Genomic DNA, 71,525 nt, shown 5'->3' on the forward strand with positions numbered 1-71,525 from the left:
AAGGAGAGGGATGACAGAGACCCAGAATTTAGGGAGAGTAGGAGCCAGGAGGCCCTCTCCCCCATGAGCACCATCTACTAATTTACATAAGGAAACAGGACTTACAATGTGTGCTGTGGTGACCTGTCATTCAGGGCAGGTGGGGCAGAGCCTGTTTTGCATGTTATTTTGGCATTAATACGTGTCACATTAGTTTGCAAACCAAGTCAAATAAAAAAATGTAGTTAATAAAGCTGCATACAAACATGGTCTCTTTTTTGTTATCTTGAGTAAGGCAGCTCCAAAATGCAGGTGTTTCAGCCTAGCTCAGTGCTTTCTGTGGTGGTGGGGCATCCAGCAGAAAATACGAAGCTTAGGGGTTGATAATGTTCTCTAGTTGCGCCATGATTGGCTCGGTATTCTGTCACTCATGGGGACATAACGTCACAGCAAAATCTACAGGGAGAGCTCGAGAATTCAAGCCCCCTGGGTGCTGCCATAGAGTTACATTAGAAGTGGCCATCCAAGAAGACTCAAGGTCATTGGCCACAGTTAAAATGACATCAATTCATGTTATATCTACAGTAGCCTTGATTGGACTGATCATGTCAAAATCATACTTTCAAAATCTTAGCTAGCAAGCTAGTAGTCATCATCAATCAAGTCTACAATCTACTGGCAAATGTTCAATCCTTGTCATATGAAGCAAAATTATAGATAAAAGGTATCAGTGCTCATCGGCCATTGGACATAAACATTACACAACAAGTTGGAAATCACAAATTAAACAATGGTTTGGAAGAAATCAGTGGCTAACTGCAAGCATTGCAAATCCATCACTAACCTGCTATTCAGTAGAGTGGATGTGTGGTCTAAGTCTGGGTTTAAGGGTCTCTTTCCAAGCTTAAAATGATAAACATTCAGCATTGGTCATGCAGTCAATCCAGCATGACTTCTGCCGCTTTAAAAACAACTGGAAACTCGCAACTGGGACATCTCAGACTTTAGTGAGTTCAAGACAACTGGAAACTCTGATAAAAAAAATAACTCAGACTGGGAAAATGCGTTTTCAACGATCATGCAACTCAGATTTCGAAGTCCGGAACTCGGGCCTCTTTCTAGAGCTCCAACCTAAAGATCAGTAACATCATCATTCGACCTTGTTGTCATCATTCGACCAGTTGTCTTGAAATCACCATAAATTCAGAGAATGCCAGATTTTGATGACAAAATTTGCCCACGAAGGACCCCGCCACACCACCTTCCTGTTGAAGTGACCACAGCACAACAAGGTGAGTCCAGAAATGTATTGTATGTTGCTGCATAAATTATGTAATATGCCAGAAAGATATGTACAATGCATTCAGAAAGTATTCAGACCCCTTGACTTTTTCCACATTTTGTTACATTCCAGTCTCATTCTAAAATGTATTAAATATATTTTTCCCTCATCAATCTACACATAATACCCCATAAATAAAAAGCAAGAAACAGTTGAAAAACTATTGCTAATGTATATTTACAAAAAATATATATATACATCATATTTACATAATTATTCAACCCTTTACTCAGTACTTTGTTGAAGCACCTTGGCAGCGATTACAGCCTCGAGTGTTCTTGGGTATGACGCTACAAGCTTGGCACACCTGTATTTGAGGGGTTTCTCCCAAGCGTCGCTGCACAGCTATTTTCAGGTCTTTCCAGAGATGTTCACTCGGGTTCAAGTCCAGGCTCTGGCTGGGCCACTCAAGGACATTCGGAGACTTGTCCCAAAGCCACTCCTGAGTTGTCTTGGCTGTGTGCTTAGGGTCATTGTCCTGTTGGAAGGTGAACCTTCGGCCCAGTCTGAGGTACTAAGCACTATGGAGCAGGTTTACATCAAGGATCTCTTTATACTTTGCTCCATTTATCTTTCCCTTGATCCTGACGAGTCTCCCAGTCCCTGCCACTGAAAAACAACTCCACAGCATGATGCTGCCACCACCATGCTTCAGCATAGGGATGGTGCCAGTTTTCCTCGACATGATGCTTGGCATTCAGGCCATAGAGTTCAATCTTGGTTTCATCAGACCAGAGAATCTTGTTTCTCATGGTCTGAGAGTCTTTCGGTGCCTTTTGGCAAACTCCAAGCAAGCTGTCATGTGCCTTTTACTGAGGAGTGGCTTCCATCTGGCCACTATACCATAAAGACCTGATTGGTGGAGTGCTGCAGAGATGGTTGTCCTTCTGGAAGGTCTCCCATCTCCACAGAGGAACTCTGGAGCTCTGTCAGATTGACCATCAGGTTCTTGATCACTTAACTGACCAAGGCCCTTCTCTCCCGATTGCTTCATTTAGCCAGGCAGCAAGCTCTAGGAAAAGTCTTGGTGGTTCCAAACTTGATGGAGACAACTGTGTTCTTGGGGACCTTCAATGAGGCAGAAATGTTTTGCATACCCTTCCCCCAGATCTGTGCCTGATACAATCCTGTCTTGGAGCTCTATGGAAAATTCTTTCAACCTCAAGGCTTGGTTTTTGCTCTTATGTAGACAGGTGTGTGCCCTTCCAAATCATGTCGAATCAATTGAATTTACCACAGGTGGAAATAAATCAAGTTGTAGAAACATCTCAAGGATGATCAATGGAAACAGGATGCACCTGAGCTCAATTTCGAGTCTCACAGCAAAGGGTCTGTATACTTGGGTAAATAAGGTATTTCTGTAATTTTCTTATTTTTATAAATTTGCTACAATTTCAAAAAACAGTTTTCACTTTGTCATTATGGGGTATTGTGTATAGATTAATGAGGATTTTATTTTATTTAATCCACTTTATAATAAGGCTGTAATGTAACAAAATGTGGAAAAAGTCAAGGGGTCTGAAAACTTCCCAAATGCACTGTATAATGTAGCTACGAAAGCAATACTAAGTGTATGTTGTGTAGTAAGGTGTTAGTAGGCCATCTGTCTCACCCTAATAATTTAGTTGCATTTCCCCTCATAATTTAGCCTACTGTTCTGACTTGTTGGTGCACATGTAGCCTGTTTTAGAGAAGTGTAAGAGCTTCCATTGTCTGCTTATAAGCCCCCTTCATTTATCCCATGGTTCTGACTTGGTGTACAGGGAGAATACTGTAAGGACAGTCCATGTTCCGAATTATGTCACTGTACATTTCAAAAGTGCTGAACAAATAGTTATATTGACTATGTCCGTCCTAGCTCGCTCATTAATGTCTTAATTACGGATTACCTCTTATACGCTCGTCGTCCCTTTATGCTATATTTTGTACATCTCAATTGTCAATAGAAACCACATTTGTTTAAGCAAGTCGGCCATGTCAGCTATGTTTTTTAAAATACATTAAATTAGCCTGAATAAACTGTTTCGCTGCCAAACAAGGCTCCCCTGATAGCCAGGTTTAACAGTGGTAAGTTGTTGGGACTGCTGTTGGGACTCTGCTGTTGGGATAGCTTTATGTAGGCCCTAACAGTTTGTGGGCACCGTTATAGTCCAATTAATGTATTGTTTAGTGTTGTGTTGTGGCTTTGCTGGCATGCATCTAAAAAAAAATTGGGGGAGTTTACCCCACCAAGATTTACATACTAAAATCGCCACTGAATGGGTGCAATACTCAACTAGCGCCTCTATAAACAGTTGTATACGAGACTGACTGAGTCCGGAATGCCCACTGCCCACTAACTGGGGGACACAGGTGTTCCCAAGCAAATCCACCACCTTTTCTTAATTCCAGGCACACAAGATGATGTGGTTGGAGCCTGATAGTGTTCCTCTATTCTCATGCTCTGCATTGACACTGGGTTGGTACAGCATTTTAACCAGAAAATGAAGGTTACAGCCTGTGGTATTTATGACGTGGTGAAAAGTATATAATTTTCAAGTGGGTGTGGAAGTGTGTGCGTACGTGCATACATGTTGATGTGGGTGTGTAATATTTCTACTAAGGGAGAGATATTGACTGGATGGAGGAATACACTGATATGTTTATCATGTTGATAAAAGCAGTGACACCTGGTAGAGGAACTATTTATATGATGACAAGGGTAGAAAAACCTTAATGAATGATTCTTTGCTAAATCACTGGTTTAGGCCTGGTAGGATTGCTAAGTAGATTTGAGCTCTTTATCTCTACCTGATGGCAGTATATCATAGTACCATCTTCAGGGCACTGTACCCTTGACTTGTTTGTCTGTTGCTTTGTCTCAACATTGATCTGTGAATCTTAGCTGATGTACATTGTATACATACCTTTCAGGACTGTGGGCTGCTTCAACGTTCTTCAGAGATTGGCAGATTTCATCTTTAGCCTTTAAAATGTCTAAAACACAGACCTAAACACCCCCCTAATCGATGTCTCTGGGACCATACTGTACCTACCTTATTTCCCCTTGTGCACCTTTATTGTATAATTGTTATATGTTGATCTATGGTTTATAGAATATGGGTTTTAAATTCTATGAAGAAGGCTAATGTTTGCACTTTGTACACTAGCATGACAAGCAAAATAAGAATGATGTTTTGCTTACTAGAACTACAATGTGCATTCTTATGGCATCCAGTCATTTCTGTCTCTTTTGCTAATCATTAATGTACCTTGTGATTTTTGACAATATTAACCGATAGAGATGTACTTTGTACTTACGGTCCTCTAATGGATTGACTCTAGTCTCCAGACATGCTCATGTTACTGACAACATTGCAACTCAATAATCCCTGACTGGGAGGTTCATTACAGTATGCTGTGTGCACCATTTAATTGAGAAAATTATGATACTGTACTTTACACACTTAACTATGATGGACATATGCTGCTGACTTTAAGCATTGCCTGTCATTACAGTAACTTTCATGGTCGGAATATTATTATGATTATGACAGAGTGATATCATTATGGTACAACAATAAAAAAAAATCTTAGGTTTGAAAATGTCCTTTCTAATTAAGCTCCTCGGTGTAGTTAATGTGAAATGTTTAAATCCTGACAGCCTGATAACAGAGCACATTAGAACAGTGTTTTAATCCAGGGAGGGGGAGAATACTGTAGGTTCTGAGTAGTTTGTTAATGGGAGCAAGAGCTCAAGCTGCCCGGTGATTGAGGGCTGTAACAGAAGCCTTATCTCAGCCATAAAGAATAGAGTTTTCACTGGGTTTTCATTCCCTTTAATATCCCGGCACTTAGATTTCTCTAATCTTACTGTCTGTGGAGTCTTCTGTGTATGGAGTCTATTGTGTGTGACTGTTTGCTGACCTTTAGAGACAGGAAGCTGACTGACATTCAAGATCACTCACAATCATTCACACATGATCAACCTGGATGGTCAGTCCGCTTCATGTATGGCAAACATGTATGGCAAATTTGCTACTATACTGAACAAAAATATAAATCATCATGCAACAATTTCAACGGTTTTACTGAGTAATATGTTCATATAAGGAAATCAGTCAATTGAAATAAATAAATTAGGCCCTAATCTATGGTTTTCACATGACTGGGCAGGGGTACCAGGCCCACGCACTGGGGAGCCAGGCCCCCACAACATTTTAGAGAAGTAAGCTTTTTGTACATATGGAAACATTCTGGGATCTTTTATTTCAGCACATGAAACATGGGACCAACACTTTACATGTTGCGTTTTTCAGTATAGACTTGAATAAATAAAAATGTAAACGTAAGCAATGTCTTTTCTAATCTCCGGAGTGATTGGGCTATATTAAATAGACTACAGGCACTTTATTCATGTAGCAACACTTATGATGCCATGACAACATAATCAGACCTCTATGAACTAAATAAACAAATTGTTACATAAAGATTAGAGAAATTTACAAGAGCCGGGATATTAAAGGGAATGAAAACCCAGTGAAAACTCTATTCTTTATGGCTGAGATAAGGCTTCTGTACAGCCCTGAATCAACACGCAGCTTGAGCTCTTGCTCCCATGAACAAACTACTCAGAACCTACAGTATTCTCCCCCTCCCTATGTTTATTGCATTGGCTGTATTGTTCTGTGTTATGTGACCTCAATTAGTAAACCAAGGACCAACCTCCCCAGTTTCAACAAAAGAAGCAAAGGTAATCTTATCTTAAAACCAATCAATACTAGCATTTTTATGACAGTTTATCTTGTCGTGTCTCTCGTGCTATGGCCTGGAGCTTGCATAATGTTTGTTCTAAGATTTTGAGCCTTTTCTGTACTTTTTTGTTTTCCTTGTTTATGGCGTGAACTTCACATCAAAGATATCCAAGAGAAAGGCCTACAGGAAGCTATTATGTGTGAATGAAAGATAACTACTACAATAGGTCCAGTTCGTGGAATATTTATATTCAAACTAAAACCTCTTAACTAGTTAAAGAACATTGAAATGTATTTGCTGACTGAATGTTCCAATTCCACATTGCTAATGCAGAGGATAGAGATGGTTTATTTCACCCTCAATATCAATCATCCATGGTTGTTTATCTGACCATAAAGATAGGTCTATCTCTCATACAATTCAGACAGGTTATATCCTTAAATGAAACTAGCATAAACGATGACACTGATTAATCCCGATCAATAGCAAACAATCTCCCCCAGGTTGCCACTTCCTGATACAGGTATGTAGCCTTTGGCCCAGGCGTATCAGCAGGGTATAAAAGGTGAGCTGTATTGTCTTTCAGACACTGATCCAGTATCTCACTGAGGACCAGGTAGGACTTGTGCTATATGTTTTTATTAACATTATTATTGCATTAGTTTTACTATCACCCGACCATCAGTTACAACCTTTTAGGTACAATAATTGCAACACATTAAACTTGAAGCTGGACAGTGCAGACGCACTCGGGCAACCTTAGCCACACACAACATTCTAACCACCATGGTTTGTTCTATTAAATAAAAATGCTTATTTTTTCCAGGTGCCTCTTCGGTTTTGTAAGGAGAGGCCGTGTAACTACAAACTCATCATGGCCCAACTAACACTTCTCGTTGGTAAGTCAAATTCTGGCAATGGAATATTTTATACATTTTCAGTGGTGTAAAGTACTTAAGTAAAAATACTTTAAAGCACTATTTAAGTAATTTTATGGGTTATCTGTACTTTACTATTTATATTTTTGACAACTTTTACTTTTACTCCACAACAGTCCTGAAGAAAATAATGTACTTTCTACTCCATACATTTTCCCTGACACCAAAAAGTACTTGTTACATTTTGAATTCATAGCAGGACAGAAAAATAGACCAATTCAAGCACCTAAAGAGACAATCCCTGGTCATACCTACTGCCTCTGATCTGACGTACTCACTAAATACAAATCGTTTGTTTGTAAATTATGTTTGAGTGTTGGAGCGTGCCCCTGGCTATCCGTAAATAAAATAAAAAAATAAGGAATTTGAAAATATTTATACTTTTACTTTTGATACTTAATATATTTAAAACCAAATACTTTTTTGACTTTTACTCAAGCAGGATTTTACTGGGTGACTTCACTTGAGTCATTTTCCTTTTACTCAAGGAAAAGCTAGAGCTGTCCCGGTCAACTGTAAGTGCTGTTATTGTGAAGTGGAAATGTCTAGGAGCAACAACGGCTCAGCCGCAAAATGGTAGGCCACAAAAGCTCACAGAACAGGACCGTGGAGTGCTGAAGCGCGTAAAAACTGTCTGTCCTCGGTTCAAAATTGCCTCTGGAAGCAGCGTCAGCACAATAACTGTTTGTCGGGAGCTTCATGAAATGGCCTTCCATGGCCGAGCAGCCGCACACAAGCCTAAGATCACCATACGCGATGCCATGCGTTGGCTGGAGTGGTGTAAAGCTCACAGCCATTGGACTCTGGAGTAGTGGAAATGTGTTCTCTGGAGTGATGAATCACGCTTCACCGTCTGGCAGTCCGACGGACGAATCTGGGTTTGGTGGTTGCCAGGAGAACGCTACCTCGGCCTCCCGGGTGGCGCAGTTGTTAAGGGCGCTGTACTGCAGCGCCAGCTGCGCCACCAGAGACTCTGGGTTCACGCCCAGGCTCTGTTGTAACCGGCTGCGACCGGGAGGTCCGTGGGGCGACGCACAATTGGCCTAGCGTCGTCCGGGTTAGGGAGAGTTTGGCCGGTAGGGAAATCCTTGTCTCATCGCGCACCAGCGACTCCTGTGGCGGGCCAGGCGCAGTGCGCGCTAACCAAGGTTGCCAGGTGCACGGTGTTTCCTCCGACACATTGGTGCAGCTGGCTTCCGGGTTGGATGGCACTGTGTTAAGAAGCATTGCGGCTTGGTTGGGTTGTGTATCGGAGAACACATGACTTTCAACCTTCGTCTCTCCCGAGCCCGTACGGGAGTTGTAGCGATGAGACAAGATAGTAGCTACTAAACAATTGGATACCACAAAATTGGGGAGAAAAAGCGGTAAAATAAAAAATAAATAAAAAGAGAACGCTAGGTCAACTGTAAAGTTCGGTGGAGGAGGAATTAAGGTCTAGGGCTGTATTTCATGGTTCGGGCTAGGCCCTTTCGTTCCAGTGTAGGGACATTTTAACGCTACATTCTAGACGATTCTGTGCTTCCAACTTTGTGGCAACAGTTAGGGGAAGGTCCTTTCCTGTTTCAGCATTACAATGCCCCTGTGCACAAAGCCAGGTCCATACAGAAATGGTTTGTTGAGATCGGTGTGGAAGACCTTGACTGGCCTGCACAGAAGCCTGATCTCAACCCCATCAAACACATTTGGGATGAATTGTAAAGCCGACTGCGAGCCAGGCCTAATCGCACAACATTATTGCCCAACCTCACTAATGCTCTTTTGGCTGAATGGAAGCAAGTCCACGCAGCAATGTCCCAACATTTAGTGGAAAGCCTTCCCAGAAGAGTGTAGGCTGTTATAGCAGAAAAGTGGGGAATAACCTTATATTAATGCCCATAATTTTGGAATGAGATGTTCGACAAGCATGTGTCCACATACTTTTGGTCATGTAGGGTACTTTGTTAACTGCAAGCAAATAAGCTTGTTTGATTAGTCTAATGAACAAATGTTTCATTTCTGTTTCAGGACTGTCCGTTTTGATGTGTCTTCAAATGGGTAAGTTTTGTAGTTCTTACAGCATTACTCTTGATGTCTATCCAAACTTAATTGTACTGTAGCTACCACAAATAGGATATCGTTAAGTAACATTCATAGGGAGAAAATAAATAACTTACTGTTGAATAACATTGCTCAGTACATAGCATACAACATTGATACAATCCTAGACAAAGTCACTGTCAACGTCTCTGTCTATCACTTTGTTCTGATGGGAGCCTGATACTAGTATTTTAAATCCTCAACAGTGTCATCAACCAAACTGGTGTGCTACTTCACCAACTGGTCCCAGTACAGACCAGGCACTGGGAAATATCTGCCGGCCAATGTGGACCCCAACCTCTGCACTCATCTGATCTATGCCTTCTCAATGATCAATCACAACAACGAGCTAGTCACCTACGAGTGGAACGATGATGTTCTCTACCAGTCCTTCAATGGGCTGAAGAAGCAGTGAGGTTTAGCTGCTGAGCTATATGATGTCTTATGTTCTCAATCAGCACTTTGTGCATTTACAATCATTATTACATATTCACATTTCTCTTTAAAAGCATTGAAATTGAATGTGTTGATGAATCTTTCTTGTCTTGGAAAGAAATCCTGCACTGAAGACCCTGTTGGCAGTTGGTGGATGGAACTTCGGGTCCAGCCAGTGAGTATTGTTGTCATATAGCCATGATTAAGTTGTACATGTTTCAAAGTATTTTACTGAAAGAAATAAACATGTTCTTAAGTATCTATTGGTCATTATGCTTTTCCAATTAATAATAACAATTACAAGTATTATGATTACTGACACTGAATAACTTTTCAGGTTCACCATCATGGTGTCAACACCTGCCAATCGCCAGAAGTTCATCCAGTCATCCATCAGTTTCCTGAGAATGTACGGCTTTGATGGCCTGGACCTGGACTGGGAGTACCCTGGAGCACGAGGGAGCCCCCCAGAGGACAAGAAAAGGTTTACACTGCTGTGCAGGGTCAGTTTGACATTCACAGCCACAGTAGTAATAATCAAACATCTGGAAAGCATTATATTTGGATCCTGAGTGACAGTTTTAATGGGACACCATAATAATTATGTTCAACTTTAACTGATCCAGCACAATGTCGTCATAATATTATTTCATACCATTAATAAAATACACTGTCTCATTTGGTTCTGGGGTCCAGGAGTTGCTCAAAGCATTTGAGAAGGAAGCCGCTGACACCAGCAGACCAAGGCTGCTGGTCACAGCTGCAGTGGCTGCTGGGAAGGGAAACATTGATAATGGTTATGAAATTGCAGAGGTTGCAAAGTGAGTTCAAAGGTTAAAACAGAGGGCCTTCATTCACCATAGGTGATTGGTATAGTAATAATTATTGTGAAGGTTCATCATTTACCAGTTGGTGTTTTCCATGTTACATTTCGTGACCTTTGGCCTTGTGTGACTGTGTAACAGGTACTTGGACTTCATCAATGTGATGTCCTATGACATGGGTGGAGCCTGGGACCCATTCACACGCCACAACAGTCCCCTTTACCGTGGTGCTTCAGATGCAGAGGAAGGAGAGCACAAGTATTTCAACGTTGTGAGTAAAAAATATTTACTTTACAATATTTTAAAACTATTTTGAAACCATAAATAATTTAGAAACAATTTTAGAAACCGTTAACTATTTGTCAAACAGTTGTTGAATGTTTACTCCTTTTCCAAAGGACTTTGCCATGAAGTACTGGAGGGACCAGGGCACCCCTGTTGAGAAGCTGATGATGGGTTTCGCCACCTATGGGCGCACATTCCGCACTGTCTCTGGAGACAATGGTGTCGGAGCCAGAACGAGTGGACCAGCCTCTGCTGGACCCTATACCCGCGAGGCCGGCTTCTGGTCCTATTATGAGGTCAGGGAGAGAGGTCAAAGTTCAAAACTACAAATACAGTTGTCTCTAGTGGAGCGATCTACCAATGTGGAGTTAATTAACATGATATGTTTTGGAACCAGGGAGATTGTGAAACACTTGTAGGATGTAAAAAATAGATTAACACAATACATCAATGCACACTTTCAGTATACTGTACTCAGGGCCAATTCAAAACAAAGGTATTCTTTATGTAAAGAATACTCATGTTTATTTATCTTTTCCACCAGATCTGTACTTTCCTGAATGGAGCAACTGTTGAGTTGATTGAGGATCAGATGGTTCCCTTTGCCACCAAAGGAAATGAGTGGGTGGGATATGACAACCGGGAAAGCTATGAAATAAAGGTACGGTATCGTATTACTTAATACACTGCCAAAAGGAAAATCATTTCAGCTGATTGCTGTAAATTCTAGCAGTCGAATGTCTATTGCTCATTTCAACCCTAATATCTTTGTTATTGATTACATGGTGGTTGGTAAAAGGCTATATGGTTTCGGGAAATAAAATATTTGGTCATTTTATAGGCACGCTATCTAAAAGACAACAAGTTTGGAGGGGCCATGATCTGGGCTCTGGATCTGGATGACTTTGCTGGACAATTCTGTGGGCAGGGCAACTATCCCCTGATCAGCCATCTGCGTTATCTTCTGGCCTCAGGTACGCAGCCATTACTAGAGCACTGAGGTGTATGTCTCATAAGAGGTTTGGTTGGTATAACAATGACATTGTATCATTCCACGCTTGACAATAACACACTGTGTTTTATAGATTTGCCACCCCTTCCTTCCACAACACGTCCGCCACCCCTTCCTTCCACAACACGTCCGCCACCCCTGCCAGGAACTACCACCAGCAGTGTGCCCGCCACCACCTCCACTCCTCTGCCCGGCAGTGGCTTCTGTGGGGGGAAAGCTGACGGCCTGTACAGTAACAAGGAAGACCTTAATGCCTTCTACCAGTGCGCCAGTGGACACACCTACCTCCAGAAGTGCGCCGCTAACCTTATCTTCAACGAGAAATGCAAGTGCTGTGACTGGAATTTGCATAACACGAGCCTGGCATAGGTGTTTTCTGTTAATGTACACATTGCATTGTAGCCTGAGTAACTGATATACTGTATACTGTTTACCTCAGTTTCATGGTACCAAGGCTAGTGTAGACTTAAATTATAAAATATTCACTCCAATTACAATGGAATAATACAAAAAATAAAGTATTTGTAATGTTTTTATGTAATGGTTATTGATGCTGCTTATTGTGACTCGATTCCCAGAGATTGTAATCTCTTCCTTTCATTTGAAATGTTTGAAACCTTTGTTTGTTGTTACACCGTTAATCCAACTGTAAAGTACTTCCAAGTAGTTGGTATAAGTCACTCGTCAAACTCATTCCACAGGGTGTCTTCAGGTTTTCGCTCCTCCCTTGTACTTGATTGATGAATTCAATCAATCAAATGTATTTATAAAGCCCTTTTTATATCAGCTGATGTCACAGTGCTGTACAGACACCAAGCCTAAAACCCCAAACAGCAAGCAATGCAGGTGTAGAAGCACGGTGGCTAGGAAAAACTCCCTAAAAAGAAACCTAGAGAGGAACCAGGCTACGAGGGGTGGCCAGTCCTCTTCTGGCTGTGCCAGTTGGAGATTATAACAGAACATGGCCAAGATGTTCAAATGTTCATAGGTGACCAGCAAGGTCAAATAATAATAATCACAATGGTTGTAGGGGTGGAACAGGTCAGCACCTCAGGAGTAAATGTCAGTTGGCTTTTTTATTTTTTCCTGTTTTCTCTCCAATTTCGTGGTTTCCAATTGTTAGTAGTTACTATCTTGTCTCATCACTACAACTCCCGTACGGGCTCAGGAGAGACGAAGGTCGAAAGCCATGCGTCCTCCGAAACACAACCCAACCAACCGCACTGCTTCTTAACAGCAGCACCAATGTGTCGGAGGAAACACAGTGCATCTGGCGACCTGGTTAGTGTGCACTGCGCCCGGCCCGCCACAGGAGTCGCTAGTGCGCGATGAGACAAGGATATCCCTACCGGCCAAACCCTCCCTAACCTGGGCGACGCTAGGCCAATTGTGCGTCGCGGCCGGATGCGATAGAGCCTGGGCTCGAACCCAGAGTCTCTGGTGGCACAGCTAGCACTGTGATGCAGTGCCCTAGACCACTGCGCCACCTGGGAGGCCGTCAGTTGGCTTGTTATAGCGGATCATTCAGAGTATCTCTCCTGGGCCAGACTACACTCAATCATAGGACCTACTGAAGAGATGAGTCTTCAATGAAGACTTAAAGGTCGCGACAGAGTCTGCGTCTCTCACATGGATAGGCAGACCATTCCATAAAAATGTAGCTTTATCGGAGAAAGCCCTGCCTCCAGCTGTTTGCTTAGAAATTCTAGGGACAGTAAGGAGGCCTGCGTCTTGTGACCGTAGCGTACGTGTAGGTATGTATTGCAGGACCAAATCGGAAAGATAGGTAGGAGCAAGCCCATGTAATATTCTGTAGGTTAGCAGTAAAACCTTGAAATCAGCCCTAGCTTTAACAGAAAGCCAGTGTAGAGAGGCTAGCACTGGAGTAATATGATCACATTTTTTGGTTCTAGTCAAGATTCTACCAGCCGTGTTTAGCACTAACTGAAGTTTATTTAGTGCTTTATCTGGATAACCGGAAAGTAGAGCATTGCAGTAGTCTAACCTAGAAGTGAAAAAAGCATGGATACATTTTTCTGCATCATTTTTGGACAGAAAGTTAGATTTTTGCAATGTTACGTAATGGAAAAAAGCTGTCCTTGAAACAGTCTTGATATGTTCGTCAAAAGAGAGATCAGGGTCCAGACTAACACCAAGGTCCTTCACAGTTTTATTTGAGACGACTGTACAACCATCAAGATTCGTTGTCAGATTTAACAGTAGATCTCTTTGTTTCTTGGGACCTAGAACTAGCATCTCTGTTATATCCGAGTTTAAGAATAAAACATTTGCCGCCATCCACTTTCTTTTATCTGAAACACAGGCTTCCAGGGAGGGCAATTTTGGGGCTTCACCATGTTTCATCGAAATGCACAGCTGTGTGTCATCCGATAGCAGTGAACGTTAACATTATGTTTCTGAATGACATCACCAAGAGGTAAAATATATAGTGAAAACAATAGTGGTCCTAAAACGGAGCCTTGAGGAACACCGAAATTTACAGTTGATTTGTCAGAGGACAAACCATCTACAGAGACAGACTGATATCTTTCCGACAGATAAGATCTAAACCAGGCCAGAACTTGTCTGTGTAGAACAATTTGGGTTTCCAATCTCTCCAAAAGAATGTGGTGATCAATGGTATCAAAAGCAGCACTAAGGTCTAGGAGCACGAGGCAAGATGCAGAGCCTCGGTCTGACGCCATTAAAAGGTCATTTACCACCTTCACAAGTGGAGTCTCAGTGCTATGATGGGGTCTAAAACCAGACTGAAGCGTTTCGTATACATTGTTTGTCTTCAGGAAGGCAGTGAGTTGCTGCGCAACAGCTTTTCATTTTTTTTTGAGAGGAATGGGAGATTTGATATAGGCCGATAGTTTTTTATATATTCTGGGTCAAGGTTCGGCTTTTTCAAGAGAGGCTTTATTACTGCCACTTTTAGTGAGTTTGGTACACATCCGGTGGATAGGGAGCCATTTATTTTCAACATAGGAAATAGGAGTTCAACATAGGAGGGCCAAGCACAGGAAGCAGCTCTTTCAGTAGTTTAGTTGGAATAGGGTCCAGTATGCAGCTTGAAGGTTTAGAGATCATGACTATTTTCATCAATGTGTCAAGGGATATAGTATTAAAAAACTTGAGTGTCTCTTGATCCTAGGTCCTGGCAGCGTTGTACAGACTCAGGACAACTGAGCTTTGGATAAATACGCAGATTTAAAGAGGAGTCTGTATGATCTAATGATCATGATCTTTTCTTCAAAGAAGTTCATGAATTTATCACTGCTGAAGTGAAAGCCATCCTCTCTTGGGGAATGCTTCTTTTTAGTTAGCTTTGCGAGTGTCAGTAATAAATGTTGGATTCTTCTTATTTTCCTCAATTACGTTGGAAAAATAGGATGATCGAGCAGCAGTGGGGGCTCTTCGATACTGCACGGTACTGTCTTTCCAAGCAAGTCGGAAGAGTTCCAGCTTGGTGTAGCAGCAGTGGGGGCTCTTCGATACTGCACGGTACTGTCTTTCCAAGCAAGTCGGAAGAGTTCCAGCTTGGTGTAGCAGCAGTGAGGGCTCTTCGATACTGCACGGTACTGTCTTTCCAAGCAAGTTGGAAGAGTTCCAGCTTGGTGTAGCGCCATTTTCGTTCCAATTTTCTGGAAGCTTGCTTCAGGGCTTAGGTATTTTCTGTATACCAGGGAGCTAGTTTCTTATGACAAATATTTTTTGTTTTTAGGGGTGCGACTGCATCTAGGGTATTACGCAAGATGAGAGCATCCCTCCAGCTAGGATGGAGTCCTTCACTCCTCAGCAGGCCAGGCTTGGTCCTGTTAATCTACAAATTCTATATTTTGCGAGGTTCAGAAAACAGTTTTCAACCAGCGATTGAGTTGTGAGACTGCTGTAGAGCTCATCACTTCCCCTATCTGGAAGGGGGCCAGAGACAATTACTCGATGCCGACATCTTTCTAGCTGATTTACACGCTGAAGCTATGTTGCGCTTGGTGACTGATTCATCCTAACATTTTTGGTGCCGACGTGGATAACAATATCCCTATACTTTATACTCGCCAGTTTCAGCCTTAGCCTGCACCATCTTCAGATTAGCTTTAACGTTGGTAGCCCTCCCCCTGGAAAACAGTGTATGATCGCTGGATGATTCATTTAAAGTCTAATACTGCGGATAATGGAGTTGCCAATGACTAGGGTTTTCAATTTGTCAGAACTAATGGTGGGAGGCTTCAGCGTCTCAGACCCAGTAACGGGAGGAGAGACCAGAGAGACACGGACTCTAACTCGCTGCTTAATGGAGAGAACAGGTTGAAAGTTTCTGTCGGTTGGATGAGCGATACCGGTTGAGCATTCCTACAGCATTTCTTTCCAGACACCATGAGAAAATTATCCGGCAGTGGGGACTGTGCGAGGGGATTTATACTGGATTTATACTAACTACATATTGGTGGCACAGACGCGGTTTCATCCTTTCCTACACCTAAAAAAAACGCGGTTTCATCCTTTCCTACACCTAAATTACCCTTGCCTAACGATTTTGTCTTAAGCTGGGCTTGCAGCAGGGCTATCCTCGCCATAAAGCGATTGTTCTCCTGTATATTATGAGTACAACGACTGCAATTAGAAGGCATAATGTTAATGTTACTACTTTGCGTCAGCTGGTGGATGTCCAGATAAAGCGTCCGGGATGAAAAAGTTGAATGAAAAAAGTTGAGCAAGGGAAAAAATAAAAAATATAAAACGGTAATTAAAAAGTAAAAACCGTAAAGTTGGCAGGTAGCAAAGTAAGGTAAGCAACAAACCGCACAGCAGCACGTAAACAAGTATACAAGTTGTGAGCGGAAATTTTGCGAAAAAGGTCACTAATTAGTAAAGAACTCCCCTCGCCCAGTGTTGCCAACTACTCAGTAAGGAAAGTAGCTATTGGCTGTCCTAAAAGTCGCTAGAAGTCACTAAATGACGTCATCGCCTAATTTGCATAATTGGCCATGTGCATGTAATTGTGATGGACGCTGTAGAAGAGAGGAATAACGTTGTGGGAGAGACAAAAAGTGAGTAACAAAACACCCTAAATATGTTTAGAACTATAAATGAACTTCTGTTGATTCTTGTTTTTTTTTATGTCACAATTCCAACCCTCCTCCTTTATCCGGGCTTGGGACCGGCAAAAGTGGCCCAAAAGAGACACTGGCGGAGTTACTTATTTTTAATGTACTTTTTTTCTTTTCTTAATTTGGTTTGGTTTTTAACCTTATGGTCCACTTAGGAGCCTACAACAAGTCACAGTAAAACATGAACATTTTTAACCATAATTGTTTTTGTATAAATATCTACATTAACAATCTAAATGGACCAAAAAGACACAATAGAAAAAACTGTCAATGGCAATGTGAGAAAATTATGGTAACTAGTCTGGCCCTAATTCAGGTTAATTGTTTGTTTTTTCCAGACCCCCCTCCACACCTAGAGTAAAATTTGTTAACCATAAATGGCAGCTTGTTTTTGGTGGAGCTGTTACAAGGCTTTGCCTTTTGAGTATGTTTTTGAGTTGTCATGTTTTTTTGTGTTTTTACATCACTAAGTTTGGTGTAGAAATCAGCCTTACAATACAGGCAGTATGCCCATGTATCATCTCCAATAAACGACTTCAACCAACCTTTGAATTCAGGGTTTGATTCCCACTCCTTTCTGTATTTTTGAGTGTACAGGTTAGACATGAGCTAACCAACTAGATGTTTAGCTTATGTCACAGAGGCACACACAAGGTGAATAAGTGACTGAGGCTGTGTGAGTCAAATGCAGTGATTTATTTTTGTGCAGTGATTTTAGACAAAGAACATTTTACATTTACATCCTGCCCTGAATGTAAGTCAGGGCGGGATCAGCCAGCGGCGGCTTCCCACATGCGCGATTCATTTGCAGTCTGGACGCGGAGGGGTGAACATCTCCTGCTCTGACTGCAGCTGGGAGGGACTGCTGTGCGAGGACTGGGCAGCCTGTGAGTGCTTTGGGACGGTGGTGGGGCCCACGGCAGCACCCGCTGCTCGTTAAGAAGAGTAAGAACGATACGTGCTTTCACATCAGTCTTCAAAAGTCTCCAATAAACACCAGAAATAGTCGATTTAAAAAAAATGTGTCGCTAGAGGGGTCTGAATACTCACTAAATAAAGTCGCTAATTTGGCAACACTGCCCTCAACTGGTTGTCTAGGTCTTAATTGAAAGGAAAACCCAAGGAACAAACACTTTGACAACCTTGGTATAGCTGAAAAAATCTATTGTAAAGCTCCTTGTTAATGGTTTGGAATGACATTAGACCTACCGTCTGAACACTTCTAAAATAATGTCTGACTGTACATTGTAACAATTTAGACACATCAACTGTAAACAAAGATGGCCATCACCACAGTGCATCATGTTTATTAACCATTATGTTCACCACTCGCCCACATCAATGATATCTTCAGCTTTATTGGCCCAGTACATCGCACACCGGGCAGCAGTATTTCAATAATTTTTTTTTGAATTTCAGTTCTCAAACAGATAAATCAAGTATTGCACCTCCTGTATTAAATATTCACACAAAAAAAACTCAAGTAACTCATAGAAATCAGCAAGTAAGATATCACGCTTAGTCAAAATATAGCAATTTCAAGTTTCACACCATTAATGTGCATTGAAAATAAATGATTTATATAATATCTTTATATTTGTTTAGAATTCATTCCACAGGGAGGAAATTTGTCCAGTAGCTATCACAGCACACTGCATACACTTCCCCCATCACAATGATTTCCAATTCAAGTTTCACGTCAATGACCAATAACAAAATAGTAACATATTACATAGATTTTTTTATACCCATTAAAAACTTTATGGCCATAATAAAAATCAAACTCCATCTCTCTTATGCAATACAGTCACCAGTGTTTTGTTTTTTTACAACACAGAGATCAAAATCTCCATGTTTACATGTCTGTTCCTCGTGAGAGCCTGCCCCCCTTTGATGTCTGAGTAACATTGAATTGATGTACTCACTGATAATACAATCAGACTGTCTTCATTCAAACTATAGCATTGATAGTTTGTTGTTTATCATTATTTTATATATTTATTAGCATCACCAAGAGATGTCTGTACTTCATCCAAAATAAAGGAGGGACCCAACCTGAAGGGGTAAATAGAATCTGACACAACGTCATTTTTATCTAGATTATGAATGTAATAGTGGCCCCCAAATACCCTACTGCTTTAGAGCTCATGGCCAGCACTGTGGGGAGAAGGGAGCTCCTTGATGTCACAGTTCTGGATCAGATTGAAATAAAAGACCACCAGTTCCTCATAGTTCTTCTTAGAAATCCTCTCGTTAATACCATGGAACCTGGAAATGTAGAGAATGCATAAACTGTGGAACGATAGCAAGCAAACTACAGTGTTAGTAAGGTGAGACTTTATCTTGTTTGTTCAATGCAAACAGAGGGCATTGTTAAACCTTCCTTGTCAAGACGCTGTGCATGTAGGGCTGACATACATTTTATGGTTCAACCGTGTCACATGGCTAGATCATAAGACTAGAGTTTTAGTCTCCCAGTCAACAAAAGGGCAGTGTTAGAACAATCTCCTCAACCCCGACAGGCCATTGAAAGATACAGTATGTTGTACAGTACTATCCAGTTACTATGACTACATTCAACACCTGATAAAGAGAGCTCTTCTCTACAGAATATCCAGTGCTCCAGCTACAATGAGTCGTACCTCTGGGTGTCCCCTGGTCTGATCCAGGTAGGTGCAAAGCGATAGATGTCCTTGGCCAGGTCAGTGTAGTGGCGGCTGTCTGTGTTCCCGATGCAGACACCTGCACGTTGGAATATGATACATTTGTATGCTGAATACTATGCCATAAAAATGTGAACATGTTACCTAAAAAAATCATACCAAAAACAGGATCCCCCCCTTTCCCCAACATCACAGTAGGCAAATCAAACAAATACCACTCCCTCTTCTATTCCGTTTCTTACCAGGCGCAACAGTAACTTGTGGGAACTGGTCCAGCAGGGTCTTCTTGATGGTCTGGAACCCAAAGGATGTTTCATCATACGAGCTGACAGGCAGTGGGTCAAAACCATTCACCAGCTCCATCTTCACTCTCTCATCTCCCACTGTGGATTGGATGAACTCTAGAACCTGACAGGAAGACACAAACACTATACATTTTGAAAACTGGGGAGAGTGTCCTTGAACTGTACTTCAAAGTTGCCAGTATGACTAAATAGTTTATAAATTCAGTGTCTCGGTATTGTGAGATGGACCTATGATTTTAGCTTTACAGTATAATAGAACATGAATTTTGAATATAACATGCTGTTGAACCATATATGTAGATGTATAAAATGCTAATCCCCACCTCTTCTACGGTCTGTGCTGGATGTATCCGCAGATTCACGTAGGCCTCAGCAAGGGAGGGAAGAATATTCACCTATGAAGAATAGAAACATCCAAGTATTGTATTTGCTTAATAGATGCAGCCCAAGACTATATAACATAAAACAATTGGAATTCTGAACATATACAACATTCTTTCAAAGAACATATCACACGAAATGTATGACGTATTACAACAATTTCAAAGACCCCGTATTGAAAGTGCTCTCGAGACAAACTACTGCTGAAACTATAGAAAACCTCAGGAGCATCACTTTAACAAAACACCTTCATGCACTATAACTCATTTATTATAACAAGATATTGTACCTTAACACCTGAGTTGAACATGGTGACTGCAGTTGTGGTTCTCAAAAAAGCATTTGTGTCAGGACTTCTTTCCATTACTCTGTAACATAAATACATGTTATTTAGGTTTTATAACTCAATCAAGTATGATCTGCAATTATTTCAAATGTAATTGAAATAATCAAGGTGGAACAAACCAGAGAAATTCAGTGAGGGAAATTACCTGCCAATAAGTGGAGAGAACAGCCACATATTTGACATGACAAACTTAATTGGGAGTCCAAACTGTAAGACAAAGACATTTCAAAGTGATTTAAAAAGCTGTGTACTTATTTTAAAATGATGTTAAGACTAGTACTAAACACTACACTCTATATCGCAGAACATCCCATAGGATAATTGAAGCCAATGTAGGACAGAGGTTAGAAACAGAGCATTACCCTGTGAGCTAAGTGTTCAAAGGTCCTGCGCTCAGGGCCTTCACCAAACAATATGGGCATAGGGTTGTCCTCCAACCTGACAAAACAGATCACGTGTGCTTAGAGAATGTGGGCTTAGGTTCACAACATGACACAATATACTCTATGATGCAGACCTAAAACAATATATAACTAGCCGATTAAGAAATGTCCTCCCTCAACTGAGAGGTGTATACAACTTTCTTACTTTCTCGTGTTCTTCTTATTTCTATTGTGTTTTTGTACTACTTTACATTATAGTACTATGGATATTGATTATTGCATTGTTGGGATAGCGCTTGCAAGCAAGGCATTTCACTCCACTTATGTGCGTGACAATAAAAACTGAACCTTGGGCCTTATAAAATATTTGTCTCAGGCTCTATAATGTTCATGGCTGACCAAGCAAGAAAAGTGGAATTCCCCTTCATTGAACTGTATCTGTAGGTGTTAAGCAATGGCTATACATAGAAGACCCATCTAGTCCGTGATGAGTGTGATTCCCAAATCCCCTTTCACCTTTTGACAGCTCCAGCCAGGATGCCGATGCTGCTCTCTCTGGGAGGCATGGAGGAGTGACCCGGGGCCTTGAAGACACTCAGTTTCACCGTGGCTTGTCCCTTCTCACTGATCCCAATCCTGACACATATACACACAGGCAGGCCCACACACGTTTAATAAACAGTGAGTGCAACCTATGACGTAAACCTTATAAGTAGCACTTAATAAAATGCATTTATAAAGGCCTTTTTACATCAGCAGAGTGTCACAAAGTGCTATAGAGCCTAACATATGAGACAAGAGTTAATGAATGAATGCTTACAGAGCAGCAGGCCCCTGCAGACCACTGATGACTCCATCCAGCACAGCCAGACCCTCATCCAGTATGAACGCCAGCTGCACCCCTTTCCTCTTCAGCACCTTCACTATGTTCATGGCCCCCTGCAAGCCACCCACCTACAGTACAAAGAGAAGATCATGCTTCTGAATTCTGTCCCTTTCGGTTTCTGAAATAAAATACCTCTACTAACTTCACAAACCTCTTCATCATGACCCAGACCAATGAAGAATCCCCTTTGCGGAGAATAACCTCTTATCAACAGGTACTCCAGCGCCTGGAGGATTCCCTACAGTGAAAAAAATAGGCTGTTTAAACTCTGACAATATGAAATCGTATCATTGGATGAGGAAAAACAGTAAACACATTGTTAAAATCAGGCCCTTGGCTTAAATCAGGGATGGGCAACATTGATCGGGGTGTCCCCGCTCTTGTCAGCACAGAGAATTTGTACTTTTTAAGAGTTCATTTCAGTGAATTCTTCATATTTTACCACAGGGTGTAGAGAAAATGTTGCCGTTTTAAGCAAGTTTATTCCAATTACAGATTTTGCAATTTTATAACTAATTTCATGCAATTCTACTCATTTTTCCATGGGTTGGATTTTTTGTTGTTGTTGCTGTTTACAGCTCATTTCATGCAATTCTACCCATTTTGTCATAGCGTGGAGAAATGTTTGCAGTTTAATATATCTGAGTGAGACTGACTAACAAAATCAATGGGAGGGACTGGCTAACAAAATCAATGGGAGGCCCCCCCCCAGCAGGTCATCACCCCCAGCAGGTAATTTGACCATGACAAGTTTAGATTGCTAAATTAGTTTTGCGGCCAGCTATCTAAAATAATGTAGCTGACATGGGCTAATTGACTGACTATCAGTGACTCACATAAAAAGAGAAACTGATGATGCACAACAAAATAAAAAAATTCCACCTTGTGTATTCTACTACTTCTAACTCGCAACAGTTAACTGAGACCCCAACTGAGTTCCCAAAATTGACCAGAGCGCCTTGGGAAGTCCCATAGACCTCTACCTACGGTCAACACTCACCATGACGGACTGCTTGTTATCGATGGTCCCTCTACCATAGATGAATCCATCTATCTCCTTTGCAGAGAATGGTGGGACCTCCCATCCATCATTCTCATCAGCAGGCACCACATCTATGTGGGCCAGCAGCATGTAGGGGACCAGGGCCAGGTCAGAGCCAGGCACCCAGAACAGGTGGCTGTAGTTGGCCACAACCTCATGCTGGACCAGGTGGGAAGAGAAAACTGTAGGGAAAACTGGAAGAGGGAAAACATGTGTTTAGTGTAGGCCAGTGGTTCCCAAACTCTTTTGGCCCACGACCCCAACCATGTGAAAATAAAAATTCTGTAATTAACAGCCAATGGTAACTTTTTTATTTGGAGCTATGGCAGTCTTCTCAACTCACCATTGCTTACTTTTAATGTGGGGTTATGAAGTTCAACCTGGATCAACATTTGGGTTTTAATGCAGACGAGAGCACTGAATCCAACTTCACAGTTATGAGCTGACGATGAGCACCATGAGTTTTATGGTGCTTTCAAGACAACGAGGTCAAATCATGACATCAATGATCTTCAGGTCGGAGCTCAAGAAAGAAGCTGTGCCTGGTTCGCTTTTAAAATATATATATATTTTTTTAGTTTAACACTTTTTTTGGTTACTATATGATTCCATGTGTCATTTCATAGTTTTGATATTTTAGATTCTTCAAAGTAGCCACCCTTTCCTTGACAACAGCTTTGCACTCTTGGCATTCTCTCAACAAGCTTCAACTGGAATGCATTTCAATTAACAGGTGTGCCTTGTTAAAAGTTCATTTGTGGAATTTCTTTTCCTTCTTAATGCATTTGAGCCAATCAGTTGTGTTGTGACAAGGTAGGGGTGGTATACAGAAAATAACCCTATTTGGTAAAAGACCAAGTCCATTTTATGGCAAGAACAACTCAAGAAAGCAAAGAGAAACGACCGTACATCATTACTTTAAGACATGAAGGTCAATCAATCCAGAAAACGTCAAAGACTTTAAAAGTCCTCAAGTGCAGTCACAAAAACCATCAAGGGCTATGATGAAACTGGCTCTCCACACCAGCCTCAGAAAGTGCAGCCCAAATAAATGCTTCACAGAGTTCAAGAAACATCTCAACAGTTCAGAGGAGACTGCGAGTCAGGCCTTCATGGTCAAATTGCTGCAAAAAAATCACTACTAAAAGGACACCAATAAGAAGAGACTTGATTGGGCCAAGAAACAAGAGCCATGTTCATTAGACCAGTGGAAATATGTCCTTTGGTCTGGAGTCCAAATTTGAGATTTTTGGTTCCAACCGCCATGTCTTTGTGAGACGCAGAGTAGGTGAACAGATTATCTCTGCATGTGGTTGACACCGTGAAGCATGGAGGTGGTGGTGTGATGGTGCTTTATTTAGAATGCAAGACACACTTAACAAGCATGGCTCCCACAGCATTCTGCAGAGATACGCCATCCCAGCTGGTTTGCGCTTTGTTTTTCAACAGGACAATGACCCAACACACCTCCAGGCTGTGCAAGGACTATTTGACCAAGGAGAGTGATGGAGTGCTGCATCAGATGACCTGGCCTCCACAATCACCTGACAACCCAATTGAGATGGTTTGGGATGAGTTGGACTGCAGAGTGAAGGAAAAGCATCCAACAAGGTTTCAGCACTCCTTCAAGACTGTTGGAAAAGCATTCCTTGTGAAACTGGTTGAGTGGTTGCCAAGCGGTCATCAAGGCAAAGGGTGGCTACTTTGAAGAATCTCAAATATAAAATGTATTTGTTTAACAATGTTTTGGTTACTACATGATTCCATGTGTTATTTCATAGTTTTGAAGTCTTCACAATATAGAAAATAGTAAAATAAAAACCCTTGAATGAGTAGGTGCCCAAACTTTTGACTGGTACTGCATATATAATTACTTTTCACAATCCCTAGTGTTGAGTGTTAGGGGGGTAAAATGAACATTGCTTTTAGAGCTGAAATGATACAACATAATCCCAGAAGCACAGCACACTTGGTTTTAATGTCTGTAAGCCTTACCATTGCTGAGATATTCCAATTTGTGCCTAAATTGTTGGTCAAAAAGGTCACAGGAGATAATGCACAGGTCAATGGCAAAGCCTTTGCCAAAAATTGCACCAAAATGTTACAAATTAGCTGTTGAAATATGTGCATAAATGGTTGTTCACAATAAATCTGATAAACTAGCATTTTCCCAACTGAGTTATTTATTTTAACCGACTAATGCATTTAATCACATGCTACTGAACTAACCAGAAGTAATACTTTTAGGGTTTTAGTGTGCTTATAAAAACAGCAACACTTACAGTGGGGAGAACAAGTATTTGATACACTGCCGATTTTGCAGGTTTGCCTACTTACACAGCATGGAGGTCTGTAATTTTCAGCAGTGTTTCAAATACTTGTTCTCCCCACTGTATGTAATTCGACTAGACACTCTTTTTTTCCTGCACACTCCGCTCTAAAACCTGAGCTAGAGAAACTGATCTAACAAACTGCTTCAGACTAGATTACCTGAGAAAATTTGTGTGTTTGGTGGCAGCTAACCTTCCTGAGCTACTCTAGCAAAGGTGAGATTGTAAGTGTTCATAAATGTGTGCACAACAAACCATTTTCCAAACAGATTATTGGCCAATTTATTAGTAGCAAAGAAAGTATTCCATACAGGCAGATGTCATTACACTAGGTGCATATCTTAAGTTCCTTAGTTCATAGTGAACATGCAAAAAAAAAGGTCAACCAATAAACTGTGTGCACGGAAGACAAACAAAACAAAAATAAAGAAATAAAAGAAATAAACAAAAGAAAAAAAGATTACGTTTGATGGTTAAAATGTAGACTGTCATGAGAGTTTAAGCTCTGAGCATAATGATCATGGGCTCACACATTACCTTGACATCTGTCCAGGGTTTCCTTTATGAAAATGTGGCTCCGGACATTTGACCTTAACAGACATTTGAGAAATTTTGCAGACCAATATGCATTTGGTGCGTAACCTGATTAGAGAGTTCATCCACAGTGCCGAGAATGAAATAAATCACATTTAGATTATGGTAATTAGTCTTAGCAGAAAATGCAAGCCAAGGATGCATTGACGCGTATCGACGTTGTCGTCTAAACTGGAGGAGGAAATTGTCCAAAAACAAAACTTAAGTTGCACTGACCCAACAATGATAAAGTGAATATCACCGGGGATACGGCCGATGCTCTCCGCTGGTGCCAATAAGATAGGCCTATAGCCTATGGTTGTTAGCTCAATTAAGTTGAGGATTTATACAACTAAAAAAGACTGATTTGAGTCTTTGTCTTCTCTTTACAGCAATACCATTTGCTTTCCGTTTTCACGCAATTATATTTCGAAATATTGTGATATGCCTGGCTGGGCCCCCTCTACTTTCCACAGACAGTAGCAACTCAATAATCATCTATGGTATTTGCTGCGCACGCTGCCCAAATTGCACGCACTGCCTTTGCTTCCAACTGTAGGCTATGCCATTTAAAACAATCCACAACTTGTTTTTTCTTTTAAGGCTTGGGGAATCTAAATGTTCCTCTGTGGCGAAATCATGCTTTAGTAACCCATTTTGAATTATTTTATTTATTTCTGTATAAAGTAGAGTAGGCTAATTAGGCTATATAATTTTAGCAATTCATTTATATTTACTTAGTCTTATGGACGCACCACCTACGAGCATATGTCAATCTACTATCCACCAAAGTAGAAAAGTTGACCTATTCTATTGGTCAGCTTGTCGAGAAAGAAATAGCCAAAAAAGACTCTGGGACAGGTATAGGACAATAGATCCCAAATTCATTTATTTATCCGTTATTTTACCAGGTAAGTTGACAGAGCACGTTCTCATTTGCAGCAACGACCTGGGGAATAGTTACAGGGGAGAGGGTGATGAATGTGCCAATTGAAAACTGGGGATTATTAGGTGACCGTGATGGTATGAGGGCCAGATTGGGAATTTAGCCAGGGGGTTAACACACCTACTCTTATGATAAGTGCCATGGGATCTTTAATGACCTCAGAGAGTCAGGACACCCATTTAACGTCCCATCCGAAAGACGGCACCCTACACAGGGCAGTGTCATTGGGAAATTATTTTTTTTAGACCAGAGGAAAGAGTGCCTCCTACTGGCCCTACAACACCAACTTCAGGAGAATCTGGTCTTGCATTCAGGAACTGACCAGGTCCAACCCTGATTAGCTTCAGAAGCAAGCCAGCAGTGGTATGCAGGGTGGTATGCTGCTGGTATGCTTCTGAATTGATCCCAAATTCATACAAACATCTGTCCGACAGCGCCAATTAAATTTCACTAAATTACCCCATAGACCAATAAGCATGACTGGTCAAATGTATTTAGATCAACTGTTAGTTCCATCAATGAATAGGCTAAAAATCATTATTTCTCAATGGGAATTTTTCACCTTTTCCAAATTGTATTTATCTCTATTCATTTATTTACGGCCAAAAGCCGGCTATTGGAAACCTTGCATCTGTCCCACCTTTTACCCCACCACCCTCACAGACTGTGTGTACTTACATTATTCAAACTAATTGGTCAGAAGAGGCCATCCTGACGAGAAATATATCTGTTAAACATGGGACGAATACAGGCCTATTAATATCAAATAAACCACAGAATGAGCATCTTTAATTTCATACAAATATGTAGTTGACTGGCAGTCCTTGCGGAGGGCCTCTCTCCCTCGACAGGTGACAAGCAACGTTCCTCTCTCTAACTAATAGCAGACTTGCTAAAAACAGAAATTGTCACCTCCGTGGTCTCACTTGCTGCATATCAAATTGTTACTAAGAATTAGAGGTCGACCGATTAATCGGAATGGCCGATTAATTAGGGCCGATTTCAAGTTTTCATAACAATCGGAAATCTGTATTTTTGGACACCGATTTGGTCGATTTTTTTTATTTTTTTATTATTTATTTTACACCTTTATTTAACTAGGCAAGTCAGTTAAGAACACATTCTTATTTTCAATGACGGCCTAGGAACGGTGGGTTAACTGCCTTGTTCGGGGGCAGAACGACAGATTTTTACCTTGTCAGCTCGGGGATTCATTTTTGCAACCTTCCGGTTACTAGTCCAACGCTCTAACCACCTGCCTTACATTGCACAGTGTTAAATCATCACCATGAGGAGCCTGCGTGGCAGGCTGACTACCTGTTACGTGAGGGCAGCAAGAAGCCAAGGTAAGTGGCTAGCTAGCATTAAACTTATAAAAAACAATCAATCTTCACATAATCACTAGTTAACTACACATGGTTGATGATATTACTAGTTTATCTAGCGTGTCCTGTGTTGCATATAATCGATGCGGTGCCTGTTGATTTCTCATCTAATCACAGCCTACTGGGCCAAACGGGTGATGATTTAACACTGTCGTTGCACCAAACCTAACCATAAATATCAATGCCTTTCTTTAAAATCAATACACAAGTATATATTTTTAAACCTGCATATTTAGTTAATATTGCCTGCTAACATGAATTTCTTATCATTAGAAAAATTGTGTCACTTCTCTTGAGTTCCATGCATGCAGTCAGGGTATATGCAGCAGTTTGGGCCGCCTGGCTCGTTGCGAACTGTGTGAAGTCCATTTATTCCTAACAAAGACCGTAATTAATTTGCCAGAATTGTACATAATTATGACATAACATTGAAGGTTGTACAATGTAACAGCAATGTTTTGACTTAGGGATGCCACCCGTTAGATCAAAATACGGAACGGTTCCGTATTTCACTGAAAGAATAAACGCTTTGTTTTCGAAATGACCGTTTTCGGATTTGGCCATATTAATGACCAAAGGGCTCGTATTTCTGTGTGTTATGTTATAATTAAGTCTATGATTTGATATTTGATAGAGCAGTCTGACTGAGCCTTGCGTGCGTTTTGCCAGCAGCTCTTCACAATGCTTCAAACATTGGGCTGTTTATGACAAACCTATCAACTCCCGGGATTAGGCTGGTGTAACCGATGTGAAGGCTAGCTAGTTAGCGGGGTGAGCACTAATAGCGTTTCAATCGGTGACGTCACTCGCTCTGAGACTTGGAGTAGTTGTTCCCCTTGCTCTGCAAGGGCCGCAGATTTTGTGGAGCGAAGGGTAACGATGCTTCGAGGGTGGCTGTTGTCGATGTGTTCCTGGTTCGAGCCCAGGTAGGTGCGAGGAGAGGGACGGAAGCTATACTGTTACACTGGCAATACTAAAGTGCCTATAAGAACATCCAATAGTCAATATGGTATATGTATATGAAATACAAATGGTAGAGAGAGAAATAGTCCTATAATAACTACAACCTAAAACTTCTCACCTGGGAATATTGAAGACTCATTTTAAAAGGAACCACCAGCTTTCATATGTTCTCATGTTCTGAGCAAGGAACTTAAACGTTAGCTTTTTTACATGGCACATATTGCACTTTTACTTTCTTCTCCAACACTTTGTTCTTGCATTATTTAAACCAAATTGAACATGTTTCATTATTTATTTGAGGCTAAATGGATTTTATTGATGTATTATATTAAGTTAAATAAGTGTTCAGGCCCTTAAAAGGTTGACACAGTGGTTAAGGGCGCTGTACTGAGCTTCGGATGTTTTCACTCAGGAGACTCCCAGTTAGACAGCAAATGTTCCTTTTGTTCCATAAAGATATTTTTTATATCCAAATACCTCCGTTAGTTTGATGCATTATGCCTAGGAATCCACCAGAAATAGCAGTCACGACAACGCAGACAAAAATTCCAAATGATATCCATAATATCAACAGAAACATGGCAAATGTTTTTTATAATCAATCCTTAAGGTGTTTTTCAAATATCTATTCGATAATATATCAACCGGGACAGTTGGCTTTTCACTAGGACCGGGAGGAAAAATGGCTACCTTTCTGTGTTGCGCAAAAATCACACTGAGAGCCAACAACAGACCACTTACACAATGTGGACATTTACACTCATTCTTCAAAATAAAGGCCTGAAACTACGTCTAAAGGCTGTAGACACCTTAGGGAAGCCACAGAAAAATGCAATCTGGTTGATATCCCTTTCAATGGGCAATAGGGATGCATAGAAAGACAAGGGTTTCAAAATAAGAGTCACTTCCTGATTGGATTTTTCTCAGGATTTCACCTGCATTATCAGTTCTGTTATACTCACAGACAATATTTTTACAGTTTTGGAAACTATAGTGTTTTCTATCCTAAATTGTCAATTATATGCATATTCTAGCATCTGGTCCTGAGAAATAGGCAGTTTACTTTGGGAACGTTAATTTTTCCAAAAATAAAAATAGTGCCCCCTAGCTTCAAGAGGTTTTAAGAAGCAGAAATGCTTGGTTGGGGGATGCATGACTTTCAACCTTCCTCTCATAAGGGAATTGTAGCGATGAGACAAGATAGTAGCTACTAACAATTGGATACCATGAAATTGGGGAGAAAAAGGGGTAAAATAAAAATGTAAAAAAGTGTTCATTCAGTATTGTTGTAATTGTCATTATTACAAATAAAAAAAATAATTAAATAATCGGTATCAGATTTTTTGGGGTCCTCCAATAATCAGTATCGGCGTTGAAAAAGGTCGACCTCTACTAAGAATCTGAGGTTTGAATGTATTAAACTATTTGTTTCACCAAATCGAGAGACAGGGTGCGAGGGGAGAAAACCTTTAACCATTGCGAGCCAAACAGAACGCCCCACCCTCCCCAACAGTAAGCAGAGACAAATGTTAGCTAGCTAGGTGCTGTAGCTATCTAGCCAAACAGCTTGTCAGTCAACTCCTCGCAGTAAATCTACAATCGCGTCAGCATGAAAGCAACATGATCCCATTAACCGTATCTTTGTAGTGGTACGTAAATGTTGCGTGAAAAGGGGTCAGAAGAGTCAACCGCTCTGGTCCACTGAGTCAGGATAAAATCACACGTTGAAAGGCTTTTATGAACGTTTAAAACAGACATCGACACACAAAAATGTCAAAATATTTAACAGTTTATCAAAGTAATTTATAGTACCAGCGCCAAACATCCATTTTTTTCACGTGATATCATTTCTAGTGGAGTAAACGGATGCATTTCTGCTTGAGTATCATAAAGCAGTGTCGAAATGCTAATTGCAAACTGTGTGCTCAGTGAAAACATGTTTCCTACATTAACCGTCTGCCTATGGAATGGATCATCGTATACTCCCGGGGCCTAAACAAAGTTACCTCTCCTCAGGAGGCTGTCGAACTCGCCCAGTGCGGTGATGTTGAGCTGCGTCTTCGATGTTGACACCGTGGGAATCTGGATCGCCTCTGCATACAAAACAAGCCGGTGGCGTTGACCAAATTTAGTGTGCATGTTATAGCGATTATTCACACAACATAGGCTGTCAAATTTGCTCAGTTTGATGAAGGTAGGCCGGATCTCACCTCTGAAATTAGCAAGAAGCTCCTTTCGCTGGTGCTGGTTTATGTCAGACGCAATGTTGTTCGTCTTTTCCCAGTGTGCAAGTTGAAGTCCTGAATTTACGTCAAACGTCAGAGTCCTTAAAGTGGCTGCAACGAAACATACTATAACAACGAATAATAAGCTGAGAGACACAATTTTGACTAACTTCATAATATTACATTCTCCACTGCGGTCAGTCATTTTTACTATTTGACAGTACACACACACACACAGCGTGTTAATGCAGCTGCTCATGACGTTTTTATATATGATCGTTAGAGCGTCATGTGCTGGGCTTGAAATAGGGTACCCACCCTTTAAGTTAACATTTGAAATTAAAGAGTTAAAGTTCGAGTATGGTCATCACAAGGATCCAAGATAGCACTGACATATGTCACCAGATAACCAGCATACTGACTAACTGTTCAACTAAATATGCACATGCATGCAGTTTGAATCAAAATGTCATACAGCATGTGTTATTTATTTGGGACCATGTCCAAATGAAACAAATCTCTTTATTAAAAATAAGTCAAACACAAAAGCAACTCTTGAAAAAAAAAAACACTGAATTCCCTAACATTTTTTGTTTAAAGTAGCTATTTCACACCCAAAATAGAAACTGAAAAATTACAGATGGGTTCGAAAAGGTAATGAGTATTCACAAAATATATTTTTTAATATTGCTTATTAGTTTGACATTTCAGTGCCCAAAAACTGAACTGAATAAAAATACATTTACAAAACCTTTAAAACAAGAGAATACTGTCCCTGATCACATCTTTGATGAAGTCTAACACAGACTGGACTTTGATAACCCCAACTGAACCAATGTGTAAATTGTAGCCGTAATGCCATTCAGTTCTCCTTGATACATACTTTTAATTAAATACAACATCTTCCCTTCAGTTACAAATCTCAAAATGGTATTATTTCTCTAAATTAGGCCTAATAACTTTATTTTCTGCACTTCCACAATCACTGTATATATTTGAACAAAGTGGCATCATCCAAAGTGTAAAGGTGAATTACAGTGACCAAATGAAGTTCCTCACAACAACTGTAAACCAATTTGTGGAGCATCCTTCCTTAACCCCCAAGTGTGCACTACTTCTCATCATGGATTTTAAAGTTTAGGATTGGTATAAGCATTGGCTGGATTAAGTTTTATCCACTATTAAATTCATGCATAAAATGATTTCTCCCTTTAGGAGAAGGGTGGAGAGTCAGTACACAGACCTAGAGCAGGGGAGTTACTCCTCCCTTGAGAGGGTGTACAGATGAGTCCTAAGGGTCATCCTGGAGCGACAGTCCCTCAGTCGCTGTCCCCATACTGAGGTTGTCCAGCAAGGCCACAAAAGGATGGTCCGAGCTGTGCTCCATGGCAGAGTAGATGAGTTCGAGGAGGCAAGTCAAGATGAGGAAGACCAGGATCTGGGCCCACAGAGGCACCAGGCAGCGCGCCAATGCCCGTCTCTGTAGGGTCATGGGACTGGCAGGCAGGTCTGGGTATTTAAACTGGACTGGTTGCCCCGCTGCACCCTTGATAGGCCTCCGACAGGTGGCACTGGAAGAAAGAGTATAATTGACCACATAAAAAAGGTAGAAAAATAAGTAGGAAAATATGGAATCTAGGTAGCCTCAGTAAGCAGTAACCATAAAGTCTCTGGGTCATAGCCTAATTGTCATGGCTTCTGTATGTGTAGTGTTGTTTTATGGAAACTGGACTTACACAATGCCAGTGTGTATAGAGTCGGTCTCTAGGAACTCCATCAGGACATCTGTGACCGGCTCCTGAAGAAGTGAAACCAAGCAGACTGTCTGACCCAAACAGATAAGAGGAAAGAGAAACAGCCACACTACCAGTGTCCCTCACCATCTTAAATCAGATCGGGTGGAATGGCAAAGTGATAAAAGGTTAGGGGAAAGTCATAAAGCCACTTGTGGTTATTGTGCAAGACCTTAGGTTCAAAGTCGTGAGGTAAAAGTACAGTGAACCAAGACATTTCCCCCAAACCTTTTCTTAGTAAAACATTATTTTTAGTATGAATGAGCACTTTGATTAATGCACTAGCTTGGTTATATACATGAACAACCCAATCAAAGTCAAAGTAATGGTAAAACCATTAACAGGATAATAAAGTATACCGTGTAGACCTGCATATACACCGTAGCTCTAGTGTATGAACTGTTGAAAGAGTGGAAAGATGGGAATGAATCTGAAAGACAACTAAACATGCTAATGTAGGTGCCTTGATATGCTGTTAGAAAAGGAGGTCTTTGGGGTGACGCAAGGTGATCGGTTAGCCGTGGTATACTTGTCCACCATCGCCATGTCCTGCTACAAGAAGTGAGAAAAATAATAATTAAAAGTATATTCCACATTCCCTCTACTCACTCTGTTAACCACAGCCCAGTGAATCACCTTGATATGGGTTCTGAATTTTAAAGTTGAAATATAAACAAGGATATTTCATGTTACTGAGGGAGAGAGGGGAATGCAGAACGTTTACATTGTCAGAACATGTTACTGTTAGACATCAGGTGGAAATGAGAAAGGCCACAGTCTGGTACAAGTCAACAGGACAGCCATGAGTTGGGGAGGAGTGAGGAATTTGGGCCAAGGTCAGATCAGATGAAGTGAGAAAGAACTGGAATCACTAAAGTCCTGTCTAGCAACCGATATGTATTGGCTGTCCATATGTATAAGGAGGAGACTCAGTATAGGGGGAATGTTTAAATACCTGTGCTTGTGTGAATATGTCTTTGTCACCATTTGGTGAAAACTTGGTTTGAGCTTTTCATAGTTGTCTGTGAGTTTTTACTCTTGTTTATTTAGAACCTAACATCCACCCAGTAACCACCAACAGCTTGTCACAGATAAGATTACTGAAATGTTTGTGATTACTACTGACCCGGTGGGGCCTTGGCCAAGGTCCCAGAATATTACTCTGTTTGCTTCTGTGTTCTACTACTGGAGAGAGGGCTTTGACTCTCAATCTGTGATTCCAGAGGAAAACGTAAATACAGAATATCACTCATTGGTCATCACTTTAGTGGGGATTAGATATTTAAGTTGATGTGATTGTCAAGATTAGATAAAACCAGATCAAAACAAACTTCCCTCCTCTACCATCTCAGTAATGCTGAAGCTCTGAGAAAAGGAATAGAAGGAATCATTACGACCGCCACCCAGAGATACAGATGGAGGCTGCACCTGCATGGGTTAAGTTAAGTTGTTTAGAGCCACAGCCCAATAACAGGACATCCAAAAATATGCTCCAACGGCTTGCTTGATCCCTTAAGTTGTCCCTTAAAACCCTAAATATGCACCAGCTTTGGAGTGTGAGAAGAGTGCATAATGTGCAGATTCAAGATGAAAAAAATTGCAAGAGCAGAGATCCCATTCCCTTTGAAGAGTTAATGAGTGAGTTTTCCTAAAAGGGTTACTGATCCTGTGGTATGTCCTAGCAGAGAGGATGTTCTGCTCCGCCCAACTCCATGCCCAGGTGTAACAGGCGATGGGGGCAACTGCCCCGGGTGCCCCCCTCTGCTGTTGTGGAAGACAGCCACATTCCCATGATTCCCTGCATTCCTCTTGGGATTGAATTCAGTGCCCCAGAGCTCTCCAAACCCCCCTACCAGGGTAGCATCATTGTTATCCCATTACACTCCAGAAATAATTCCATCACCCATTTTAAAATGTTGAATTTGTGAATAATTTGTAAATAAGTGGTCTAAGTAGTTGTCAGATTTACCATTCTCGACGATGGCATAAAACACTGATAATGATATTCAGCTTTCTTATTATTCCGAGAGTGCCGTTCCATCTGTTAAAAGTAAGGAGTAACTGAGCTGAGAACCACTGAGACACCACTGAGACATTGAGACAGTTTGCATTAGAACCCAGGCACAGAAATACCTAACTACTGTCACAAGGTGGCACTGCAGGCAAAAAAAAGCCTTACTTGAGGAGAATGACATTGCTGCATAGAACGTTCACTATTTTTTGATCAGGGTCTCAAAATAAGATCCTAGTATGAACCACTCACCTGTTCATTACCATGCTGATATTCTTTCTCTAATGAAAGTCTCAGGTTCAGAACAAGGAAGACCAACAGAATCAGAGGTAAACACATCCTTGTTTGAGGACACCGTTTTGTCATCCATTTTAGCATACAGAATCCACATCTGTCTGTAACAAATCTTAATGATTATACCCCACTATTCTTCACTATCAGAGTACTGGTCTGCATCTCCTGTGCCACCGTTCTGTCTGGGCAGGTTCTAGTAGCCTTTGTAGCTTCCTCTCATAGTCACCACCAGGTCTATCTGTCACACACACACACACAGATCCATTTCAAACTAAAGACATTGTACAAAGTACCATATGGATAAGTTGTATTAGCAAGTATAGACAGATCAAATACAGAGATTAAAAGGGGCAATTATCAGTAGCTACATCCATTTTTGAACTTATAATTAAATATGTATACCCATTGATTCTTGAAGAATGGAACTTATATTTGGGTTCTGTCGTACCCCATCAGAACCCAAAATAAGCTTGTTTTACTCCAATGTTTGTAAACAAAGCAAATGTAAACAAACACCGCATAGCCTCAAAACATGCTTAAAACTACTGATGGTCAGTCCTTGCATCCATAACTCGGTCTATGAATTAGAGTGGTACCATTTCTCCAGCCCCATCACGCAGCTTTTTAGATTTTTTGTTTCAACTGCTGATTGCCACTTTAATGTGTAGTATTTAGTAGTCTCACCTACAATGGCTCCAGCTTTGACTCCATATTTGAGCAGTGTGGCCTTGAGTTCATCTTCCGTAAGTCAACAGGGGTCAGTCATCTCTGGATCTTCCTTATTTTCTTCTTCCTGTGGGGACAGGAAATTACCAGTTAAATCCCTTGACACAACTTTTACCATAACTGAGAAGTGTCTTTTAAAAATGAATTTCAGACCACTGAGCAGGGCTAACTGAACAAGGTAAACAGTCCTGTTGATTATAATGCTAGACACAATCATGACTAATGTAATGAAAACAAGGACAATTGAATGCTGATCAAAACATCTAAATAATAAGCTAGCTGCTACAGCAAAACATTAAAAATCAATATAAGAGCAAGTTGCACAAAGTGCTGGTGTTACAGCATTTCAAATTCCACCTCCTATAGAAGACACCCCGATTGTCTACAATCCAACTTATTGTATAAGGCTTGGTGCTAGCCCTTATTCAGGAAATAATTCAGTGTTCATATACATTCATTGACAGGCTAGCTGACATATTGTTAGTTGCAAAAAAGACAAATCAATTCCAGCCTTTGAAAGCATCAAGCATGTGTTTGAGCAGAACAGAGCCCATATACACCCACAGTATATTAGGTACACCACCCCGTTGACAAAAATGAATCGCTCCTACAGTGAGTCACGTGGCCGTGGCTTGCTATATAAAAGTAGGCAGACAGGCGTCGAGGAATTCCGTTACTGTTCAATTAAACGTTAGGATGGCCAAAACGAATGACCTAAGCGACTGAGTGTGGTATGATCGTCGGTGCCAGGCACACCAGATCCAGTATTTCAAAAATAGCCGCCCTCCTGGGCTTTTGACGCACGACAGTGTCTAGGGCTTACCGAGAATGGTGCCACAAACAAAAAACATCCAGTCAGCGGCAGTCCTGTGAGCGAAAACAGCTCATTGATGAGAGAGGTCGAAGGAAAATGGCAAGAATCGTGCAAGCTAATGGACAAATAACGGCACCGTACAACAGTGGTGTGTAGAACGGACAATTGAGAAGTGGAAAACCATTGCCTGGAACATGACAGCGAGTTCATTTAACTTGAGTGACCTGGTCAGTCCCCAGACCTCAACCTAATAGAGTTTCTTTGGGATGAGATGAAACGGGCTGTTCACAGCATGAATGTACCACCGTCCAATCTGCAGCAACTGTGTAATGCATCGCGTAAGCATGGACAAACATCCCTGTGGAACATTTCCGACACCTTGTAAAATGCCCTGAAGAATTCAGGCTGTTCTGCAGGCAAAGGGAGGTCCGACCAGGTACTAGTTGGATGGGCTACCTACAACTGATCAGTGAGTGTATATAAGCAGGTGTGAGAAGAGATCAGCATGACTCTAATGTGCCTGTGGGCAATCCTTCTCTGCAATATATTCTCAAATGTAAATATAGAAATACAACCATCTAATCAGTGGGTAGTGCAGTAAAGCATTAAACTCCAGCAAAGTCTGAAACCACACTGAATGATGGCATGGCAACCCAGTTCTGGAAGACAGACCCTCACCCCCTCCGTGGGCCCCTCCCTGCAGTCCGGTCAGCTAGGCCAACTATATACAGTGGGGCAAAAAAGTATGTAGTCAGCCACCAATTGTGCAAGTTCTCCCACTTAAAAAGATGAGAGATGCCTGTAATTTTCATCATAGGTACACTTCAACTATGACAGACAAAATGAGAAGAAAATAAATCCTGAAAATCACATTGTAGGATTTTTAATGAATTTATTTGTAAAATATGGTGGAAAACAAGTATTTGGTCAATAACAAAAGTTTCTCAATACTTTGTTATATACCCTTTGTTGGCAATGACAGAGTCAAACGTTTTCTGTAAGTCTTCACAAGGTTCACACACTGTTGCTGGGATTTTGGCCCATTCCTCCATGCAGATCTCCTCTAGAGCAGTGATGTTTTGGGACTGTTGCTGGGCAACACAGACTTTCTACGGGGTTGAGATCTGGAGACTGGCTAGGCCACTCCAGGACCTTGAAATGCTTCTTACGAAGCCACTCCTTCGTTGCCCGGGTGGTGTGTTTGGGATCATTGTCATGCTGAAAGACCCAGCCACGTTTCATCTTCAATGCCCTTGCTGATGGAAGGAGGTTTTCACTCAAAATCTCACGATACATTGCCCCATTCATTCTTTCCTTTACACAGATCAGTAGTCCTGGTCCCTTTGCAGAAAAACAGCCCCAAAGCATGATGTTTCCACCCCCATGCTTCACAATCGGTATGGTGTTCATTGGATGCAACTCAGCATTCTTTGTCCTCCAAACACAACGAGTTGAGTTTTTACCAAAAAGTTATATTTTGGTTTCATCTGATCATATGACATTCTCCCAATCTTCTTCTGGATCATCCAAATGCTCTCTAGCAAACTTCAGACGGGCCTGGACATGTACTGGCTTAAGCAGGGGGACACGCCTGGCACTGCAGGATTTGAGTCCCTGGCGGCGTAGTGTGTTACTGATGGTAGGCTTTGTTACTTTGGTCCCAGCTCTCTGCAGGTCATTCACTAGGTCCCCCCGTGTGGTTCTGGGATTTTTGCTCACCGTTCTTGTGATCATTTTGACCCCACGGGGTGAGATCTTGCGTGGAGCCCCAGATCGAGGGAGATTATCAGTGGTCTTGTATGTCTTCCATTTCCTAATAATTACTCCCACAGTTGATTTCTTCAAACCAAGCTACTTACCTATTGCAGATTCAGTCTTCCCAGCCTGGTGCATGTCTACAATTTTGTTTCTGGTGTCCTTTGACAGCTCTTTGGTCTTGGCCATAGTGGAGTTTGGAGTGTGACTGTTTGAGGTTGTGGACAGGTGTCTTTTATACTGATAACAAGTTCAAACAGGTGCCGTTAATACAGGTAACGAGTGGAGGACAGAGGAGCCTCTTAAAGAAGTTACAGGTCTGTGAGAGCCAGAAATCTTGCTTGTTTGTAGGTGACCAAATACTTATTTTCCACCATAATTTGCAAATAAATTAATTTAAAAATCCTACAATGTGATTTTCTGGATTTTTTTCTCATTTTGTCTGTCATAGTTGAAGTGTACCTATGATAAATTACAGGCCTCTCATCTTTTTAAGTGGGAGAACTTGCACAATTGGTGGCTGACAAAATACTTTTTTCCCCCACTGCAACTCTTATGTGGTTACAGTGCCCCATCAATTAAAACTGTTTAGGGGAAAGATTGGAGTGGCAGAAAGTCTCAAACATTAAATGTTTGATTATTTTGACCTGTCCTTTTGGTCTGTTTTGCCCTATAGTCGCTGCCAGTTTGGAAGCCTTTGTTGAGGCCTCTATAAGTGCAAGTGATATAAAACCACCAAATAGTTATTAATATGCTGTAATTTATAAACACTTTACCAAGCAGCCAACCTGCTTCCAGCAATCCCTTGTAATTACAGTAAAATACAAAACCCTCTCCTCAATAAATGTCATTAATTCATGCTGATTATGGTAGAATTGACATTTTACAGTATAATACAGTATTGTAGGTCTACTGTTTGTCATTACACAGTACTTGCTTTGATACCATATTTATATTACAGGAACTATACTGTAATATGAAATACAGAATTTTACTTGCCATCGAGCTGCTTGTAAGTTAATATGAAGTTCATGGCAACCACTTAACAGGAAAGTTATCAAAAAGTAACTGAAAGTAATCAGATTGTGTTACTGAGTTTGAATAATCCAAACATTACTGCTGAAAATTTGACAGCTAACTAGTAAAGGATTACATTTAGAAAGTAACCTACCCAACCCTGCACGCTAGATTGCAACCTGTGCTAGTTAGCTATCTATAACTGTGTTCGAACACTCATACTACCCACACTAACCGTACTATTTGTGACGTGAATTGAGTATATCTATCATATTTATTCTTATTGGTCATAGTATGGATATAGTTAGTATGCCAAAAGTTCCCGGATGTTGTACTAAATTCGCCAAAATATGAAGCATACATGCAGAGGATACTATCTGTATTTCAGGGACCATAATGCAATTCTTCAGGAAACGGACGTGGCTTCACATCGCTTTCAGATTTGAAGAAAATATGCAGCCGAAGTCAAACGATAGCAGATACAAATTCATTGCTTTAACTAATTATAACAAAATGTTTAAAAAAAATGTATGCAATGTATTAAAATAATCACTTTTTAAATTAGTTACTTTACACGTTATGTTGGCTAACAATTTGTTAGTTACGCTGTCCTTACGTACCATAGCATATCATTACAGCAGTATGTACTGGTATGTTAGCTAGCTACTTATACATCAAACATGCCAGTATATTAACTAAAGGCTATCCAACTTTTAAGTTTGAAAATAAAAGAGAGCCGCACACTAGGAGCTCAGATGCAAAAATGTAATTACCAACGTTTCGACAGCCAAGCTGTCTTCATCAGGGTATAATCGCAAACACTGCGGAATGACTCGTTTATAGTGTCAAAAGACACAGGTGTCTGTAATCATGGCCAAGAGTGGCCTAATATCATTGGTTAATTCTCAAATATTAAAATGGCATACAAAGAACAAACAAACAACAAATGGATATCATACTGTAATGACCTGACTAGATCATAAATGAACAATTGTCCAGACAGAGGCTTGAGTTTGCGAATTGACGGTTTATTAAACCAACTTTACACAGGCTACTGTTTGGGCCGTAGCACACGCCAAAAATGACAGATAACCCACAAGCCAATCGTGACCTTCTCTTGTGAAGGCCAGACGTTAAGAGAGAGAACAAAGGCTGAACCTGGTCTTAACTTCCAATGCTCCACCCCCCTGCCCAACCCCCCTCCACGCCACTCCGCCAACCACCAGGATGCCCGGCATCAGAACATTCCAGGCATTCCCGTGATTGGCAGATAGCAGGTTGATTGACATGTCGGACCCCGCGAACACCGGGTACTGGTCAGTACAACACAACCACCTCCTAGCCTAACACATAACACACAGCTGTCTGTGCGGGTCGCTACAATACGATCATAGATTCATTTTAGACTACACAAGCTTACAAACAATTACAATGGCAAAGTCACAATAATCACAAGAATGGCTTCAGATCAAAGTCTACGTTGAGACCGAAGGGAGCAAGGGTCTTTAAATTAAACATACAGGCAGCCTCTCGTTTGAACAATAAATTATCAAGGTCACCCCCTCTCATAGGGAGGGTGACATGTTCGATGCCAATATAACGCAGAGACGAAATCGAGTGGCCTGCTTCCAAAAAGTGGGCCGCAACTGGGTAAGTCAAGTTTTTGCACCTAAATGGTGCTACGATGCTCTGAGATACGTACATTTAATTCGCGCTTTGTTTTACCCACATCATTTTTACCACAAGGACAAGTTATAAGATAAATAACTGGCTTTATTGGAGCACGTAATAACACCTTTGATTGGGATCGATTTCCCTGTTGTGGGTGTTTGAAGGATCTACATTTATAAGTGCCATTGCATTGAGCACAGCCATTACACTTGTAATTTCCATCCAGTAGGGGCGCAAATAGACGTTGTTCGGGAATATTTTGGGGTGGTAAATCAGTGTACCAATTGGTCTCTGAGATTTCTGCCCCGCGAGAATACGACCAAGGAAAGGTCCGAAAAACACATTACGGAGACTATCATTGGATTTTAGAATGTGCCACTGTTTGTGATCAATTCCCTTAATTTGTTCAGAACGCTTTGAATAGCGGGTAGTTAGAACATAAGAATGAGTCTTTTTGCGAGACTGACCTTGAAAAAGGTCATGTCTCGTTTTGTTTTTAATTTTCTCAATGGCAATATTAATCTGATCATTCTTGTAGCCCCTCTCCTTGAACTTTCTTTGCGTCTCAGCCATATTTCTGACGAAATCTGATTCTTTTTTTGCAAATTCTTTTGATTCGATAATTGGTTGTAGGGCAAACTATTTTTCAAGGGAAGTGGGTGACTATCAGCCCTCAACAAACTGTTACGATCAGTAAACCTCCTGTAAAGATCAGAACATTATCTTCACAAAAGATCATGAGATCAAGAAAACTGATTTGACGTGTATCAGATTGCATAGTAAATCTCAAATGATCCATAGAACAAAAATATCATCAATATACCGTTTCCAAATAATGATGTTAGAGGCAAGAAAACATTTTTGAGAGGATTGAAAATAGACTGTTTCGCCATGTAACGAACATACAAATTAGCATAGTTAGGAGCCATGGGAGATCCCATAGCAGTACCCTTCGTCTGAATAAAGACATTTAGAAACATGAAATAGTTATGTGTGACTACTATTTCAGCCAATGTTATAATGCATGCACTGGAAGGTAGTTCATTAGGGTCACGTTGCAGAAGAAAATGTTCCATAGCTTCAATTACCACCCTCGTGTGGAATATGTGTGTATAACGACTCAACATCAAAAGTAACTAACAAGGTATTCTCAGGGAGAGGATCAAGAGATTCAATGATAGAGATCATACTGCTGGTGTCCTTTACAACGGGGGGGAGCTGTTCTGCGAGTGGTCTAATAAAAAAGTCAACAAAAGTAGATAGAGGGCCGTTACTGCATCAATGCCCGCTACAATAGGGTGCCCTGAAGGTTGTGGTAACATTCTTGTGTAATTTCGGCAAAGTATAGAAAGTGGCAGGGTGTTGAATAGCCAAAAAGTCATGTTCTTTTTTGGTTATCTGACCAGAACTTAAATACCCATCTAGGACAGTAAAAGAGAGTATTCTGAAATTGGGAAGTAGGGTCACTTCTGAGTTTCTTGTAAAGGTGTTGTCAAGCAGCTGTCTATGACACTCATTTACATAAGCTGCCCTATCCATGAGTACAACTGACCGACCCTTATCAGCAGGACGAATAAGGACTGACGTATCGGATTGTAAATCAGGCCAAGCTTGTTTTTCATCCTTAGGTAAATTATGGAAAGATATGGACTCCTGTTTGTTCTTAAGGAGAAGTCCAACATCTTTTTCCACAAGTCTGCAATATGTCTCGACAGAGTGATTGCGATTGGCTGGAGGTATAGAATAACTCGTGCTTCTAAAAGGAGTCGGAGTATGTGCAGGAGAGCAACCTACTGGTTCAATAGAAGTGTCAGAATTAGGGGAGCTAAAGTATTCCATTAAACGGATGTTTCTAAAAACTTAAACATGTCTACCTTAACATCACAATCGTTGCACTGGGTTGTAGGCACAAAAGATAACCCTTTATTAAGCAAAGAGAAATGGGCAGGGCTCAATATCTTGCTTGATAAATTAAAGACACTCAGTCCCGTGGGTTCTGGGACCGTGTGAACGGTCTCCTCTGCCTCTGATAGTCGTTTCTTCTCACCTCATCTCGTCGATGCGCGTGCCTGCGGCCACCTCCGCCCTTCGGTCGGTCCAGTCTCTCGTTGAATAGAAAACTACCACTGGAAGCCGATGAGGCGCTGGTTGTAGAGCGTTGATGAAACGGGGGTGGATCGAAGTAAGCGGCGTCCCTCCTGCGTCTGCCATGGAAGGGGGGAGCAGGACTTCCCTTGTCAGGGTTTCTCCAGAAGTAGACTTTATCCTCGGCCTTATCTTTTTTGTCTTGGTTCAATTTCTTGATTTTAAGTTCCTTTATTTCTGTAGTCAAGTTGTTCTGTATCGCTTGGTTAGTTTTCATCCGTTCATTGAATATGCCATCATCATTAACCGCTATTTGTAGAGCTGTGCGTTTGTCTTTAATCGTGTTATCCTTTTCAATAAAATCCCTTTTCAACTGGTCAACATCTAATGTCATTAAATCAATAGAGCATTTGTTCAGGATGGCACACCAGCGCTCACAGAAATCATCTGTGCGCTGTCCCAATGATGATTATTTTTGCCACCTGAGTCCCCATGGAATAATGCCTTGACGGACATAATCACTAAGAGTGACGAAATGTAGATGCGTTCTCGTCTGGCGTTTAGATAAATGTAACAGTTCTTTCGAGAGGTCAGAATTACCTCCCGGCATGTCAAAAAGGGACTCCGACACAATGATCTTATTTTAATTTGATTTATTTCACCTTTATTTAACAAGGTAGGCAAGTTGAAAACAAGTTCTCATTTACAATTGCGACCTGGCCAAGATAAAGCAAAGGAGTTCGACACATACAACAACATAGAGTTACATATGGAGTAAAACAAACATACAGTCAATAATACAGTAGAAACAAGTCTATATACGATGTGAGAAAATGAGTTGAGATAAGGGAGGTAAAGGCAAAAAAGGCCATGGTGGCAAAGTAAATACCATATAGCAAGTAAAACACTGGAATGGTAGATTTGCAGTGGAAAAATGTGCAAAGTAGAAATAAAAAAAATAATGGGGTGCAAAGGAGCAAAATAAATAAGATAAATACAGTAGGGAAAGAGGTAGTTGTTTGGGCTAAATTATAGATGGGCTATGTACAGGTGCAGTAATCTGTGAGCTGCTCTGACAGCTGGTGCTTAAAGCTATAGTGAGGGAGATAACTGGAAACACTTTCAAGATTTTTGTAGTTCGTTCCAGTCATTGGCAGCAGAGAACTGGAAGGAGAGGCAGTCAAAGAAAGAATTGGTTTTGGGGGTGACCAGAGAGATATACCTGCTGGAGCGCGTGCTACAGGTGGGTGATGCTATGGTGACCAGCGAGCTGAGATAAGGGGGGACTTTACCTAGCAGGGTCTTGTAGATGACCTGGAGCCAGTGGGTTTGGCGACGAGTATGAAACAAGGGCCAGCCAACGAGAGCGTACAGGTCGCAGTGGTGGTAGACTGTGATAGACTGCATCCAATTTGTTGAGTAGGGTATTGGAGGCTATTTTGTAAATGACATCGCCGAAGTCGAGGATTGGTAGGATGGTCAGTTTTACAAAGGTATGTTTGGCAGCATGAGTGAAGGATGCTTTGTTGCGAAATAGGAAGCCAATTCTAGATTTAACTTTGGATTGGAGATGTTTGATGTGGGTCTGGAAGGAGAGTTTACAGTCTAACCAGACACCTAGGTATTTGTAGTTGTCCACGTATTCTAAGTCAGAGCCGTCCAGAGTAGTAATGTTGGACAGGCGGGCAGGTGCAGGCAGCGATCGGTTGAAGAGCATGCATTTAGTTTTACTTGTATTTAAGAGCAATTGGAGGCCACGGAAGGAGAGTTGTATGGCATTGAAGCTTGCCTGGAGGGTTGTTAACACAGTGTCCAAAGAAGGGCCAGAAGTATACAGAATGGTGTCGTCTGCGTAGAGGTGGATCAGAGACTCACCAGCAGCAAGAGCGACATCATTGATGTATACAGAGAAGAGAATCGGTCCAAGAATTGAACCCTGTGGCACCCCCATAGAGACTGCCAGAGGTCCGGACAACAGACCCTCCGATTTGACACACTGAACTCTATCAGAGAAGTAGTTGGTGAACCAGGTGAGGCAATCTTTTGAGAAACCATGGCTGTCGAGTCTGCTGATGAGGATGTGGTGATTGACAGAGTCGAAAGCCTTAGCCAGATCAATGAATACGGCTGCACAGTAATGTTTCTTATCGACGGCGGTTAAGATATCGTTTAGGACCTTGAGCGTGGCTGAGGTGCACCCATGACCAGCTCTGAAACCAGTTTGCATAGCAGAGAGGGTATGGTGAGATTCGAAATGGTCAGTAATCTGTTTGTTGACATGGCTTTCGAAGACCTTAGAAAGACAGGGTAGGATAGATATAGATCTGTAGCAGTTTGGGTCAAGAGTGTCCCCCCCCTTTGAAGAGGGGGATGACCGCAGCTGCTTTCCAATCTTGAACAGGTTGAACAGGCTAGTAGGGGTGGCAACAATTTCGGCAGATAATTTTAGATAGAAAGGGTCCAGATTGTCTAGCCCGGCTGATTTGTAGGGGTCCAGATTTTGCAGCTCTTTCAGAACATCAGCTGACTGGATTTGGGAGAAGGAGAAATGGGGAAGGCTTGGGCGAGTTGCTGTGGGGGGTGCAGTGCTGTTGACCGGGGTAGGGGTAGCCAGGTATAAAGCATGGCCAGCCGTAGAAAAATGCTTATTGAAATTCTCAATTATAGTGGATTTTTCAGTGGTGACCCTGTCTCCTATCTTCAGTGCCGTGGGCAGCTGGGAGGAGGTGTTCTTATTCTCCATGGACACTTTACAGTGTCCCAGAACTTTTTTGAGTTAGTGTTGCAGGAAGCAAATTTTTTTTTTAAAAGCTAGCCTTGGCTTTTTTAACTGCCTGTGTATATTGTTTTCTAGCTTCCCTGAAAAGCTGCATATCACGGGGGCTGTTCGATGCTAATGCAGAACGCCATAGGATTTTTTTGTGTTGGTTAAGGGCAGTCAGGTCTGGGGAGAACCAAGGGCTATATCTGTTCCTGGTTCTAAATTTCTTGAATGAGGCATGCTTATTTAAGATGGTTAGGAAGGCATTTAAAAAAAATAACCAGGCATCCTCTACTGACGGGATGAGATCAATATCCTTCCAGGATACCCCGGCCAGGTCGATTAGAAAGGCCTGCTCGCTGAAGTGTTTCAGGGAGTGTTTTACAGTGATGAGTGGAGGTTGTTTGACCGCTGACCCATTACGGATGCAGGCAATGAGGCAGTGATCGCTGAGATCTTGGTTGAAGACAGCAGAGGTGTATTTGGAGGGCGAATTAGTTAGGATGACATTATGAGGGTGCCCGTATTTACTGATTTGGGTTTGTACCTGGTAGGTTCATTGATCATTTGTGTGAGATTGAGGGCATCAAGCTTAGATTGTAGGATGGCTGGGGTGTTAAGCATGTTCCAGTTTAGGTCGCCTAGCAGCACGAGCTCTGAAGATAGATGGGGGGCAATCAGTTGGTAGGTATGGTAGGATGTGAATACAGTGGAGGTAAACCTAGGTATTGAGTGATGATGAGAGAGATATTGTCTCTAGAAACATAATTGAAACCAGGAGATGTCATCGCATGTGTGGGTGGTGGAACTAGGTTGGATAAGGTATAGTGAGCAGGACTAGAGGCTCTACAGTGAAATAAGCCAATAAACACTAACCAGAACAGCAACGGACAAGGCATATTGGCATTAAGGAGAGGCATGCTTAATCGAGTGATCAAAAGGGTCCAGTGAGTAGTGAGGTTGGTTGGGGTCACGGCGATTCAGACAGCTAGCCGGGCCATCGGTAGCAAGCTAGCATAGGATGGAGGTCTGTTTTTAGCCACCTCGTGCGTTTCCGTCGGTAGGATTAGTGGGGTTCCATGTGGTAGAGGGGATCAATCCAATTCACAAAAAAAATAGATATAGTTATAGAGGTCCAAGAAGAAAAAAATAACTGTCTGATAGATCTATAAGACAGCTAACGATTAGCGGGCCGCAGATGGGCGTTCAGGTAACGTCACGATGGAGGAGCCAGCTGGATAACTCCCTCGGGCAGATAAAGTCGGTAGTCCAGTTGTGAAGGGCCCGGTGGGGCTCTTATCACGCTCCCTTTGGCTATATTCAAAGTAATCTTGTATGGGTCTATGACCGGTATCAGGAAAATAATTATAATTCGGCATCGTTTAAGAGCTTTTTTGTCGGTATCAGGAAAATAATTATAATTCGGCATCGTTTAAGAGCTTTTTTGTCGGTAGAGTGCTGTTTACTGGGTAACAGAACAATATAGAAGAAAAAGTAACGTACACCTATTTAGGCGAGGTGCTGGCTAGCGGAGTAGAAAACTTGAAAATGAAAGAGAGCCGCACACTCTAGGAGCTCAGATGCAAAAATGTAATTACCAACATTGAGACAGCCAAGCTGTCTTCATCAGGGTGTAATCACAAACACTGCGAAATGACTCGTTTCTTCTAGGTTATCCAACTTGTAAGGTCAGAACGCTCAAATCAACGCTACTCCTTGGGCCCGAGCATCCAGTGTGCACTCCGAAGGCGAAACACTCTGAATTTACGAGCGCACTCTGGCACTCCAGATTTGAATTTAAGAACACACCCTAAGTTGTAAAATGTCTAACTAGTCATTTGTTATGCTAACTAGCTAGCAAGAGGTTGCATAGCAACAGCATCAACTTCCGGTAGACTGGCAAAGAGCTAGTACGCTCAACTGAAAGGATACTGTTCCATTTACAGTATACTAAAATTAACTAATAGTATGTAGTATACAGTACATTAGTATGGGTATTCGAACACATATTGTCTTCTGTAAACAGGCACTGTAACATGAAGATATGGCCGTGTGGGAACACTGAACCTATAAAAGGTGTGTAGTAATTTACCTTTTGTTTTTGTTTAATGATTTCTTGGTGATATGATATGATCCTTATGTTTCCAAAACACTACCAAAGGCAATGCTTGTTAATGTTTAGAGCAACAAAACTATCGTCAATAGGTGCAAGGATGCTTCAGGACTGCAGATTTGGCCAATGCAATAAATTGAAATGTCCGTACTGTGAGATGCCTAACACAGCGCTACAGGGAGACAGGACGGACAGCTGATTGTCCTCGCAGTGGCAGACCACATGTAACAACACCTGCACAGGATCAGACCTGCGTGACAGGTACAGGATGGCAACAACAACTGCCCGAGTTACATCAGGAATGCACACTCCCTCCATCAGTGCTCAGACTGTCCGCAATAGGCTGAGAGAGGCTGGACTAGGGGCTTGTAGGCCTGTTGTAAGGCAGGTCCTCACCAAACATCACCGGCAACAACGTCGCCTATGGGCACAAACCCATCGTCGCTGGACCAGACAGGACTGGCAAAAAGTGCTCTTCACTGACGAGTCGCGGTTTTGTCTCACAAGGGGTGATGGTCGCATTTATCGTCGAAAGAATGAGCATTACACCGAGGCCTGTACTCTGGAGCGAGATCGATTTGGAGGTGGAGGGTCCGTCATGGTCTGGGGGGGTGTCACAGCATCATCGGACTGAGCTTGTTATCATTGCAGGCAAACTCAACGCTCTGCGTTACAGGGAAGACATCCCTCTCCCTCATGTGGTACCCTTCCTGCAGGCTCATCCTGACATGACCCTCCAGCATGACAATGCCACCAGCCATACTGCTCGTTCTGTCCGAGATTTCCTGCAAGACAGGAATGTCAGTGTTCTGGATCTCAATCCCACTGAGCACGTCTGGGATGTGTTGGATTGGAGGGTGATGGCTAGGGCCATTCCCCCCCCCAGAAATGTCTGGGAACTTGCAGGTGCCTTGGTTGGAGAGTGGGGTAACATCTCACAGCAAGAACTGGCAAATCTGGTGCAGTCCATGAGGAGAATGTCCATGAGGAGATGCACTGCAGTACTTAATGCAGCTGGTGGCCACACCAGATTCTGACTATAGGATTAGTAAAGCCATTCACTCGAGCTACTTAATACAAATAATTATCTGTCCTATTGACATGACAGTTCTACTCACCGTGGGCATTCCGAGTCTTTTCAGTGAGCCGACGCATTTTGGTCCGTTCAAGTAAAAGTGAAATGCTCGTTCAAATACATTTAGTATTTTTTTCTACGCACTGTCTTGGACTTTCACAACGTCTTGCTGGTCATCTTCCTCGTCGCTAGAGATATCTGGAGCATTTCTTTTGACTGATGTGTTTCAATTATAGTTTCATATGGACTTGTGCTCTGCCGCAGGAAGCGTAACATTGTGGGCTATCAACTCCGACTTAGTCTTGGCTTGGAGAACTGAGCGGGGTCTTCTACAAACATCGGCATGTCACGTGTTGAGGAACCGACCGAAATAAACACCAAGCAATATGCCAACTTGTTTACAATGTACTCAAGTAGAAGACGTCCAATGTCAATGATCCAGCAATAGTTGCTAGCTACATCGTCTACCCTGCTGGTAAACCAACAATACACTAGTTACTTGATATGCCAGCTAACACAATCAAGAAAGCAGTTGCAACAGTAGGCGCAAGCTGCATGATTAGCCATCTAAGCTAATTTAATCAGTGAGCATAGTCATGATTCAAATCAAATCCCCCCAAAAAAATTCATTCCCTGGCATTTAACATTGATAGTATTAAATTACTTTTATTGTTGATACTGTTTTATGCTTAATTTAGAGCTTAAAGTTGTACCTTTATTTAAATTAGCTGGTGCACGGTCTTGGTCGTTCCATGTGCTGATTTGGTTCCAAATCGCATGCACAGCATCTTAATTGGATGCTTTTCACATCACGCTTTTACAAACGTCAAGTCACCTTGACTAGTCTACTTTTACTTGTGAGGCTGGCTGGGACATCATTTGGGAAAGAAGGTATATTTAATTTCCACACATTGGGGACAAAATTAAAATAAAGAAGCTTCTACTTGACCAGGTTTGGGCTATTGGTATAAACAATGAGATGTAGAGATGTTTCATTCTTAGCATAAACTTTAACATGCCAATACCAATGATGTTCACAGCAGGCGCGTACACGTAAAAATCCTGAAGGAGAATGTCCAGCCATTAGTTCGTGACCTCAAGCTGAAGCGCACTTGCGATCTGCAGCAGGACAATGATCCGAAACACAACAGCAAGTCCACCTCTGAATGGCTTAAACAAAATTAAGGTTTTGGAGTGGCCTAGTCAAAGTCCGGACTTGAATCCAATTGAGATGCTGTGGCGTGACCTTAAAAAGGCGATTCATGCTCGAAAACCCTCCAATGTGGCTGAATTAAAACGATTCTGCAAAGAAGAGTGAGCCAAAATTCCTCCACAGCGATGTAAAAGACTCATTGCTAGTTATCGCAACGGCTTGATTGCATTTGTTGCTGCTGAGGGTGGCACAACCAGTTATTAGGTTTAGGGGGCAATTACTTTTTCACATAGGGCCATGAAGGTTCGGATAGCTTTTTTCCCTTAATAAATGAAATCATCACTTAACTGCATTTTGTGTTTACTTGGGTTATCTTTGTGTAATGTTTAAATGTGTTTGATCTGAAACATTTAAGTGTGACAAATGTGCAAAAGAATAAGAAATCAGGAAGGGGACAAATACTTTTTCACAGCACTTGTTCCTAAATGATGGACAGCTGATTAGTTTCATTTTCAGACAGGACATTTGGACGTTTCAGTTAATTGATGATGAGCCTGTTGTTGATTTTGAGACATTATTTTGTGATATAAATAAAGTACAATAATAAACGGGGCTATGAATTCCTGCAAGTGATAGGGGAAAAGTGATATTCCTTCATCATGGTCTATGTTTAGGATACAGTCAGTACCCTTGTTGCATTTCCACTCTGTACCCAATGGCTTTAAACCCTACATGACATACCAGAGAGAAATCACATAGGAATAGAAAGCCATAGAACACAGGCATGGCCAAGTATCAGAGAAAACATCAAACTACTAAATAATCCCAATGTGCTTATTTTGTTTATTAGCTTCCCAAATGATATGCAGCAATATGTTCAATGCCGTGTGGCACAATTATGATTTTGATATCACAAGCTAAAAAATAGGAATAATCAGGGCAGGTTGCAGGGAGGCAGTGCTCAGGATTTAAAACTCACATCTCCATGAATAATTAACCAAAGGAACTGAACTGGTAGTATTCAACTGGGGCCTCGGAGGAATTAAATGATAGTATCTTATTATGTTTTTCTTTTTTTCAACTGATCCCTCAGTGAACAAATGAGAATTGTGTTTTTGACAGAGCTATCCCTATTCAATGCTTTAGTCTAAAATATCCTCCTATCTCAAACATTTAATTCCCAAGGGTAATTACAGACAATAATCGTTGATGAAAAAAAACCACTGCTTTCAGTCAATGTCTGAAGGGAAAAGGTAGAACGTTAATCAAAAGGGGGTTTGTGGTTTAAAGGGAAGCAGTGAATACAAGAAGGTTTACGTAAACAGTCCTTTCTGTTCAGTGGCAGGCCTCTTCCTGACTTTTGGAACCACTGACAAAGGATTAGAAAATGACCTCAGCATTGATTCATTCATGACTGAGACACAGAGAACTAAGCAGATTTGGGCAATTAACTAAATCTTTGTGCAAACAGATAGAGGCCGTATTTGGGATTGGGAACAGGACGATAAGCTTTAGTTGCATGGACATAATTCTGCCCGTTTAAGTTACAGTGTCTTCAGAAAGTATTCACACCCCTTTGACTTTTTCCGCATTTTGTTGTTACAGCCTGACTTTAACATGGATTAAATTCAGATTTTGTGTCATTGGCCTGCACACAATATCCCATAATGTCAATGTGGAATTATGTTTTCAGACAATTTTACAAATTAATAAAAAATGAAAAGCTGAAATGTCCCGAGTCAACAAGTATTCAACCCCTTTGTTATGGCAAGCCTAAATAAATTCATGAGTAAAAATGGACTTAATAAGTCAAATAACAAGTTGCATGGACTCCCTCTGTGTGCAATAATAGTGTTTAATATGATTTTTAATTACTACCTCATATACTCCACACATACAATTATCTGTAAGGTCCCTCAGTCGAGCAGTGAATTTCAAACCCAGATGCAACCACAAAGACCAGGGGAGGTTTTCCAATGCCTCGCAATTAAGAACACCTATTGGTAGATGGGTAAATAAAGTAAAAAAGCAGACATTCAATATCCCTTTGAGCATGGTGGTTATTAAGAACTCTTGGATTGTGTATTGACACACCCAGTCACTACAAACTATTATTTTTTAATTTTTTTAAAGTAAAGTCAAACTGCAAAAAAAATCAGCAAATAAATTAACTTTGTTCTGAATATAAAGCATTATGTTTGTGGCAAATCCAATACAACATATCACTGAGTACCACTCTTCATATTTTCAAGTGTGGTGGTGGCTGCATCATGTTATGGGTATGCTTGTCATCAGCAAAGTCTAGGGAGATTTTTGGGATAAAAATAAACGGAATAGAGCTAATTCACCTTTCAGCAGGACAATAACCTAAAATACAAGACCAAATATACACAGGAGTTGCTTACCAAGATGACATTGAATGTTCCAGTGTCACCTACTTAGATGGCAAGAATTGGAAATGGCTGTTTAGCAATGATCGACAACCAACTTGACAGAGCTTGAAGAATTTAACAAAGAATGTGCAAATATTGTACACTCCGGGTGTGCAAAGCTCTTTGATACTTACCCAGAAAGACGCACAGCTGTAATCACTGCCAGAGGTGATTCTAGTTTGTATTGACTCAGGGGGTTGAATACTTATATAATCAAGATTTATTACGATTTGTTCATATTTGTTTTGCAAATGTTATATTTTGTCTTCCACTTTGACATTACAGAGTATTTTGTGTATATTATTGATAAAAAAGTACAATTAAATCCTTTTTAATCCCACCTTAAAACCAAATGTGCACTGTATGTAAGGCACTGTATGCTATTTTCAGAGACTCTTGGCCTTGTTCAATCAAAGATGGTAGCCTAACTGGGTCTTCCAGGATAGGTCCAATACAGCAATATCCCCACTCAGTGAGAAAATATTTGCACACAAAATTATTTAAAAAACAATGCAATAGAAAGGATTTTGCTTAATTTACAAACCAATTCCCTATACCGCATACCCAAAATACATAGAGATAAACATCTGAACAAATTATTTAACAAAGGGGCCAACTATACTTGCCATTAGTGCGATGTCTTCTGTGCAGCTCTTCTGGCTGAAACGCATACGCAAATCACTGTTAACTCTCCCCTTCTCCCCATGTTTCTATTGGTCTGTACCAGTCAGAAACTTCCCATGTACACTTTTTTGGGGGTTAATCAAGCTGGCCATCTCTGCTGAGGAAAAAGTACAAAACGTAAAAATCCTGGATGATCTAGTCTAGCTCAGAGAAGAAAATGGGCAACTGAGGAGGACAGAGGCAGTATTTGTTGACATTGTATAGAGTGGCATTTGAGGCACAGGGGGGCCAGGTATTTGTCAGTCAGTGTTCAGGGTTTCTGGTGCTTGCTGTGTCTCCAACTCAAACAACAAAAGACCCATTGAGGCAAACAGTTTTTTTTCTTCTTCTCTGAACTCAAAGCTTCCTGTAGGGCTGTGACTGTCCACTGCAGAGCAGGGCTTATGTGTTAGCCAGTCTCAAGTTATTCAGACAAAACACAAAAAGGGTATGACGTTTATAGACTGTCAAGCAGCTTTGTTCTTTGACCATATGGGGGTTGTATATGGCTGTATTATAGTTGCAAAACAGCCAGGCCATCTTAAGACAGGAAGTGTACAGAGTACAGGCCAATATGCAACAGAGCTAAGGCTACAGTACATTCAGAGCTTTCCTTGTCATACGTTCCTGGATTTAATTATTTAGATATGAAGACCCTACAGTACCTAACATTCTATAATAATGTTCTTCTGGCCAGGTAACTTACCATCTTGCCTGCCATTGTCTCACTGTCCCATCTCATTATTATTCTGGTCTAATAGTCTCCCTGCCAGCCTGGGCGAACATTTCATTTGGCCCGCAGACATTAGATGGCTATTATTGGTGAGAATATTCCCTGCTCACTTTATTGGAAATCAGTGAGCTCTCACAACCCTAACGCCTGCTTTCCCCAGACACCCAATTCAAACCCTGAGTTGACAGGCCCCTCTGGCCCCCTCCGTCCTCCAGATCCCTTAACTCCAGGGAGCCTACTGATGCATGTCTTGGCATAAATTAGCAAGGCCTCTGCTCTGTTTTGCTGTGTGTGTCAGACACTGGCCAGAAGATAAGGTGAATCTCAGGAAGGAGGATTAGCGCTAATCCCAAACATCCTACAACGTTTAATCTCTACTGGGAGCCAATTGGAGTAATTGTCACACTGTCTCACACACCAGATGTGTATGTCTGTGTTTGTAATCACATACCAGGTGTGTATCTGTCTATAGAGTAATGGACTAAACAACATAGAACATAGAAAAAGAGACATCTAAGTGCAGAGGTTCTGGGTTGCATTTAATGGGGCCCTTCACTATTACAATGCAGGATAAGATACATTCCACCATTTGCAGTTGCGTTTTAAACTCTGTGATTTAAACCGAAACCATCTCACAGAGGTTTTTACTTGTTTCCCCCATTACACAGGAATAAAGGACAGCACCCAAATGTCCAGCCAGTCACATTACAACCCACTATTCATTCAATACACATGCACCTACTACTGTCAGCCTACACAGTCACTATCACAGGCAAACAGTGCATTCTGTAAGCAGCAGAACAACTGTAAGATCCTCTTGTTTGAAACTGCATTTAATTCAGAAAACAATTACCAATGAATGTAGAATTAGTTTATACGTACAGTTAAAATACAAATTAATGGCATAGCCCATAGTTTACTGATAGACAGATTTATTCTTTGTAATAAATCTCTCACTTACCTCCATTTCCTCCTCCTCTGGCTGTGTCCACGCTAGAGCGAGAATGGCATCCCTTCACTGACACTGTATAGAGAGACAATGGGTAATGGGGGGAGGAGTTCATGTGTGAGCTGGAGGAGAAAGTGGTAGAGGGAGTAAAGCAGAATGAAAACAGAAAGAGGGGGAGCTTTGCAGGATCAATTGCAGCAAATACTTACAAATTCATAAATCTGACAAAACGCTGCTGGAGTGGCAATTTTAGAAATCCCAGTTGCGGTGTCGGAGAATAATCAAGCAAAAATCGCTCTTCTCATGGGGATATGAAAGGGGGAAAATACAAGGACTGGGAGAGAGAAAGGGTCCTGGCTTTAAACAAATCCCCTTCTTAAGGGGGGTTCTTTTGAATGAGAGTTCTTAAGATTCCGAGTTGGCAGTGTGCCAATGTGTGTTGGATGGTGAGGATAAAAGAGAGGGTTGTAGGGGGGCATCTATTGTGTGAGTCCACTTCCTTTCAACCCTGGAACTCCAGTTGATCTTTGCAGGTGGCGGATGGCTGCTGAATCTTCCCAAAGATTCATTGTTTATCAACCTCTGGGTTGGAAGTTTTTTTTGGTACATTTGGTTTCATCTGTTACATTGTAACTGCCGACATTGACATGAACTTTGATATCTTCTCCCAGCACAGAAAAGTAGTGGATTGACATGGAAGAAAAGAGCAGGCAAATGGAACATGTCTGAGAGAAGCAGTGGGACTCAAATCAATGCAGAAAAATCCTGGTATACTCATTGCTCAGAGAGCTTTTTCACTATTCTTTGTTCAGGCTGTCTTTCTTCCTTCTTTGTCCTCTTTAAGAGTCCTCATCACTGGCAGAGGGAGATTGCCGCTTGCGGTGCAGGGATGAAGACAGCAGGCGCTGTGCCCCGCTCTTAGCCACATTCTCTCTCTACCTCACCTTTCTCCTCCTCCCTCCATCCGCTTCCCCTGTTAACACATTCCCCTCTGCTTTAAAAAAAACTGGGCGAAGGGAAGCGGGGTAGAAAATTAGCTACTCTATAAGTAAGAACAAGAGGAGAGAAATAAAGTGGAAGAAACCAGAGGGAGAATAAAAGTGAGTTGTTAAAGATTTAATGAGTGAAAAGGTTTAGGACATGATGTCATGACAACTTGTTCACCGCTGTAGATATTCTGATGAGAAAAAAATAAGTAAAATAGAGTAGGTTGGAGAATGGTTAGAGGGGAGTAATGAATCTGTTTCCCCTCGCTCTGCATCCCCACTCTACTCCCTGTCTGCCTGCATCCCCACTCTACTCCCTGTCTGCCTGCATCCCCACTCTACTCCCTGTCTGCCTGCATCCCCACTCTACTCCCTGTCTGCCTGCATCCCCACTCTACTCCCTGTCTGCCTGCATCCCCACTCTACTCCCTGTCTGCCTGCATCCTGCACAGCTTGTACTGCATCAGTGCTTCTAGAAAAGCCCGCACTCAGTCCCCCCCCCCTGGCCCCCACTCTACTCTCTCTCTCTCTCCTCTCTCCTCACTTTCCCTCAAATAGATGCATAGGCTCAGTTCATTACTGTTCACCAGGTCTCCCTGAGACGCGCTTCACTGCTCTACTCACTATGGCTGAGTGCAGGGGAGGAGAGGGAAGGGTGGAGGTAGAGAGGGAAAGAAATGTTGTAATAGAGGAGAATAAATCACAATATACTTATCTCTGTCCAGATGTCTGTAAAAAACACTTCCTAGACTGTAGTGTGTGATGCCTCATCTGGTGGTTTGTTTTTCTGTTGTGTGACCACATATACAGTTTCCAGGTAAACAACAATGCTAGTTTTATCCTAATCAGCACCACCCCTATTATCTCTGTGTCTGGCAACAAATGCAGGCAGCTAATGGAGTTTTCTGCTGTTTGGATTGAATCTCCACTGCTACTGCACATTACAGATGTATATGTTCATGCATGGACATTGTTAAAACGCTTAGGCCTTTTGTGCATGATATGCATAAATACTTGACACATCAATCTAGTCTAGTGTTACATCCATTTAGGGAAATCTCCCCTTCCACATAAACTAATCCTCTGTTATGTGTCACCCTTACTTTTTTCTCTTCCACCATTTTGTTTTATCAGTGTAAGGAGGAGAGCTTTAGATTTTGTAGCCCTTTCAAAATGGAATCCCACTAAAACTAGAGTTCACTAGATATGAACTCTTAAAAGATACCGGGAAAATACCTTTGACAGAAGTGCGCTTTGTCAAGAACAATTGTAATATTATGGCTTTTCAAAAACATCAACAAACAGTATGTCTTAAAGAGGATCTTGATATGATGATGCAGTGAGCTCCAAAAGTTTTGCGACAGTGACACATTTTTGTTGTTTTTTTGGCTTTGTACTCCAGCACTTTGGATTTGAAATGACACAATGACTATGAGGTTAATGTGCAGACTGTCATCTTTAATTTGAGGGTATTTTCATCCATGTCGGGTTAACCTTTTAGAAATTACAGCACTTTTTGTAAATAGTCCCCCCATTGTAGGGGACCAAAAGTATTGGGACAAATGTACTTATGCATTTTAAAGTAGTCAAAAGTGTAGTATTTGGTCCCATAGTCCTAGCATGCAATGATTACATTAAGCTTGTGACTTTTGCTGTTTGTTTTGATTGCGTTTCAGATTATTTTGTGCCCAATAGAAATGAATGTTAAATCATGTGTTTTGTCATTTTGGAGTCACTTTTATTGTAAATAAGAATAATATATTTCTAAACACTTCTACATTAATGTGGATGCTACCATGATTACCGATTTAGTCCTGAATGAATCGCGATGAATGATGAGTGAAAAAGTTACAGATGCACAAATATCATACTCCCCCAAAAATGCTAACCTCCTCAGTTATTGAAATGATGAGGTTAGCATGTCTTGGGGGTATGATATTTGTGCGTCTGTAACATTCTCACTCATCATTAAATATAATTATTCAGGAGATGGGAGGGAGAGGAGGCCTGAGACACTTATCTGTAGTGTATGCTGTCTACAGTAACTTTGATGTTGATGTGGCCAGCATACCAAATGTCAGAAGGCTTCAAGGAGGGGGGGGGTGCCAATGCGACAGACCGAGACAAAAGAGAGGTTGACGGGGAGAAAATAAATTAGAGGTTGACTCATGGGCATTAATCCTGAGAGAAAATGAAAAACTGTCTGCCAGTACAGTTTTTCATGTAATCTGATCAATAATGTATGGATCAAGATACGTGACAGAGACTTTGTCTGCTATTTAGAGTGTAAAGGTGTTAATCAGTGAAACGTTCAGTATTAGAGACATCGGATTTGCAATCAGCATATTTTCTTTTAGCGAAATCTATTTACAGAAAATCTACTATGTCTAAATGAATCGTGCTGTGTCATAATATTATTTCATTTCTACATTCGGTCACCAATTGAATTAAGAAGGGCCCGTCTTGATGTTGAGGGAACACCACGTGTGTGTACCATCAAGTGTTGAAAGTCAGCAATCTCTACCCCACAACTCTACTATAATCAGAGCTTTAGTGGACAAGTGCCACTTTGTTAGACCTGCTGTTTTGAAGATGTAGTGGATGGTAACTCTGGGATATAATAAATACAAATATTTACACTTAAAGTGATACTTCACGATTTTGGCAATGATGCCCTTTATTCCCCAGAGTCCGGTTAACCTGTAAATTGAATTTTATGTCTCTGCGTGCAGTTTGAAGGAGGTAGCTAACTAGCGTTATGACTGGAAGTCTAAGGTAACTGCTAGCATGCTACTAGATACCATAGACTTCTAGTAATTGCGCCAATGCTAGATAGCATTGGTTTGCGAAACTACCTCTAACTTCCTTCATACTGGATGCAGAGACATAAAAAGGGTATCCATTCATTTGTATGTCACAGGGAAGTAGAGACAAATCCCGAGGTTTCCCTTTAATTAAAAAATATACACTTTTCTTAACAATAGAGTATTTAAAGTATAAAGTATGTAGCAAAAATTGTCAAATCAAATGTATTGGTCACATATTTAGCAGATGTTATTGCGGGTGTAGCAAAATGTGTGTGTTTATAGCTCCAACAGTGCAGTAATATCTAACAATTCACAACAATACACACATCTAAAAGTAAAACAATGGAATTAAGAAATATATAAATATTAGATTGAGCAATGTCAAAGTGGCCATGACTAAATACAGTAGAATAGAATACAGTATATACATATAAGATTAGTAAAGCAGTATGTAAACATTATTTAAACATTATTAAAGTGACTCGTGTTCAATTATTAAAATGTATTGTAATGAAAATATAATGAAGTTCTAATTACATCCCTCAATTAATGTTAATAAATTTCTCTTGGTGATCAATAAAGGGTTCTATCTATCATTTGCATTACCAGATTGATCATGAGCAGTCGAATGGGCTGGAAGCGCACAGTGAGAGGGATGGACACCAGACATCCTGCAGTGATGGCTGCCACCGAGATACTAAATGAAATCTAATGTTATTGATCACATACACATGTTTAGCAGATGTTATTGCAGGTGTAGCGAAATGCTTGTACTAGCCAGGTATCCCGCGGTCTTATTTGGTAGAGACATGGGGGACCGGAGACACTGCATATGTGTACACAAAGCCTGCATATGCACCCTGGGAATAGAACGTGGAAGTCCACAGATTAATCCATTGCTTTATACATACACTAATATGGACCAGGCTGCATAGTTTTAACAGAACAAGGCAATCGGTCATGAACAGGACCATTCAGTGTGTTCCTAAAGTGGTGCATGATCTCTATCACATTCTCTGTCATGTTCCCAATCCTGCAGCCTGTCCTGGACAGGGAGGGATCCACAATCAGAGGGCTCACCAGCGCCCCAAACACAATGAAGAAGTGTAGGGCCTGCAAAAACAAGAAATTGTGATGTACGGGAAAAAATATGCTCAAAATACTCAACTGAACTGGGCATAGTTACTTCTCTCACCTGGCGAAAGACAGCCGAGTCCGTCTGATAGATGGCGACAACCTGGATATTGCCATTGGTGTCAATGATGCACATGGCCAAACCGGACACAGCCATGGCGATATCCAACAGCAGCATATTATGGCAGAATGGGGATGATGGCAAATATTACAGAGATAAGTAGCAAGGACAAAAACAGGGCAGCTAGAGCACTGAACAAACAACCTTTGTTGCGAGGGGGGGGCGCTATTATCTTACTAGAGATAACATACACACATACTATAGGTTTGAATGGATCAAACATTGAACACGATGTTAGCCAACACTATGATTGAATTGTGCAAAGTATGCTGACTAGGGCCTCACTATGAATACAATAGGCTACAGAGGTAATTCCCAAATTTTCTGATGCATTCCCTGAGCTTCAATCTCAAATAACAGCCATATTTTTTGTGAGAATTTTTTGAGAGAATTCAACTAGCACAGTTGTGCCCAAGTCCTTGTCAAGATGACTACTGTGTGAGCAGAAATAGGCTCTTCTTGTATAATCTAAGATGTATTCACCGGGCTGGATCTCCATAAAATGCTTCACACGGGGATCAGAGGACTGTTTGAATAGTCACTCACGTTTTCTTGAAGACCCCTCCGATAGAGCTGCCGATGAGCAGGCAGAACTGCTGGGAGAAGAACACCAAGGTGATCTGACTCCGTGTAGACTGTGTTTGACATTGCAAGTACAATATGGTGGGTCCCAGGAAGGCTATACAGAGTCCAAAACTGAAGACCACACTCCAGTATGTACAGGTGTGGTGTAAGTTCCTTTTAAAAAGTGTTTGAATCCGCTCCATTAAAAACATGATAGTTTTTGTATTTGTATGTATTTTGGATCCCCAGTAGGTGCTGCCAGGCAGCAGGCAACTGTTCCTGGGGTCCAGCAAAATTATTACAATACATTCACAACAGATTTCACAACACAGTAAGTGTTTGCCCTCAGGCCCCTACTCCACTACCACCTATCTACAACACAAAATCCATGTGTACGTCTATGTATGTGTATGCATGTGTCTGTGCCTATGTTTGTGTTGCTTCACAGTCCCCGCTGGTCCATAAGGTCTATTTTTATCTGTTTTTTAAATCAAATGTTATTGCTTGCATCAGTTACTTGATGTGGAATAGATTTCCATGCAGTCATGGCTCTTTGTAGTATTGTGAGCCTCCCATAGTCTGTTCTGGACTTGGGGGCTGTGAAGAGACCCCTGGTGGCATGTCTTGTGGGGTATGCATGGGTGTCCGAGCTGTGTGCCAGTAGTTCAAACAGGCAGCTCGGTGCATTCAATATATCAAAACCTCTCACAAATACAAGTAGTGATGAAGTCAATTTCTCCTCCATTTTGAGCCAGGAGACATTGACATGCATGCTTCCAGTTCTCTGCTGCCAATGACTGGAACGAACTACAAAAATCTCTGGAACTGGAAACACTTACAGTGGGGCAAAAAAGTATGTAGTCAGCCACCAATTGTGCAAGTTCTCCCACTTAAAAAGATGAGAGAGGCCTGTAATTTGCATCATAAGTACTCTTCAACTATGACAGACAAAATGAGAGAAAAAATATCCAGAAAATCACATTGTAGGATTTTTTATGAATTTATTTGCAAATTATGGTGGAAAATAAGTATTTGGTCACCTACAAACAAGCAAGATTTCTGGCTCTCACAGACCTGTAACTTCTTCTTTAAGAGGCTCCTCTGTCCTCCACTCGTTACCTGTATTAATGGCACTTGTTTGAACTTGTTATCAGTATAAAGACACCTGTCCACAACCAGTCACACTCCAAACTTCACTATGGCCAAGACCAAAGAGCTGTCAAAGGACACCAGAAACAAAATTGTAGACATGCACCAGGCTGGGAAGACTGAATCTGCAATAGGTAAGTAGCTTGGTTACCATCAGTAACACACTACGTCGCCAGGGACTCAAATCCTGCAGTGCCAGACGTGTCCCCCTGCTTAAGCCAGTACATGTCCAGGCCGTCTGAAGTTTGCTAGAGAGCATTTGGATGATCCAGAAGAGGATTGGGAGAATGTCATATGGTCAGATGAAACCAAAATATAACTTTTTGGTAGAAACTCAACTCGTCGTGTTTGGAGGACAAAGAATGCTGAGTTGCATCCAAAGAACACCATACCTACTGTGAAGATTGGAAATGTATGTCTTCCATTTCCTAATAATTGTTCCCACAGTTGTTTTCTTCAAACCAAGCTGCTTGCCTATTGCAGATTCAGTCTTCTCAGCCTGGTGCAGGTCTACAATTTTGTTTCTGGTGTCCTTTGACAGCTCTTTGGTCTTGGCCATAGTGAAGTTTGGAGTGTGACTGTTTGAGGTTGTGGACAGGTGTCTTTTATACTGATAACAAGTTCAAACAGGTGTCATTAATACAGGTAACGAGTGGAGGACAGAATATCCTCTTAAAGAAGAAGTTACAGGTCTGTGAGAGCCAGAAATCTTGCTTGTTTGTAGGTGACCAAATACTTATTTTCCACCATAATTTGCAAATAAATTCATAAAAAATCCTACAATGTGATTTTCTGGATATTTTTTCTCTAATTTTGTCTGTCATAGTTGAAGCGTACCTATGATGCAAATTACAGGCCTCTCTCATCTTTTTAAGTGGGAGAACTTGCACAATTGGTGGCTGACTAAATACTTTTTTGCCCCACTGTATCTCCCTCACTAGCTTTAAGCACCAGCTGTCAGAGCAGTTTACAGATTACTGCACCTGTACATAGCCCATCTATAATTTAGCTCAAACAACTACCCCTTCCCCTACTGTATTTATTTATTTATTATTTATATTTCTACTTTGCACATTCTTCCACTGCAAGTCTACCATTCCAGTGTTTTACTTGCTATATTGTATTTACTTCACCACCATGGCCTTTTTTTTTGCCTTTACCTCATTTGCTCACATTGTATATAGACTTATTTTTCTACTGTATGTTTGTTTTACTCCATGTGTAACTCTGTGTTGTTGTATGTGTCGAACTGCTTTGCTTTATCTTGGCCAGGTCGCAATTGTAAATGAGAAATTGTTCTCAACTTGCCTACCTGGTTAAATAAAGGTGAAATAAAAAAATACATAAAAAATATTATTAATGTTAGCTCTCTGTATACATCCAATGGCCAGCCGTGCTGCCAGACGACACCTATAGAATTTACATCGCCTCCTGATTAATTTTATCGCTTATTAACGTGTACTAATACCTAAAGTTGCATTACAAAAGTATTTCGAAGTGTTTTGTGAAAGTTTATCGTCGACTTTTTGAATTTTAAAAAATGACGTTACGTTATGAAACGCTATTTTTTTTCGTTTATCACACAGTCTACATAGAACGATATCTAGGCTATATATGGAACGATTTAATCGAAAAAAAGACCCAATAGTGATTATGGGACATCTAGGAGTGCCAACAAAGAAGATGGTCAAAGGTAATGAATGTTTTATATTTTATTGTGCGGTTTTTGTGTAGCGCCGAATATGCTAATTATTTTGTTTACATGCTATCAGATAATAGCTTCTCATGCTTTCGCCGAAAAGCATTTTAAAAATCTGACTTGTTGCCTGGATTCACAACGAGTGTAGCTTTAATTCAATACCCTGCATGTGTATTTTAATGAACGTTTGAGTTTTAACTAATACTATTAGCATTTAGTGTAGTGCATTTGCATTTCCAGAGCTCTAGATGGGACGCCTGCGTGCCAGGTAGGAGCAAGAGGTTAAGGGATTCACTCTCATTTAAAGCTTTTAAGATAGAGTTTCCCCCTGAATGACATAACTGAAAGGATGTCCTTTGTAGTTCATGGGAGATTCATGAACATTGGATCTATTTCAAGTGTCAATGATTTGCTTGTAGGTGCCAAACTGTGTCTAAATGATATTTGAAAGCTAAATGTCCTATCTGTCATAGGTTGCAGTCGCTTGTGTCTCTCCATTCACAGTTTAGGTCAGGAAATGATTCAAGATGACAGGGTGCTTAGCTTCCATGAAGTTGCATCATGTTGTAACGAGAGCCCACGAAGTAACCATGCACCTTTGTTTGTGGGTGAGTCCACATTCCAGGCCAAGACTTACAGTTCTGTTAGTGATGGCGTCCTCCTTTGCAAGCCATCACGAGAGGAAACAAACTGCTCTTCCTTTCGCCTTTTACGACTCTGAGATGGCCCTGAGGGGGGTCAGCAGACAGAAAACAGACACCTTCGGCAAGTCAGCAGACCATTGTGTGATCTGCATGTGGTACTGAGTAAACGACCAGCCAGGTTTTTGAGTACTGGGGATGTGTATCCCAAGAGGAGAGAAGTCAGGAACTGTTTTTTCCTACTCTTTATAACAAAGAGAAAATGTCACCAATAGCGCAAATGACATTAAAACATGTTTTCCAGACAATGTTTCAAACTGAAGGACTCATGACATGTTGATATAACCTTGAATCATCCAGTGATATTTTCCTTCTCCTTTCCTATGTCATTAAAATGGGTATAATGGTATTTTGCTGTAACATCAAAATGTATGGATTTTACCCAAATTATGTTTGGCACCTACAGGCTCATATTACATCATCAGGACTGTTAAACTGTTTTTGTACAGAAGGAACATTCTGTAAACACTTACGGTGAAATCTCAGATTTATCTCACTGAACCTAAATGTGGTGAATTCTTAGAACCAACAGGGTTCCGTGATGCCCTGTCCAGCCAGATGTCAGATCAAGTTTCTTTGCGGTGCGGCCACACCAAGTTGAACTGAGCGATCCAATCTGCTTGGCAACCGAACACCGATCAACTTTTCCAACTTTTATTGCCTTCAAGACCAACTGAGTTCGCAATCTATCTATCTGAGACCAAAGGAAGGATTCATTGCACGGAAGCAACTCTAATAGACTTTACTAAGGATAGAGAGAGAGAAGAAGTGGGTATCGCTCCTTCGGCTGTGAACTACTCCTGCCCGCTGTCCTCGGCTCCACTGACAAAAGATACTGAGACAACCATCCTCCAACCACTCATCCCATTCTAATGGAATCCCACTGAGGCAACAACAACATACAAGTAATTTGCCCTGTTACATTATTCAAATCCTATGAAAGTGGTGTTGTGTGTGTGTAACGTGATGGAAGTCATTGAGTAAATGTAAGAGGGCAAGTCTAATCTACAAGCCCATGGTCAATACTGTCCCGGCACTGTCTACATTTGGATGCTAACTGATAGTCACTGGCTATTCCTGGTTGGTGAAGCTCTCTATAATTTTGCGGTTGTGAAACCTGTGTCAGTGTAGCCTCTCACATCTTCTCTTTCAATTAATATGATTCTCAAAGTCCTGTAAATGTGTTGTTGTAATCCCCACGTGTCGGACATACGCACCACCAACACAGGCTCTCCTCAGTGATGTGTTTTGTCCCCACTCCTGTACATCTTATAGTCGTACTAGTTCCCATCCCGACAGACACCTCGTTTCAGTTCGCTGATGACACTGCCTTGATCCGCCTGTTGCATGATGACGAGGAACATCATGGCCCGGTCCTAAATTACTTTGTAGAGCGGTGTGACGAATCACACTTGGTCCTCAATACTAATAAGATCAAAGAGATGTGCATAGACTTCAGGAAGTGTTCAACACCTACCTCTGCAACATCTATCAGATGTCAGAACATAGAGATTGTAGAGGAATACAAATATCTGGGTGTTCTCTTGGACAATAAACTTCAGTAGAGTAAATGCACAGACCTGATCTACTAAAAGAGTCAACAGAGACTGTACTTTCTCAAAAGGCTGGGATCTTTTCATGTTAATTGTACTATACTGACTCTGTTTTACAAATCTTTCAATGAGAGTATTTTAACTTTTTGTGTTGTTTGCAATGCCACTGTCAGCCAGAGAAATATGCTGAGAAGGATTATCAGCAAGCAAGGTACATGGAATCAAACAGACAGGCCTGGATGAGATCTTTAAGGTCAGGGCCCTCCACAAGGCTCACAAAATAATTTTAGACCCAAGCCACCCCCTTTCCCCGGACTTTGAACTACTCCCCTCTGGGCGCAGGTATAGGGCACCCATTGGCAGGAAAAACAGAACCAGACAATCATTTGTACCAGGTGTGATATCCCTCCTAAATAGCTCGGATTAATGTTCCTATCGACCCAGTAAGGCCAGCAGGCCAGTCTCTTTTTATTGGTATGTAACTGTTATGAAAGTTGTATTGTCAATTTGTTTTGCATTTAAACGCCATTTTAAACGTGTACATGACACTGCAACAAAATTTTCCCATGGGGACAATAAAGTCAGTAAAGTAATTTGTACATGTAGGTAGGGGGTGAAGTGACTATGTATAGATAATAAACAGCGAGTATCAGCAGTGTACATGTAGGTAGGGGTGAAGTGACTATGGATAGATAATAAACAGTGAGTAGCAGCAGTGTACATGTAGGTAGGAGTAAAGTGACTATGCATAGATAATAAACAGCGAGTAGCATCAGTGTACATGTAGGTAGGGGTGAAGTGACTATGTATAGATAATAAACAGCGAGTAGCATCAGTGTACATGTAGGTAGGGGTGAAGTGACTATGCATAGATAATAAACAGCGAGTAGCAGCAGTGTACATGTAGGTAGGGGTGAAGTGACTATGCATAGATAATAAACAGCGAGTAGCATCAGTGTACATGTAGGTAGGGGTGAAGTGACTATGTATAGATAATAAACAGCGAGTAGCATCAGTGTACATGTAGGTAGGGGTGAAGTGACTATGTATAGATAATAAACAGCGAGTAGCATCAGTGTACATGTAGGTAGGGGTGAAGTGACTATGTATAGATAATAAACAGCGAGTAGCATCAGTGTACATGTAGGTAGGGGTGAAGTGACTATGTATAGATAATAAACAGCGAGTAGCATCAGTGTACATGTAGGTAGGGGTGAAGTGACTATGCATAGATAATAAACAGCGAGTAGCAGCAGTGTACATGTAGGTAGGGGTGAAGTGACTATGCATAGATAATAAACAGCGAGTAGCATCAGTGTACATGTAGGTAGGGGTGAAGTGACTATGCATAGATAATAAACAGCGAGTAGCAGCAGTGTACATGTAGGTAGGGGTGAAGTGACTATGTATAGATAATAAACAGCGAGTAGCAGCAGTGTACATGTAGGTAGGGGTGAAGTGACTATGTATAGATAATAAACAGCGAGTAGCATCAGTGTACATGTAGGTAGGGGTGAAGTGACTATGCATAGATAATAAACAGCGAGTAGCAGCAGTGTACATGTAGGTAGGGGTGAAGTGACTATGCATAGATAATAAACAGCGAGTAGCAGCAGTGTACATGTAGGTAGGGGTGAAGTGACTATGGATAGATAATAAACAGCGAGTAGCAGCAGTGTACATGTAGGTAGGGGTGAAGTAACTATGCATAGATAATAAACAGCGAGTAGCAGCAGTGTACATGTAGGTAGGGGTGAAGTAACTATGCATAGATAATAAACAGCGAGTATCAGCAGTGTACAAAACAAATGGAGGGGAGAGTGTCAATGTGAATAGTCTGGTGGCCATTTGATTCATTGTTCAGCAGTCTTATGGCTTGGGGGTAGAAGCTGTTAAGGAGACTTTTGGTCCTAGATTTGGCGCTCCGGTACCACTTGCCATGCGGTAGCAGAGAAAACAGTCTATGACTTGGGTGACTGGAGTCTTTGACAATTTTATGGGCTTCCCTCTGACACCGCCTATTATATAGGTCCTGGATGGCAGGAAGGTTGGCCCCAGTGATGTACTGGGGCCACTACCCTCTGCAGCACCTAACGGTCAGATGCAGAGCAGTTGCCATACCAGGCGGTGATGCAACCGCTCCTCCTTTTCCTGTAGTCTACAATCATCTCCTTTGTCTTCATCACATTGAGGGATAGGTTGTTGTCCTTGCACCACACTGTCAGGTTTCTGACCTACTGTAGGCTGTCACATCGTTGTCGGTGATCAGGCCTACCACTGTTGTGTCATCAGCAAACTTAATGATGGTGTTGGAGTTGTGTTTGGCCATGCAGTTGTCGGTGAACAGGGAGTACAGGAGGGGACTAAGTACACACCCCTGAGAGGCCCCCGTGTTGAGGATCAGCGTGGCAGACGTGTTGTTGCCTACCCTTACCACCTGGTGGTGCCTCGTCAGGAAGTCTAGGATCCAGTTGCAGAGGGAGATGTTTAGTCCCAGGGTTGAACGCTGAGCTGTAGTCAATGAACAGCATTCTCACATAGGTGTTCCTTTTGTCCATGTGGGAAAGGGCAGTGTGGAGTGCGATTGAGATTGTGTCATCTGTGGATCTGTTGGGGCGGTATGCGAATTTGAGTGGGTCTTGGGTATCCGGGAGGATGCTGTTGATGTGAGCCATGACCAGCCTTTCAAAGCACTTCATGACTACCGACATGAGTGCTACAGGGCAGTAGTCATGTAGGCAGGCTACCTTTGCTTTCTTGGGCACAGGGACTATGGTGGCTTGCTTGAAACATGTAAGAATTACAGACTCGGTCAGGGACAGGTTGAAAATGTCAGTGAAGACACTTGCCAGTTGGTCCGTGCATGCTTTGAGTACACATCCTGGTAATCCGTCTGGCTCCGTGGCTTTGTGAATGTGGACCTGTTTAAAGGTCTTTCTCACATCGGCTACCAAGAGCATTATCACACAGTCATCCAGAACAGCTGGTGCTCAATTGCATGCTTCAGTGTTGCTTGCCTCGAAGCGAGCCTAAAAGGCATAAAGTTCTAGTTTAGAGCATATCTTCAAAGGATTCCAACATGCTCTTAGTCATTTAAATGGCAGACTCTCCTCCTCTACCAGGGTTTGTGATCTGGCCAGGAAAAAGTACTTGTGAGAGTCAAGGTAGGGAAAATTATTATCTCAAGTTATTGACAAATTGTCACATATCTGCTCTCAGTTACATATGCAACATGAACATGTTTGCAAGTCTAAAGTCCAGGAGGTTGACTGGGGATGGAGGGTAGGAGGAAGTGCATTATACAACACCACTAGTTTTATATTGTGTTACATTTGTGGTAAAACATCACCCATTGCAGGAACAGAAAATATTTAGAGGGCTTCTCTTGGTGAGTGTCTTATAGCTCATTCCTGAATTGATTTATTGAGGCTACTGACAAGTTATGGATTTCCGGGTCACCACAGGGGCAAGGAATAGGATTCAAGAAATGGTAGTAATTCTAATCATCACAAGCATTTCTTGAATCCCACTCTTTGCCTACACAGTGAACTGGAAATCCAACCCTGTTGTGACCTGGAGGGGAGCCACAGGTCACCGACACCCAACCATTTGCAGTTGAAGTCGGACGTTTAGATACACTTAGGTTGGAGTCATTAAAATTCATTTTTGAACCACTCCACAAATTTCTTGTTAACAAACTATAGTTTTGTCAAGTCGGTTAGGACCTCTACTTTGTGCATGACACAAGTAGTTTTTCCAACAATTGTTTACAGACAGATTATTTAACTTATAATTCACTGTATCACAATTCCAGTGGGTCAGAAGTTTACATACACTAAGTTGACTGTGCCTTTAAACAGCTTTGAAAATTCCAGAAATTATCTAACGGCTTTAGAAGCTTCTGATAGGCTGATTGACATCATTTGAGACAATTGTGGGTGTACCTGTGGATGTATTTCAAAGCCTACCTTCAAACTCAGTGCCTCTTTGCTTGACATCATGGGAAAATCAAAAGAAATCAGCCAAGACCTCAGAAAAAAAAAAATGTAGACCTCCACAAGTCTGGTTCATCCTTGGGAGCAATTTCCAAACGCCTGAAGGTACCACGTTCATCTGTACAAACAATAGTACGCAAGTATAAACACCATGGGACCACCCAGCCATTATACCGCTTAGGAAGGAGACGCGTTCTGTCTCCTAGAGATGAACATTCTTTGGTGCGAAAAGTGCAAATCAATCCCAGAACAACAGCAAAGGACCTTGTGAAGATGCTGGAGGAAACAGATACAAAAGTATCTATATCCACAGTAAAACGAGTCCAATATCGACATAACCTGAAAGGCCACTCAGCAAGGAAGAAGCCACTGCTCCAAAATCGCCAATAAAAAAAAGCCAGACTACGGTTTGCAACTGCACATGTGGACATAGATCGTACTTTTTGGAGAAATGTCCTCTGGTCTGATGAAACAAAAATAGAACTGTTTTGCCATAATGACCATCGCTATGTTTGGAGGAAAAAGAGGGAGGATTGCAAGCCGAAGGACACCATCCCAACTGTGGGAATGGTGTTCATTTGCTGCAGGAGGGGCTGGTGCACTTCACAAAATAAATGGCATCATGAAGAAGGGAAATTATGTAGATGTATTGAAGCAACATATCAAGACATCAGTCAGGAAAATGGGTCTTCCAAATGGACAATGACCCCAAGCATACTTCCAAAGTTGTGGCAAAATTGCTTAAGGACAACAAAGTCAAGGTATTGGAGTTGCCATCACAAAGCCCTGACCTCAAACCAATATAACATTTGTGGGTAGAACTGAAAAAGTGTGTGCGAGCAAGGAGGCCTACAAACCTGACTCAGTTACACCAGCCCTATCAGGAGGAATGGGCCAAAGTTCCCCCAACTTATTGTGGGAAGCTTGTGGAAGGCTACCCGAAACGTTTGACCCAAGTTAAACAATTTAAAGGCAATGCTACCAAATACTAATTGAGTGTATGTAAACTTCTGACCCACTGGAAATGTGATGAAAGAAATAAAAGCTGAAATAAATCATTCTCTCTACTATTATTCTGACATTTCACATTCATAAAGTGGTGATCCTAACTGACCTAAGACAGGGAGTTTTTACTAGGAATAAATGTCAGGAATTGTGAAAAACTGAGTTTAAACATATTTGGCTCAGGTGTATGTAAACTTCCGACTTCAACTGTAACATACTGCACCCAGTATCCTCCACATAGATGTTTAACATAACGACTCGTTCATGTAATTTATGCTCCACATTCGCTCCACATTCATGCTGCAATATGCTACATATCAGAGGAGGCTGGTGGGAGGAGTTATAGGAGGACGGGCTCATTGTAATGGCTGGAATGGAATGATGGAACGGAGTCAAACACAAACACATGGAAACCTTGTTTGACTCTGTCGTGTTCCTTCAATTCCAGGCATTACAATGAGCCCATCCTCCTATAGCTCCTCCCATCAGCCTCTGCTACATACTGTATACTTAATTTACTTGTTAAAGGCTCAATAGTTCCATTTGTGTGCAACTGAACAAACTGTGTCAAAATCAAACGAGTTGCTGGATTCATA

At 41.4% G+C, this 71,525-nt stretch overlaps 3 protein-coding genes across 9 annotated transcripts; 1 reads left to right on the forward strand and 2 right to left on the reverse strand.

The window, feature by feature from the left end:
• The first annotated feature begins 6,629 nt into the window (after positions 1-6,629).
• Positions 6,630-12,160, forward strand: LOC115102337 (acidic mammalian chitinase-like). 2 transcript variants are annotated; one of them, XM_029622190.2, is made up of 12 exons: positions 6,630-6,671; positions 6,882-6,954; positions 9,001-9,030; positions 9,279-9,483; positions 9,626-9,682; positions 9,845-10,010; positions 10,204-10,328; positions 10,473-10,602; positions 10,730-10,912; positions 11,161-11,277; positions 11,458-11,590; positions 11,702-12,160. In XM_029622190.2, the coding sequence occupies exons 2-12, from the start codon at positions 6,930-6,932 to the stop codon at positions 11,995-11,997; spliced, it is 1,467 nt and encodes a 488-aa protein (XP_029478050.1). In that variant the 5' UTR covers positions 6,630-6,671; positions 6,882-6,929; the 3' UTR covers positions 11,998-12,160. The 2 variants fall into 2 exon arrangements, with proteins under 2 accessions (XP_029478050.1, XP_029478049.1); XM_029622189.2 differs by lacking the exons at positions 6,630-6,671; positions 6,882-6,954 and having other exon boundaries at positions 8,958-9,030.
• A 5,873-nt stretch (positions 12,161-18,033) lies between these two features.
• On the reverse strand, positions 18,034-31,517 carry LOC115102338 (N-fatty-acyl-amino acid synthase/hydrolase PM20D1.2-like). The gene is made up of 13 exons (XM_029622191.2): positions 31,156-31,517; positions 30,952-31,038; positions 22,707-22,942; positions 21,858-21,944; positions 21,641-21,774; positions 21,337-21,456; positions 20,800-20,875; positions 20,583-20,644; positions 20,381-20,459; positions 20,034-20,105; positions 19,648-19,813; positions 19,385-19,484; positions 18,034-19,010 (listed from the first exon to the last, which is right to left on the reverse strand). The coding sequence occupies exons 1-13, from the start codon at positions 31,427-31,429 to the stop codon at positions 18,881-18,883; spliced, it is 1,623 nt and encodes a 540-aa protein (XP_029478051.2). The 5' UTR covers positions 31,430-31,517; the 3' UTR covers positions 18,034-18,880.
• A 134-nt stretch (positions 31,518-31,651) lies between these two features.
• Positions 31,652-56,031, reverse strand: LOC115102339 (lamina-associated polypeptide 2, isoforms beta/delta/epsilon/gamma-like). 6 transcript variants are annotated; one of them, XM_065005434.1, is made up of 6 exons: positions 55,425-56,031; positions 55,228-55,290; positions 35,957-36,061; positions 33,410-33,515; positions 32,907-32,968; positions 31,652-32,741 (listed from the first exon to the last, which is right to left on the reverse strand). In XM_065005434.1, the coding sequence occupies exons 3-6, from the start codon at positions 36,004-36,006 to the stop codon at positions 32,462-32,464; spliced, it is 498 nt and encodes a 165-aa protein (XP_064861506.1). In that variant the 5' UTR covers positions 36,007-36,061; positions 55,228-55,290; positions 55,425-56,031; the 3' UTR covers positions 31,652-32,461. The 6 variants fall into 6 exon arrangements, with proteins under 6 accessions (XP_064861506.1, XP_064861508.1, XP_064861507.1 ...); XM_065005436.1 differs by lacking the exons at positions 55,228-55,290; positions 55,425-56,031 and adding exons at positions 34,090-34,174; positions 40,354-40,421 and having other exon boundaries at positions 35,953-36,061; XM_065005435.1 differs by lacking the exons at positions 55,228-55,290; positions 55,425-56,031 and adding exons at positions 35,395-35,506; positions 40,354-40,421 and having other exon boundaries at positions 35,953-36,061.
• Positions 56,032-71,525: the final 15,494 nt, after the last annotated feature.

The sequence above is a fragment of the Oncorhynchus nerka genome, linkage group LG20 (assembly GCF_034236695.1).
Source record: "Oncorhynchus nerka isolate Pitt River linkage group LG20, Oner_Uvic_2.0, whole genome shotgun sequence".
Classification (NCBI taxonomy): Eukaryota; Metazoa; Chordata; class Actinopteri; order Salmoniformes; family Salmonidae; genus Oncorhynchus; species Oncorhynchus nerka.

What these genes read in the sequence shown, in the direction of transcription:
- LOC115102337 (XM_029622189.2), top strand. Translation starts at nt 8,973, where the DNA reads ATGAACAAATGTTTCATTTCTGTTTCAGGACTGTCCGTTTTGATGTGT. An exon ending in GGTTTACACTGCTGTGCAGG is followed by an intron (nt 10,011 to 10,203) that starts GTCAGTTTGACA and finishes TCTGGGGTCCAG; the next exon opens with GAGTTGCTCAAAGCATTTGA. An exon ending in AGCACAAGTATTTCAACGTT is followed by an intron (nt 10,603 to 10,729) that starts GTGAGTAAAAAA and finishes CCTTTTCCAAAG; the next exon opens with GACTTTGCCATGAAGTACTG.
- LOC115102339 (XM_065005434.1), bottom strand. Translation starts at nt 36,006, where the DNA reads ATGAACTCAAGGCCACACTGCTCAAATATGGAGTCAAAGCTGGAGCCA. An exon ending in GAGTCAAAGCTGGAGCCATT is followed by an intron (nt 33,516 to 35,956) that starts GTAGGTGAGACT and finishes CACTTCTTGTAG; the next exon opens with CAGGACATGGCGATGGTGGA. An exon ending in TCTATACACACTGGCATTGT is followed by an intron (nt 32,742 to 32,906) that starts GTAAGTCCAGTT and finishes TCTTTCTTCCAG; the next exon opens with TGCCACCTGTCGGAGGCCTA.
- LOC115102338 (XM_029622191.2), bottom strand. Translation starts at nt 31,429, where the DNA reads ATGAGCAGCTGCATTAACACGCTGTGTGTGTGTGTGTACTGTCAAATA. An exon ending in CGACAGCCTCCTGAGGAGAG is followed by an intron (nt 22,943 to 30,951) that starts GTAACTTTGTTT and finishes TCCCTCTTCCAG; the next exon opens with TTTTCCCTACAGTTTTCTCT. An exon ending in TGTTCAACTCAGGTGTTAAG is followed by an intron (nt 20,106 to 20,380) that starts GTACAATATCTT and finishes TATTCTTCATAG; the next exon opens with GTGAATATTCTTCCCTCCCT.